Here is a 72,089-nt window from a genome sequence, read left to right as displayed (position 1 = left end):
CCGGTCGCGCCCCTCGGTTTTGGGGCGTGACAATAATAGCACTTTTCTGGAAAAACTTTGATTCTTGATTTTTAAATGCTTAGATCAGTACAACCGCGAAGAATTTTACACATTCCTAACACATATTCGTAACTTGGCACTACGAGCTTCTAAGTTTTGAGTACAAGTTTTCACGGGGCCTTACATCCTCCCCCACTTAAAATCATTCATCCTCGAATGAGGATCAAGGGTCACTTATTAGGAGTTCTTTATGCAATCTTCTGCCTTTTACAACCTAAAACCTATTAATAGTCTCCAAATTTGGCTAACTCCCTAAATTTCCAAAAATTTCGCCAGAGTTTTCTTTGTATCTAGGCCTATCCACCTGTCAGAGAGCCCAAAATCACATCCTAACAGCATATACGTGTTTCTTAACATAACATGACTTGTACTGTACGACACCAACCATGGCCACATAGGCAACATATATAACCAAAATGGGACAGTTTTTAATTGATTAAATCACAAGATAAGAGTTTGTAGGAATCAAATGCATAAAAAGCTAATACATGACTATTCAAACAAATGCAATTTCCTTATTTCGCAACTTCCGAACTTGCCTATCAAGAATGGCAACTGGAACTTCTTCATACGACAGTTCTTCATTGACTTCAATAGTCTCAACTGGCACAATAATGGACGGGTCTCCCACTACCTTCCTCAACATAGACACATGAAAGGCCGGGTGTACCAATGTCATTTCGGGTGGCAGATTGAGCTTGTATGCCACCTGACCAATCCTCTTAATAATTATGCATGGTCTGACGTACCTCAGACTCAACTTTCCCTTTTTCCCACACCGCATGATACCTTTCATAGGGGAAGCCTTCAAAAATACCCAATCATCTTCCTTGAACTCCAAATCTCTGCGACGAAAATCTGAGTAAGACTTTTGGCGACTTTGAGCAGTTTTCAAGCTTTCCTTAATAATCATGACTTTTTCTATGGCCTGATGCACGAGGTCCAGCCCTATCAATTCCACTTCTCTAACCTCGAACCACCCAATGGGAGACCTGCATGTCCTACCATACAATGTCTCAAATGGTGCCATATGGATGCTAGCATGGAAGTTGTTGTTGTAGGCAAATTCTATCAGCGACAAATGGTCATCCCAGCTACCTTTGAAATCAAGAGTACAAGCACGCAACATATCCTCAAGCGTCTGAATAGTCCGCTCTGCTTGCCCATCAGTTTGAGGGTGAAAAGCTGTGCTATGATTTACCTGCGTACCCAAACCTTGCTGAAACTTCTTCCAAAAGTTGGCTGTGAAATGAGCCCCTCGATCTGATATGATTGAGACTGGTGTGCCATGTAACCTGACTATTTCCTTGATATACAACTGAGCATACTGTTCTGCTGTGTCGGTAGCTTTAATTGGCAAGAAGTGCGCTAATTTCGTGAGTCGATCCACGATTACTCAAATTGAGGCAAACTTGCACGGAGTGCGCGGCAAGCCCACCACAAAGTCCATGTTAATCATTTTCCATTTCCACATCGGAATTTCTATGCTCTGAGCCAATCCACCGGGCCTTTGATGTTCGACCTTCACTTGCTGACTATTCGGACATTTTGCCACAAAGTCCTCCACATCCCTCTTCATGTTGTTCCACCAATAAATCTCTTTGAGAAAATGATACATTTTCGTAGAACCCGGGTGCACAGAATACCTGGATTTGTGAGCTTCTGGCATGATCCTTTCCCGAAGATCGTCGATATCTGGAAAACATAGGTGGTCTTGGTACCGTAGGGCACCATCATTCAAGCCTAAGGAAAAAGCTGTGGTCTTGTGACTATGAATCCCTTCCCTCAGTTGTGCTAGCAATGGATCACTGAATTGCTTTTCTTTCACCTCCGACACGAGCGACGATGCGGCTCTATTTTGCACAATTACCCCTCCTTCAATAGAACCCGCCAAGCGAACTCCCAAATTAGCTAGCTGATGAACCTCCTCGCCAACAGCCTCTGGTTTGCCTCCATATGAGCTAAGCTCCCCATAGATTTCTGACTAAGAGCATCTGCTACAACATTAGCCTTTCCCGGGTGATAGAGAATGTCGATGCCGTAGTCCTTAAGTAACTCTAACCGTCTTCTAAGTCTCAGATTCAACTCCTTCTGCTTGAAAATATATTGAAGGCTCTGGTGGTCCGTGAATACATCCACATGGACCCCGTATAGATAATGTCGCCAAATTTTTAGCGCAAACACCACTGCCGCCAATTCTATGTCATGAGTTGGGTAATTCTTTAATGATTTTTGAGCTGCCTGGAAGCGTAATCTATAACCTTGCCATGTTGCATTAACACACACCCAAGCCCGATCCTTGAAGCATCGCAATACACCACAAACCCCTCTGTACCCTCTGGCAGGGTTAATACCGGTGCTGTTGTCAACCTTGATTTCGATTCCTGGAAACTCTTTTCACAAGCATCAGACCATTGGAATTTAACTGCTTTCTGCGTCAATTTAGTCAATGGAGAGGCAAGAGTAGAAAATCCCTCCACAAATCTCCTGTAGTACCCAACAAAACCCAAGAAACTACGAATCTCCGTTGGAGTGGTAGGTCTAGGCAAATTCTTCACCGCTGCTATCTTTTGAGGATCAACCATAATTCCTTCCCGGGAAACGACATGACCCAAGAATGCGACAGATTCTAGCCAAAATTCAAATTTTGAAAAATTTGCATACAATTGATGTTGCTGAAGAGTCTGCAAAACTGCCCTGAGATGGTCAACGTGGTCCTCCCGACATCGAGAATATACCAGAATCTCGTCAATGAACACGATCACAAAGGAGTCTAGAAAGGGCTTGAAGACTCGATTCATAAGATCCACGAAAGCTGCCGGGGCATTTGTTAACCCAAAAGACATCACCATAAATTCAAAGTGCCCATACCGAGTTTTGAAGGCTGTTTTTGGAATATCCCGCTCCCTTATTTTCAATTGATGATACCCGGACTACAAATCAACCTTTAAGAAACACGTAGCACCTTGCAATAGATCAAACAAGTCATTTATTCTTGGCAGAGGATATTTGTTTTTGATTGTGACTTTGTTGAGTTACCGGTAGTCAATGCACATCCGCAACGATCCATCTTTCTTTCTTACAAACAAGACCGGTGCACCCCATGGCGACACACTCGGCCGGATGAAACCTTTCTCTAACAAATCCTTCAATTGCTCCTTTAGCTCTTTCAATTCTGCCGGTGCCATTTTGTATGGTGGAATTGATATAGGCTGCATGCCTGGTATCACATCAATCCCAAAATCAATCTCCCTGTCTGGTGGAATCCCAGGGAGCTCATCTGGAAAGACATTCGGGAATTCATTCATAACTGGTATAGATTCAAGGCTAAGTGCCTCGGCATTGGTGTCTGCAACCCAAACTAGATGATAGATACACCCATTCTTGATCATCTTTGCGGCCTTAAGGTAGGAAATAAACCGACCTCTAGGCACTAAATTATCTCCCTTCCATTCAATAACGGGCTCATCAGAGAATTCAAGCCTAATAGGTTTAGTCCGACAATCAAGTTTGGCAAAGCATGAATAAAGACAATCCATCCCCATTATTATATCAAAGTCGACCATTCCTAACTCAACAAGATCAGTCGTGGTATCCCTACCCCGCACCGTGACAATACACCCTCTATAGACTTGAGCAGCCATAATTGACTCACCCACCGGGGTAGATACTGAGAATGGTTCATGAAGCTGTTCTGGTTTTATCCCGAATTACATAGCAACAAAAGGGGTAACGTAGGACAGGGTGGAACCGGGATCAATAAGTTCATATACATCATGAGATTGGACAGTAAGAATACCTGTAACAACATCTGGAGAAGCCTCTGCAGTCTGGCGACCACTCATAGCATAGAACCGGCTGGGTCCTCCTGAACTCTGCGCACCACCCCTAGCTACACCACGCTCTGCGGGTGCAGGGGAACCTCGAGCTGGAGAGGGGGCTGAAGATGTAGTAGCTGCTGGACTAGATGGCTAAGCTGTGCCCCTGCCCGCTCCCTGGTGGGATACACGACAATGTCTCTAGATATGACCCCTCATCCCACATCCATAGCATATAGGTAACTCCATATAGTAAAAACCCCGAGTGCATCTTCCCACACCTAGGGCACGGGGACCTCTACTGCTGCTAGGACCTCTCTCCTGATCGACCCCGCTGATGGGATCCCCTGTTGCCCTGACCGGGCCTGAAACGGCTCCACTGCTGCTGACTGGGCCCTGATGGCGGTGCACTGGCTGAAGACTGGGCAATAGACTGAGAAGGCCCTGATGATCCTCCCCTGAAAGCTGATCTTCCCCCACCTTGTGACTCTCCCATGTTGCCCGTAGACCGGGCCTTGTTGTTACCCTCTCTCTCCATTCTGTTCTTCAATTTACGGCTCTCTGTGGCCTAAGCTAATGCGACCATCTTCCCGTAGTTCATATCAGAATTCAATGCAGCCGTAGAAGCCTCATTAATGGTCAAAGAATTAAGGCCCTAAACAAATTGGCACACTCTGGCCTCCATTGTGGGCAACATATGAATGGCATACTTGGACAAGCGTGCGAACTCTATGTGGTACTCCCACACACTCTTGTTACCTTGCTTCAAATTTACAAACTCTGTTGCACGGGCTGCCCTTGTCTTAGCTGGCAGGAAGTGATCTATGAAGGCATCTGCAAATTCACTCCACCAGGCCGGAGGGCCCCCTCCTCACGGGAATCCTCCCAAAACTCAAACCACGCATAGGCCACCCCTTTCAGACGGTAGGCAGCCAACTCTACTCCCTCTGTCTTAGTCGCATGCATAACCCTGAGAGTCTTGTGCATCTCATCAATAAAATCCTGAGGGTCCTCTTCCGGATTGGCACCCGAGAATACTGGAGGGTCTAACTGAAGAAATCTGTTCACCCTGGAACTGGTGGAATCCCCTTACTGGCTAGATGATGAACTGGGTGCAATACCTGACCTCTGGGCCTGAGAGGCCACTAGCTGGGGGAACATCTGAATAGCTCCCCTAAGATCCCCATCAGAAATACCAGAACCGGAAGCTGGGGCTGGAGGCGGGACAAGAGTATCAACGGGAGGGATAGTGGTACCCTCTACAGGTTTAGGAAATGGGGTAGTCTGCTCTAGAATGGAAGAATCAGGCAGAGTAATAGTAGGGCGACTACCCTCGCCCGCAGCATCAAGAAGTGAATCATCAGCCACTCCAGAGGTGGCGTTGGCTGCATGGGCAATTCTCGCTTTCTTCTTAGGTGCCATTTACTGAAAGATAGAACAACACACTGATTAGGGAGGGAACAGTTTCACCGCACGATCCAGAATGTCAAAGAATGGTGTTATTCCTAAATGCCCAAATAGCCTCCAACTTATAGATGTGGTCGACTACACACCGATAAGAAGAACTCTACTAGACACGGCTCCGAGACATCCTAGGACACTTTAAAACCTTAGGATCTGATACCAAGTTTGTCACGCCCCAACCTCGGGAGGCGCGACCGGCGCTCGATCGAGTGAACCCAACCGAGCAAGCCTTATCACACACTTCCTACCCCACTCTTTATGAATAAGATAACCATGTTTCCTTTTTGTTCAAGCAGGGAAAAGGTGGTGCATTCAACCATGTGAGTTCATTTTATAATACATGCTTAAACCATAGTTAAAGTTAATATCCGAGATTCCCATAAAGTTACAATTTATAGACAGCAGGAGTTTATAATAACAACATAGTTCACGAACCCCACAACAACCATACATGACCCACACATATGTCTACGGAGCCTCTAAGGATACAAAGGATGCGTATGACAATGCCGGCAACAAGGCCCCGGCTATACCTCAAAAATCGAAGTCCACAACAACAAAAGATATACAATGCAACCCCTTGAAGGAGGAAGGGGCTCACCATATCTTGGAGAAGAAGGTAACCTGCTACGCGCGATCGGCACTATCCGCAATGGAGCCACCTACATTCATTTAAAAATATAACGCCCCCGGCAAAAGGGACGTTAGTGCCATGGAATAGTACTAGTATGTATAACTAAGCACCATTTTACTAGAAAGAACTATCAATAAGGAACAAGAAAATCACAAGAGTAATTCAGAAGTTTTAACCGGACACCACATCATCACATATATAAACCATATAATCTTGCATAAAATTTCCATAATTCAATTTGGGGCGTTTCTTTCATATACTCATCACTATTCTCAACACCACCGTTATCTTGAGCGGAGTCAGATCACGACCCGATCGGCTAGGTTGCCTCTTTTGAGACATCTACCCCAGTCATCATTTCATTTCCCTTTTCCCGAAATTCAATATTTTGCACATCACCACCATGTGTGCGGCATGATGTCCGATCACGGCCCGATCGGCTAGGCCGCCTTCCTAGATGTTGTTCCTTTCTCATTATTCATCTCATTTGAATCTTTATGTCACATAGATCACATCAATTCATTGGCGCTTAGGGCCACAGTTATCACATCATTCCCCTTTAAATGTTCATCTCGCAATTTTATGGCCATAGGCACATACAGAAGCAATTCAAGTTGCAAACATAAGTAGGTTTTCACATAGTTAGCACAACAATCTCAGTTTTTAATCTTGGCTTATAGCCCAGGCATGTGAACACATGATTTGTATTCTTCACACATCTTTAAATATCAAGGATAGTTTGTTACACACGTTGACGCACATTCTTCATGTTGATAAACATATAATTGAAAACCAATTCATGTGAAATAACAATCGGTACATCAACAAATTCTAGTCTTACCACATTTGCGTAAACGCCAACGGGGCTCAATTTCTAACAAAAGGGGGTTTTAGCCATACATACCTCAATATAGCTTTCCTTAATCCTTACGAAATTCCGGAACTCTTAGCACTTCGATCTATTGTGTAAGAATTACAAATTGAACCGAGAATTAGAGACGAGATTGAAATTCTAGCTTGTTTCGAGCATATCATCAAACACTAAAGGTGCATTGTGATCTTAGGCCCTTTTTGTGAGGAAATTCTATCATTTTATACCCCTAATTGCCTTCGTTTTTAGTTTTCTACCTTCTAATATCCTATGGTGTGATATGCACGCAAGAATTTCATTCTTATACTCATAAATTACTTCACTGCTGACCCCTTATAGCTAAGTATAGAAATAAGAGCTGAGGTGATGAATCATACCTCTTGGGAATGAAAATTTAGGTGTCTTCACTTGATTTTCTTCAATGTCTTAGCAAGGTTCAAGGAGTAATTTGTTGGGAGACACCTTCCCTCTCTAAGACCCTCTCTCTCTCAAAGTCCTAGAAGATATGCTTAAAATGAGCTATAATACTGAATATATCGATAGGGGGTCGGGTTTAAAAATTAGAAAATTGGAGCCCCGACTCAGGTTTGCGATCACATTTGCGATCGCAAAGTGGAAATGCGGCCCGCAGAATGGACCGCAAAAGTGCTCCCAAAATTTGGTCATTCTTTCTGGGTTCGCGGCAGAAATGCGGTCTGCATACCCGTTCTGCGGTCGCATAATGCACCGCAGAACTGCCCTTTACAAAATTCCAAGATAATTATGCGACGACTATGCGGTCCGCATATCAGTTATGCGATCGCATAATGGACCGCACTTTTGACCTCAAATTTGGCTAACACACTGACTCACTTTGCGATTGAAATGCGGTTCGCATACTTGATTTGCGACCGCATTCTAGACCGCATAATAGCACTTTTCTGGAAAAACATTGATTCGTGATTTTAAATGCTTAGATCAGTATAAGATTTGAGTACAAGTTTTCACGGGGCTTTACATCCTCCCCCACTTAAAATCATTCGTCCTCGAATGAGGATCAAGGGTCACTTATTAGGAGTTCTTTATGCAATCTTCTGCCTTTTACAACCTAAAACCTGTTAATAGTCTCCAAATTTGTCTACCTCCCTAAATTTTCAAAAATTTCGCCAGAGTTTTCTTTGTATCTAGGTCTATCCACCTATCAGGGAGCCCCAAAATCACATCCTAACAGCATATACATGTTTCTTAACATAACATGACTTGTACTGTACGACAAAATGGGATAGTTTTTCATTGATTAAATCACAAGATAAGAGTTTGTAGGAATAAAATGCATAAAAAGCTATTACATGACTATTCAAACAAATGCGGGTAATTCTTTTTCATTTCATCCTCGGCTTCCCAAGTGGCTTCCTCAACTTGCTAATTCCGCCATAACACTTTCACGGATGCAATTTGCTTATTTCGCAACTTCCGAACTTGCCTATCAAGAATGGCAACTGGAAGTTCTTCATACGACAATTCTTCGTTGACTTCAATAGTCTCAACTGGCACAATAGTGGACGGGTCTCCCACTACCTTCCTCAACATAGACACATGAAAGACCGGGTGTACCAATGACATTTCGGGTGGCAGATCGAGCTTGTATGCCACCTGTCCAATCCTCTGAATAATTCTGTATGGTCTGACATATCTCGGACTCAACTTTCCCTTTTTCCCAAACCGCATGATACCCTTCATAGGGGAAACCTTCCAAAATACCCAATCAGCTTCCTTGAACTCCAAATCTCTGCAACGAACATCCGAGTAAGACTTTTGGCGACTTTGAGCAGCTTTCAACCTTTCCTTAATAATCTTGACTTTTTCCATGGCCTGATGCACGAGGTCCGGCCCTATCAATTCCGCTTCTCGAACCTCGAACCACCCAATGGGAGACCTGCATCTCCTACCATATAATGCCTCAAATCATGCCATCTGGATGCTAGCATGGAAGCTGTTGTTGTAGGCAAATTCTATGAGCGGCAAATGGTCATCCCAGCTACCTTTGAAATCAAGAGTACAAGCACGCAACATATCCTCAAGCGTCTGAATAGTCCGCTCTGCTTGACCATCAGTTTGAGGGTGAAAATTTGTGCTAAGATTTACCTGCGTACCCAAACCTTGCTGAAACTTCTTCCAAAAGTTGGCTGTGAACTGAGCCACTCGATCTGATATGATTGAGACTTGTGTGCCATGTAACCTGACTATTTCCTTGATATATAATTGAGCGTACTGTTCAGCTATGTTGGTAGCTTTAACTGGCAAGAAGTGCGCTGATTTCGTGAGTCGATCCACGATTACCCAAATTGAGTCAAACTTGCGCGTAGTGCGCGGCATCCCCACCACAAAGACCATGTTAATCATTTCCCATTTCCACATCGGAATTTCTATGCTTTTGAGCCAATCCACCGGGCCTTTGAGTACAAGTTTTCACGGGGCAAAGAATTTTACACATTCCTAACACATATTCGTAACTTGGCACTACGAGCTTCTATGTTTTGAGTACAAGTTTTCACGGGGCCTTACATCCTCCCCCACTTAAAATCATTCATCCTCGAAAATTCTCTTTGAGACCTAACTCAAACCCTAATTGCCGTCACCGGCGTGAACCCCTCCTACGATGTTTCTACGTCTTCTCTGACCGGGCCTGGTCTTCCACACGCCATGGCTCTTCGATTTCTTGGATCCTTGAGATCTTCTCAAGGGAACCCCAACTGGTTCCGGTTTGGAACTTTGTTTATCAGCCTGTCTCATGCCATTTTCCATTTGTGAGTAAGAACTTCTTCTTGTTTTATTACGGATCTATGGGTTCTTGACCAATTCTATCATCTCTACTACTTTTCTGGAAAACCCTAGCTTTAAATCCTCCGATCTTTTTAGATCTGTGATGGATCTATGTGTCTTTAAAGGTTCTCACCTATTTTCCTCAAAAGATTTCTCTGATTTCAAACGATTTCCTCATTTTCCAGACTAGGGTTTCAAAACCTTTTAGACAAAAAAAACTAAATGGATTCCTTTCTGATTTTTAGCAATTACTTTGTGATTTTTAACATGTTTAAACATCACTTGAGTCTTTCCTTTTGCTCGATTCATTATCGTTAAGAAACCCTAATACTTCTGGATTCGATTTGAAGTTTGGGTCTGTTTGTGATGTGTTTGCATGTCTCTCATGAACATTCTAGGTTTCATGTATGTTCTATATGCTCTAGCGCTTCCTACTCTAGTCCGTTCTTAGGCTTTCTCTGATTTTGTTCAAACATGTTATTTATTGTTTAATAGGTCCGACTATTTGTTTTATTGATTGTTCACATGATAATTTATATTGATTTTTTTGTAATCTCCTTGGACCTACGATATTCCCCTGAATCTGTGATTTTGTGTATTTTCCTTGTAATTTTGTATTCATTTTTCGAATTACTTCCTTACTGTTGTGATGCTTTCATTAGTTAGTGCTGATTCCCTGTGATTTTCAATCTCATTCATGATTCTTTGAACTAACTTTCAGAATTAAAATTGTACTCTACCTTATTTATGTGCACAAATATGCTGTTAGTTATTTAACGTGTACTTTCCTTACTTGAAAATATTCTGTACTTAGTCCTTATTACATGCCACATGCTTTCACTACTCAGTGGTAAAATCAGTCTTGTAAGTAATTCTTTTCCCTATTTGATACAACTTATACCCGTTTGAACTATGACTCCCTAATTGAAGGAAGTCTGGGTCCTTAATTGATTCTGATTTGTATTATTTCTATAATTGTGCTAAGTCAGTACCTATTACCTTATTTTCCTTCCTATTCTAAAACTATAAATACTTTACCCTCTCTTTAGCATAGGGAACGAACAATTACACTGTTCTGAACTCTCTCTTACACACATACATACTCTTTTACTTGATACTCAGTTGGCTGCAAGCCAAAACTGAGTTGTTACATTGCTCTACTGCTCTATTGTTCCACTACTCTACTGCTCTACACCCTATTGCTCTACTTCCCTTCATTGTACCGTTCTTCACTCCTCAGTCTGCACCTATTCTCTCATTTTTACTGGTATATTTTTAGTTTAATTTACAACCTCCAAAACAATATGTCTCTATTTGTATTGCACTTTCTTTTGTTTCTCTTATGCTTCTACTTGTGGTTCTGCTGTCTCCCTTGCAATTAGCATGCCTATTTTGCCATGTGATTACCCTGTAATTCAGCATGTCTACTTCTTTCTTACATTTTCTACTACTATTCTGCCCTACCCCCTAACCCCCAATACATTATAAGCATGACACCTAGTTACTATGTGATCCTGAACCCTTTCCCCTAAACCTAATGTGTAACTCTGTTTAGCACCCCTTAAATTTGATGCTATTAAGTTCATGGCATGAACACTTTATGATAGACTATCGCTGTGACTATTTAAGTTATGTAGTACTTCTCTACTGTTAACCTGTGTGCAAATATGCTTTTGCATATGAACTACATGTCCCCAATTCCTCCTTTCCCTGTTTGTGTTTGAACTATGTATGTTGATTTGGTCTTGAGTTGCTGATTGTCCTGTTTCTTTTCTTCTTCAAGTTGGTTTTCACTAAGGCAAAATCTTCTATTGCCTTCCAAATCTTATTTCAAACTAATCTTGTCAAAATTGTTTCCATCTCAACTATTTTAAATCTATGTCAAGCACTCTCACATATACTCTTAGACCACTTGGTTCTGCCCCTTTTGTGTGAGCCTTGCCTTGGGACCCTTGAGTTCCCTCTGAACTTGGACACGTAGAAGCTGGCCTTTCCATATTGCACTTACTCTGTCTTGGTAATGCAATCTGGGTGTGAGCACTACCCGGGACCCCTTGAGGTCGTTAGGGAACTCTGACACACCCAGATATGGGAAATGCTGTGGAACAATCTTGGCACTCGAGGTGGTTTATTACATAACTCAAGGAGGAAGTCCTAATCAGGTGCTGAAAGTCTGGGCCTGTTTCAGGCTCTCTATAGTGTAATTTTTACTTTTCTTATGTAATTCATTCACATGGTCTAGAATAATTTGTAAACGAATATTGGGGTAACTAGTGAAAAGGGCGGGTATTTACATGTTTGTAGGGGTAAGGTGGGTAGAAACCATGCCTATAGGACTTTAAATTCACTATGTTTGGCATTACCATGTTAGAAACCATGCCTATAGGGTTTTACTACACTTGCCTTGCCATGTTAGAAATCATGTTTAGTAGGATTTCACTATACTTGCCTTACCATGTTAGAAATCATGTTTAATAGGTCTCAAAATCAGTTTCACAAATAGATGCTATACCTATATGATACAATTTAATCCAGCTTCTGTTATAACAAGTGTTACATGTTTTCTTTCATTGGTCATCATGCCTGCACAACTTCTGAAATCAGTGTTAAACAATTAGATGTCATGCCTATAGGGAATAACTCTGGAAGTTCTGCCAATAGATCTTAACTAGTTTAGTTAAATAAATCAACCCACTCCACATTTTAGTTCGTTTGAAAACTGGTTTAATTAATGGTTTATTTTCTCTAAAACAAGTTCTTTCAAAAACTGCCTTGATTTGTCATTAGATATCATGCCTATAAGGATTCAAGAGTCCGCTTTAAAAAAAATCCTGCCTTGTTTCACTATATAAAATACAGTCATCTGTATTCCGCGCCTAGGCAAGCCTTAGGCAATCAACTTTATATAAAACCAGAACCGTCTTTGTGGTTAGTGTTTAACTGTCAACGTGTTAAAATCAGTAGGCAAGCCCGATTCGGACTTCTTTTCTGAGTCATGTAATAAATCTAATCCCATTAATATCACTTAAATACCTTGTTAGGATCTGAATTTAGACCTTAATTGCGTATGAGTCGTGCTGCCTATGTGCATTACTTGTGGAGCTATATCTGAGCCTTCTATCTGATTTCTTTGTTTTACCCCCTAAATGCAGTCCTACGTATTTTTATTTGTCGCCTAGTATTTTGCCCTTTAAACCTGAGGGTCTGCCTAGAACCCCTCCCCCTTTATAGGATAGGAAACCTAAATTCCTCCGGGACTGATAGGAATGGACGGGTAACATCATGCAGTAGGGGTCGAGACCAACCCTAGCTTTAATTGCCTTAACGTGCTGGGAAAGGGTAGATATGGATATGATGACCGGTGCGCTAATGCCATGCGTATCCCTTTTTTAAGGAGTGATTACCGGGCATTGTACTGATGTGATCCTATAGGCTAACCAACCTAGGACACTCCTTTACATTCACAAATACGCTTAGATTGTACTTCTTTTCATTAACTAATATTTTTTTTCAAGCATTTGTGCATTTAAAATTAAATGCCCTACTATTTGAGCCATACTTGTTTATTTTCTAATTGTACAAATTCACACAAAACTGTTTGGCAGGGAACCACACAAGTGGATCCTGAAGGGTGCCTAACACCTTCCCCTTAGGATAATTTCAAGCCCTTACCCTGTCTCTGGTTATCAAATGTAGTTATAAATGAACCCTATAGGTGCCCTAACGCACCTTAAATTGTTAGGTGGCGGCTCTTCAAAAATGCAAACCCCTTTCCCAAAAGGTACGAGTTGTCTCAACCAAAATGTCATAAACCCGATTTCGCGAGAAAAAGGGGGCGCGACATTGTACACATTGGCCCATGTGACGACAGGGTATTTGATCAAATTCTGCTTCAACTGCTGCGAAGCCTCTGAACTTTGAACGTTGAGACCTTGATTGAAAGCTTGAACAGCCCAATCGTCAGTGACCGGTGGCAAGTCCATCCGTACCATTTGGAATCGAGACACAAATTCTCTAAGCATCTCGTTGTCCTTCAACCTTACCTTGAAAAGATCCGACTTCCTTGTTTCGACCTAATGATCCCGGCATGTGCCTTTACGAAAGAATCTGCAAGCATAGCAAACGAGGCAATACAATTAGGCGGTAAATTATGATACCATATCATAGAACCCTTCAATAGAGTCTCCTCGAATTTCTTCAACAAGACGGATTCGATCTCATCACCTTCCAAGACATTTCCTTTAATAGCACACGTGTTGGAGGTGACGTGTTCGTTTGGATCAGTCGTCCCATAATACATAGGAATCTCGGGCATGCAGAGCTTCTTGGGAATTGGCTTCGGAGCCGTACTCAGGGGGGGCAAGGTTTTTGTACGAACTTTTGGAATCCAGTCCTTTCGATATTGGTGGTGCCCCCGGGATTTGTTCGACCCTGGAGTTGTAGGTTTCCACCTTCTTGTCGTTTTCCTCGATCTTCTTTTCCCTATCTCGATATGCTTTGCCAGTTGTTCGAGCATCTTTACGATAGCAGGATTGGTCTCCGATTCCTATTCGTTCAATTTCCTCAAAATCGATTTGACCCTGTGTACGATTTCCTGGGATGGCTCGAGTTCGACCCTGCTTGACGTGTGATTCTGGTTTTGGAGCTGGGCTATTGGAGCCTGTTGAGCTTGCAACATTTCAAAGATTACCTGCAGGCTGATCCCGCCATCTTCACCGTTATGTGCGCTTTGAGTAGCTGATCGGGCATCCCTGCAGACGCTGCTTTCATGATCGATGGCCAAATTTTCGTTGATGGCTACATGTGAATTGACATCGATTGGATCTACCGCCGGAATTCTATCGAGGCTAACATAGGGTGCCTCATTTCCTGGCGTAATGTTCTCATTTTTTAATCCTCTAATCAAAGATACTTCAAAGAAAAAGTGTTAGTGTGTGTTACGAAAGTTTGTACCAAATAATCACTATTATCCTTAGCCACACGGGGGGCGTCAAACTGTTTACTCTACAATTTGATAAGAATTGAATTTATACGCGGTTTTATGGACACGTGATATAACATGGTACAAATGAATAAGAATAAAATAGTATTGATATAACGATGATAGAAATAATGGAAACCACATGAATTGAACGGCCTTTTTCCTCGAGTTCAGTCACCCTTGAACCAAATATGACTCAACTTGCTTATGAACAGAATAACAAGATAATGAAAGCTAGAAATTGACAGTATATTGCTTTGTATTGCGTGAATATGATGTCTTTACAGATGATCAGACTCCCCTTTATATAGTAGGGGAGTCCTACTCTAGGTACAATTCTATATGAGGTAAGAAATCCCATGATTGGCTAATTAATCGGCCTCTTCTTGGTACGTATCGGGATACACGCTATGATTCCCATCCGATTGTGGATATTTCGATTTTCCGTTATTCTGCTCGGTAAGCTTCCCTTTATCTATTTCTTGTTCGGTCTCGATCTTAGTCGATCTCGATCTTGATCGGTCTCTGGGCCACGAGCTTGGCAATCTAATTTTGCACCATGGTTCGATATGAAACGAGGCTGAACCTTGGCTTATCGCATTCCAATCTCAATCAGTCATATAAAACGGGTAAGTCCGATTTTGACCGTATACGCAAATGAGTCAATATTTCATTATCTTATGATTATACCTCAAAAATATCTGTTTTAAAATTGCATGAAGTAGGGATAAGTCAGATTGAGATTCTTTTCCCCCTTGGAAATTCGATTGACATTGAATAGGAATTGATTTTTGCTTAATAAAAATCAGTCTATACAATTAAATTTGTATCTTGGAATGCTTTAAAGCTACGGTACTCAAACGGTCCAACCATATCTACATCATTCTTTCGTTTGGGTCATCCTCTATGAGACAAACAAGAAAAAAGTCTGCTTCTGCGTAATAAAGACTATCCAAAACGAAATGATGTTTTGTATTATCGGAAATAATCGATCTTTTTATTTCATATTCCATGTGCCATATACGATTAATTTTTTACAGTTAAGTGGTAGATTGAGGTTACAATGTTGAACATTTTACTAAATATGTCTGAGTAATTTCCGTCGTCCTCTTCCCTTGCAAATATAAATACGTCTCCTACTCTATAAAACCTTGTCCAAAAAATATGATTACCTTTATGAAGTAGACATCCCACCCAATGAACAGAAAGTAACCTCCACTAAACTATCCCTCATAACCCCTACACAGCTTTTGCCAAAAAATCAATTGCACCACGGACCCAAATTCGTTCCTTAGTCTAACACAGACCAAAAGGAGTCAAAGAATATGTTGCTGCCTCAAAAATTGACCAGCATCCTATTCTTGCCGCTCAAGAAGAACAATTTATCACCCTTCAAATATGGAGAAATCATGATTTTACCCTTATCCATTTTGGTGCTATCCGAATCCCTTGAACATATAAGGGAAGAAAAGGTCAACCTGTTGTTGCTCGACTTTCTCTTCTAGATACAAGATACTATGAGTACCAACATGCAAATTCGCGTACTGCAGAAGTAACCTTGAATGTTGGCACTGTCTTCAAAACTGTCTTTCAAAATTTCAACATGTCCCTTTATGACCGATACATAACCGAAGCAATAAAAATCCAGGTCCAAATCCAGGGAGCCCCACAAACCAAAGATGCTATCCAAGCCACTCTTCATCACGAAATGGCGTGACGGTTCGAAGATTGTACCGTGGATCCCTGCCTTCCCGGAGGAGAAAATGATTTACGCTTGAATATTGATTGTACCAAAGGAAACCCCATGTGTACCCAAATACCAAGACAAATTCCCATAGATGAGCTCGTCAAAATTCTTCTTGATTCCTAGATCGCAAATTATGAAATGGTAAGGGAAACAGAGGAATCTCTGCAATCTGGTGAACCAACTTTTATCAAAAGAGATGACAAAACCGTTTCCATAAGCTTTGATCATTGCCATATCAAAAAATGCAATAAAATCATCTTTTCTTGCTAAATGATCCAACCCAAAGATGCAGACCCAGACTCTGACCGTGAAAGCGAACCCAACAGGAATATACAAACTATCATGGAAGAACAAGACTGGCGTCAACATTTTGACAAAGAGGGTAGAAGAGTTTGGTGGTACAAATGGCCCTTCACGGGACACTGTCCATGGGATCTTGGTTGCGACTACCAAGATTGTTTGGAAGACAAAATTGTAGAATATGATAAACACCACCTGCATCATTGGGAAAGATTTGGCCTCAACGAGACCAAATCAATAACCAGAAAAAAGGAAAAACCACTAAGAAGCAATTTCAAGCGAAATATGAAAATAAAGATCCTTCAATTTGCTCATTAAGTCGTCCAGGTAAATATGCATTTTTTGTCAGTTACAAATCCCACTAAAGGCAAAAATTACCTGAAAAATTCACTCCAAGCTGGGAAGATAAAGAAACAACACCCAAACTCAAACCACCACCAACTCATAACCTAGAATCCAAAAAGCCACCTGAATCTAAAACTTCACCAACTCAAAAAACCCTAAAGCCCACACAACCACAGATATTCATGCTAAGCGCTTCAAGCTCCAGTCATACCTATGATTTTTCTTCACTTCAACTTTTTGAAAAAGAGGGTATAAGCGATGCTCCAAAAATTCCCAAGAAAAACATAGTGCTACCTATTGGAGAAACCCCCTAACGAGTGATATCGAGGCAACAATGAACTGGGAATCAGAAAATTCCATCTGCCAATATAAAGTGCTGAACAACATTGCCAACACTATAATAAACGTGGCCCATACACAAAACAAAATGATGAGAAAAAAGGAACAATTGCGTAAAAGGTGGAGCAGACATCGCCTCACCATGCAGGACTAATCAAAGCCCTGGAAGCAAATTTACAATATAATATTTGTCCGTAGGAACATCACTTTTCTAATTTTTCCAACAATAACAAAAGGAGACGATTTCCATCAGATAACAAATTCAACTTATGAGAAATGACTACTTTGAGTCACAAAAAATCCCAGTTTTCCCTTCAAAACCTACCTTCTTCCCTATGTCGCCACAAGCATATTCCCCACCTAAATTGGACAACACCTTTTCTACTTTTCCTACTACCTCACTAATTCATATTTTTGTCACCTAACCCTTAAAAGAAGAATATGATTTTGAAATTGAAAAAATAGTTTGGGAAAGGAAAGATACTCTTGCGGCCCAAAACCAAACCATAAAAAGGCGAGATCATGGAGAATGTTCAAAAGGGTCCAACCCCGAAAAACTGATGATTTCTGATCAAAAGGCTCTGTCGCGCCCCCATTTTTCCATCATTGCAGCGGAAAGTCAGGGTTTCAACATTCATTTGGGACAACTCGTTTCCTTTTGGGAAAGGGGTACAGAAGTTGAAGAGTCGTAACCTAACGGATTTAAGTTGCTTTAGGCACCTATTGCAAGTAACTCATAAAACCGGTTTTGTGCTACTAGAGATTGGGTAAGGGCTTGAAATTACCTTGAAGGGAAGGTGTTAGGAACCCCTCGAGGTCCACAACAGTGGGTCCCGACCAAACTCATTTTGTTAATTAGTCATTTAACAGATAGGCAGTAAGCACACATATAAGATAAATGAAATTTAACAGATAAGCAGTCTAAGCACACATATAAGATATAGGAAATTTAACAAATAAGTAGTCTAAGCACATATATGTAAATATGATGAGGGAAGTCCTAGGTTTGTTAGCCTATAGGATCACGTCTGTACAATACCCGATAATCCTTCCTCAACTATAGGGGCTACACGTGGTATTAGCGCACATGTCATCATATCCTTTTACTACCCAATTAACCCCCCCCCCCTTAGCGGTTATATAAGCAGTTTTAATTAGATGAACTCTATGCGTGCATTACCCGTACCTTCCTCGTGCATTACCCGTACCTTCTTTGTGGTCTCGTGGATCTGTAATACCCTATAAACATGTTGTCTAAATGCAATAATAACTCCGGGAATCAGTTCAAAACAGTTTGAATTTATTAAGTCCTATAGGCATGCTGGTCTAGGTGCTGAATATTACATTACAGAACTAGTTTGTGCACACTTATCTCTATGACATCTAAGTGTTGGGATTGTTTTTAAACATTTTATAGACAAGATAGTTATTGATTTAGGCGATGTAGACATGGTTTAAAGCGAATACAAATACAGTCCTAAGGCAGGATCTCTAACGCACAGAAAGAATGGACGTTTTTTATTAGGCGGAATTATAGCAGTAACCTAATAACAAGATTCGGGATGATCATGATTATGCAGAAACAGAATTTTGTAACAAATGAGGTAGTGTGCTTATAACATGTTGTCCAGTATGCGAAGTTATCCTAAAAGCATGGTTTCTAATGCAGGTAAACATAGCATAAACCTAATACATGATTTCTAATGCAAGTAAACATAATATAGACCTAAAGGCATGATTTCTACCCGGTTCCCCACAAAAATCATATAAGAATCCCTCAGTTTTACTAATTTTTCCAATATCTGTTTACAAAGATTATCATTACAGACCATAAATAAATAAATTACATAATAAATATAAGCTATGCTATAGGGAGCCTGAAATAGGCCCAAAGGGAACCTGGAAGTACCAGGCCTTCAAAATAGTCCAAGATGCCATAGTCCATAGTATCCAATGAGGTATCCTGGTGCGCCAAAGTTCCTAAGGGCCTCAAGGACCCCCGGGCAATGCTCACATAAAGATCCTTATAAATAGAGACGTAGTTACGTGCAGTGTGGAAGGGCCAGCCCAGTGTGCCAGAGTTTGGAGGGGCAGAACTTAAATAATCTAAGAGTAGAAGTGAGAGTGCTTGACATAGTTGGAAGAACTTAGTAAAAATAGTATAGAGGTAAAATTATTAGGAGTGAAAAGTTATTTCAGGAATGAAAACAGTTTTAACAACATGTTAAGAGTGAAAACAGTTTTGGAAGCAATTCTGAGAAGAACAAAGATTCAACGAACAACCATACAATCACAAAACTTAGAGTGCCCGGATTCAAAGCCATTTATTACTTGATTCGAAGTGAAGATAAACAAGTTCACAAACAGGGATCAGGGGGGTTGGGAACATAGGGAGCTTAAATCAGAAACACATGAACATGGATAAGAGGGGAAGCATATTGATCAACAAGTACACAGAACAAACAGGGATTGGTTGACAACCAGTGACCAAATTCATAGCATTAGAATACAAACTACTGATTCAGAGATTAACAAGGAAATTATACTCAAAGCAAAAGTGATAATAGACATTAGAACATAGAGACAGAATGCAGGAATATCCATATTGAGGACAAGGGTCTACCACACAGAATTAGTCATATCAATTGTGGTTAATCAGATAAATTAGGATCCTGATTTACTTAAAATGAGTATGCTAGTTGAAGGAAACAGACAAGAGATCAAGTAAACATGCTGGCTAAAATAGCAAACAAGAAGATTAAAACCTAAACATGCTGATTAAAACACTGAACAAGAGGGGAGTAAAACTTAAGCATACTGATCAAAGCAGTAAAAAGGAAGAACAACTAAGTACATACTCAGTTAAATTAGTGCGAAAATAGGCATGGATTAACAACAATGGAGCACATAGACTTGGATTTTAGAATGATATTGAAATAAGAACATACCAGTTAAGGAAGCAAAGTGCAGAAAGTAAAGCATGTAGAGTTCCACAGTCTAGCCTTGGCGTTCAACCGGCTAGACGAGCAATGAGCACAAGTAGCAGAAAGAGAGATGAGAGAAAGTTTGTGTGTGTGTAGATTTTTGAACTACTGTCCGTGTTCTTGAGAGGTAGAACAAGAGTGTATATATAGAACATAGGGAGTATAGCAAATAAGGTAAAGATAATCATAAGCCAGTCAATTAGGGGGCAATCAAATAATCACAAAATCAATTCATGTAAGGGAGTCCGGAATAGACCCCTTAATTAGAGGTAATCACTTAACGGTCATAGCAAAAGGGAGTTAATTAGGGTAAGGAGTCCAAATCATACCAAATAGGGAATCAGTAAGAATACCAAAACCACACGGATAACTTATTAAGGCAAGTGTGATCAATTAAAGTCACAAATAAGGGAACAAATAAGATTCGTGCACAGAGATTTTAACAGGGCAAAATAATAGAAAATAATCAGTAAAACCTTCAAAAGAATACTGATTTTTGGGAAAGAATTACTTAGATTCCATAAATAGAAATTAAATAAGTAAAGCTTCACAGAAATACATAATTCAGCAAGAAAAACAGGTTCAAACCATAAATAGAGATTAATTACGGCAAAATCCCTAAGAAATTCTGGATTTTATCAAGGAAACCATTTAAGCCCAAAAATGGAGTAAACTAATACGACTGGTATCACAGAAATAACAAAGTATCGAAACAAAATCGAAGAAACCAGTATATTACACAGAATCAACTAGGGTTTGAACATTCATGCGAAAATCAGTTAACATGATGATGAAACAATTATCTAATCACCGAGAACTTAGAAAAATCGTTGAATAAAAGTTTGAGATGAACCCTAGTTTAGAAAGAGTGATTAAAAATCAAAATAATCAATTAAAACAAGAGTTTTTTTTTAAGGAAAACACTTAATAACATTCGAATCACCTCAGATCAATAATGATCTGAGGAGAATCGACAGTATCGAACTAAGGTTTTCAGAAAAATAGCAGAGGTGAAGAGAATAGATCAAGAACCCATAGATTCGTAATAAAATAAGGAGAGATCCTTACTTAAGAACGAAAAATGGCCTGAGACAGGCCGGTAAACAAAATTTCAATCCAGAACCAGTTGGAGTTCCTTGAGATCTTCTCAAGGACTCATGAAGTCGAAGAGACATGGAGTGTAAGAGGCCAGGGGTGGTCGGAGAAGACATAAAAGCACCATAGGAGGGAGGTTTACGGCGGTGATGGAGACTAGGGCTAGGGTTAGGTTGTGGGAGAGTTGAGAGATGAGGGGAGACGATGATGGCAGGTTTTGAGAGAATGAAAAGGGTTTGGGGTAGGTTAGGGGTTAATTAAGGTAAGGGTGAACGTGGACCGTTGATCTAAAAGATCAACGGCCACGATCGAAGAGGGGTTATTTGGTCGGGTAGGCAGATTGGGCGTAAGGGGTTTGGGCTGGCTTTTGGGTTAATATTAAATGGGGTTTTGGGCTGGTACAAATGGTTAGGTCTGAAATAAAAAGGGTTATTTGTTAAAAACCCAAATAATTGATAAAATATATTTTATAAAATAATTAGCTGATTATAAAAAATATTTTTCATGCATGAAAATGCTTTAAAATAATTACTCAATATTTTAAAAATACACTAACCTATTTTATGGTAAAATAATGCAATAATGCATGTATGGGCTATAATTGCAAAGTTATTGCAATTGTAATCCAAAAATGTGGATGTGGCTATTTGCAAAATAATTTGACCTCAATATGAATATAAATCACAAAATTAAACCATGAAATTGTTATTATGTCCTTTGTGATGCAATTTATAATTATTTATATAAATAAAATACTGGGGTAAATTAATTTAAAAATGTAGAAATTATGGAAAAATATCAATTGATGCTAATGCGTAGTTTTGAAGGTATACATGCATTTGAAAAATATTATAGGGAACAATTGTGTATCAACAGCTGCCCCTCTTTACTCGGGAAGGATGAAAAAGTTGTCGGGTAAAGATATGATGGCCAATTTTCACCGAGCGAGATGGTTTGAGATATTTTGGCTGCACCCTGGTTCTTGAGCTGCCTACACATCCCCGGTTTTACAGGAATCAGGTTGTGTGTACTTCTGGATTTATTGACAGAATATACCAATGAAGTCATCACAAGAACGGACACGAGACTTCGGAATGGGTGAAAAGATGCTTATGGTGAGCGGTCAGATTTGAGATAGTTTGAAATAACTGGAGCGGGATTGCTCCTGTTGGGGTAGCGGTTGCTTATCGGGTCACCTGCAAGTAAAGAGATACTACAAGTATATATTTGTGCAGAAATTTAAACATGATGCAGATTCCCTTCAGACCATGAGAATTGTCTTTGGAGGGTTGAGGATGACGTCCTTAGACCATGATGTCCTGGGCCATGAATTGTTCTGTGGGGGATTTGCAGGCTATGAAATGATGTTCTCGAGCAATGAAAATGGTGCCTCCGAACCATGACGCCTTTGAATAATGATATGCAAATTTGAGAGATCCTCAGGCCATGGCATGGTGTCTTCCCGCTATACGGATGATGCCTTTAGAAAGTGACGCCTTTAGACAAGTTGGCGATATTTCAACCCATGAGATGCAATAATATGATGCTAAAATCAACAAGACAAGGCTTAGTCTTGTGAGGTTGATGGTAGAGCATAGCCCGAATGAGGAGCAAATAGATAGTGCCGGAGAGACAACGCTTAGTCTCGGCAAATAAAGGCGATGATTGGACTTATGCAAATAGGAGGCAGAGCATAGCCTCATGCAAGACTCGGAAAAGGCTTAGTCCCATGCAGGTGGAAGGCAGAGCTTAGCCTTACGCAGATATGGAGGCAGGGTTTAGCCTCATGCAGGATTTGGGACAGGGCTTAGTCCCATACAAATGGAAGGCAGAGCGTAGCCTTATGCAGATATGGAGGTAGGGCTTAGCCTCATTCATATATGGAGACAAGGCTTATCCTGATGCAGATAGAGACAGAGCTTATTCTCATGCAAGATTCCGGACAGGGCTTAGTCCCATGCAAATGGAAGGCAATGCTTAGACTTATGCAAATGGAGGCAGGGCTTAGCCACATGCAGATTGAAACAGAGCTTAGTCTCATGCAAGATTCGGGACAAGGCTTAGTCCCATACAAATAGAAGATAGTGCTTAGCCTTATGTAAAATGGAGGGAGGGCTTAGCCTCATGCTGATGGAGACAGAGCTTAGTCTCATGCAAGATTCGGGACAGGGCTTAGTCCCATGCAAATGGAAGGCAGTGCTTAGCCTTATGAAAATGGAGGCAGGGTATAGCCTCATGCAGATGGAGACAAAGCTTAGTCTCATGCAAGATTCGGGACATGGCTTAGTCCTATGCAAATGGAAGGCAGAGCTTAGCCTTATGAAAATGGAGGCAGGGCTTAGCCTTATGCAGATGGAGACAGAGCTTAGTCTCATGCAAGATTCGGGACAGGGCTTAGTCCCATGCAGATGGAAGGCAGTGCTTAGCCTTATGCAGATATAGAGGCAGGGCTTAGCCTCATGCAGGGTTTGGGACAAGGCTTAGTCCCATGCAAATTTTGAATAAATAGCAGGTGATAGCAGAGTTTTCGTAGCTGGTAATGGATTTCAGTATCACGGCTGTTATGAAGATTGTGATTTGGAGGCATGTATATTCTTCGCTCCTGCATCCAAAGAAAAATCGTGAGTTCTGTAAAATGGGAGGTCGATTCGTGCCTCCGTCGACTTTCTTGGCTTGCTTTGCTTGGTTCGAAGATCGTGTTCAAATCACTGGGGGTAGCGTTGGCTAAACAGAGTCATTTTACATGCAAGCATGCATAGTTTTTAAAGACGTAAAAAAATATATTATTTTAGAAATTGGTTAGATGAACTAGTGACTGTGACACGACTGAGACATTGTAACCTCTCCTACTATTGAATTTTGAGGGTCCTCCTCAAAATTCTACCCAGTTAGATGGACACGTCTGACTGCTGCACATGCTGTGATCGAGTGAAATTGCTTCAGAATTTTAAGGGTCCGCATCAAAATTCTGCCCCAGTTTCTGATTGTGGGGAAAAATAGGATTTTTACTGAATTGTGATCGGGCTGCCTACATATCCCCTCTTAAATGGGAATCAGGTCGAGCGTAGTTCAATTTATATCATTTTGTGAAAACATAAAATAGTTAAACATAGTATCGTTTGACTGCATCTGAGTTGATCGGTTTTGGCCAGACTTCTCTATCCACTTCTGCATGTATGAGGGCTCCTCCTGTCAATACTCTGTGAACCATGTAAGGGCCTTGCCAGTTGGGAGAAAATTTCCCTTTGGCTTCATCCTGATGCGGGAAGATCTTCTTCAATACCAGCTGCCCCGATGTGAACTGTTTCTGCTTGACTCTTTTGTTGAAGGCTCTAGACATTCTATTCTGATAGAGTTGCCCATGACACACTGCATTGATCCTTTTTCCGTCTATGAGGGCTAGCTACTCATAACGACTCCTTATCCATTCTGCGTCGCTGAGCTCAACTTCTTGTATGATTCTCAAAGAAGGAATCTCCACTTCAGCAGGAATAACAACTTCAGTAACATAAACCAATAAGTAGGGAGTTGCCCCGATTGATGTGCGGACTATAGTATGGTATCCCAATAAAAAGAATGGAAGCTTCTCGTACCATTGTTTGTGATTTTCTACCTTCTTTCTCAGTATCTTCTTGATATTCTTGTTAGCGGCTTCTACAGCTCCGTTCATCTAAGGTCTATAGGCTGTGGAATTCTTGTGCTTGATTTTGAAAGTCTCACACATGGTATTCATCAGATCACTGTTGAGATTGGAGGCATTGTCAGTGACGATTGATACTAGAACTCCGAACCGGCAAACGATCCGGTAGCGGAAAAAATCTGCTATGACCTTCTTAGTTACTGCCTTGTAAGATGCTGCTTCGACCCATTTGGTGAAGTAATCATGTCACGACCCAAACGAAGGGCCGCGACGGGCACCCGGTGCCTTACTCAACCGAGTACCAAAGTAACATATCTTTCTTATCATACTATCATGAGTAAATGAGCCAGGAAACCCGTCATGAGATAACAAGAATAAACATCTGGGATTACTCAACATATGATGACCCAACATGATATACAAACTTATACATATGACATACGGGCCTATAAGGCCGACATGACCATTTGTAAACTCAAAGCATAGGCCGACACGACCATACAAGTATCCATACACCTGACATCTGTCTACAAGCCTCTAAGAGTACATAAAATCATAAAGGTCGGGACAGGGCCCCGCCATACCAATCAATACATATCCAAAGTATACTGACCAAATAGGCAACTCCGGAGCAAGTGGAGTGCACCAACACCTTCTGCTAAGCTGATACCCTACTAGGAGAACTCTCGACCTATCTATCAGGACTTGCGGGCATGAAAGGTAGCGTCCCCAGGAAAAAGGGACGTCAGTACGAATAATGTACTGAGTATGTATGGCAGGAAAACATAAACAAGAATAGTAATGTAAAGAGAGATAGGGGAGATATAACCTGTAACATCTGGGTGCCTCTGGGGCTACTGACATGAAATGCATAATACATATATATACATAAACTATTAAGAACATATGCCTCCCTGGGCATCATCATCATCATATCATAACCAGCCATCATATGTCTCGGTAGAATCGTACCCGGCCACGTGGAGCTCGGTAAAACCCAACTGATCAGTGGTTGCACAATAGGTGTCGTACCCGGCCGACTATAGCGCGGCTCGGTAGAGTAAAATAGATACTTATATATAATGCATGTAGGACTCATTGGAATCATATTCTGAACCTTTCGGAGTGACGTAAGGTCGATACTCTCTGTACACGTTATTAGGAATAACTCTTCTTCAAGAATCTTATAAGAATCAGGAAGTACCAACAACCCCGATAACATAAGAATAAGAGAAGCAACCTCAACATCCATTGTGCCATAAGAAGGGAAACAATGTAAGTACCGCTAGCTTCTAAGAGTAGAGTACCTTTGGAAGCTCGTTCATTGCATTATGTATAATTGAGGTCATGCAATAGAAGGAAAAGGATAGCCTCACATACCTTGTATATGCTGCCAATCCTCAAGCAATGCAAATGCCATGACTCCTTAGTCTACAATAGGAGAAATGACACTATCGTTAATGTTTAAGCGTCGTAACTATTATGTACCGACCACAACCTATTTTACGATGAAACGGACAGAACCTCCCCTATATATATGACTTCATACAAGTCAAAACAATCAGCAAACAACCCAACATACCCCTATCACTTTATACACAAAACGACAACCATAATAGTGTCAAACAATCCGAAAATGTTACGACGAACGACCAACAAACCACCTGCCATTATGTGGTGCTTCTCCACACCCTTTCTCTTCTCAACTCCATAAAAACAGTAGCAAAAGAGACAACTCAAAAGCAACACGAAACAACCCACAAAACAGTCCCACAAGTTCAGCAACTCAAAATTCATTTTTCAGTTTATTTAAACATGTTTCGACTTATCTTTTCTTTCAAATTGAGCGCCACAACAAATAGTTAGGACTCTTATCCAGTAAACCAGCCAAGAATTCAACTTAAAAGTAGGTTTACAACCAGCCAACAGTGATGCAACAACAAACAACATACTACTCTTTCGAAACTCGCTAGGTCTAGTCTTTATGGTCGAGTTACAACTCGTATAAGCATAGATAATGGAAGAAAAGCATAAAATTACCTTGGACTGAGTAGAAACACGAAACATAGTCCTCCTACATCAAAAATCAGTCCCCCAATGCAGCTACATGAAGGAGAAAGAGAAACTAGCAAGCTGTCCGGGCTTTTCGGCGCTAGAATCGCATCGTAACATCCTAGGGTTTATGTGAAATTTTTTGTGGGGAGGAGTATCAGGGGTTAAATCTGATTCTCATGGTTTCAAAGATGAGTGGATTAAGTGAGTTTATAAGCCCTTAAATGTCCCCTCTTTGCCGACTTTGGGGCTTTTAATTTTGTCCACTCCTTTTGGCAAGTAGGTGATGCACCTACTTGTCACCTACCAATCTGCGCAGGCTCGCGAAAATGTAAATATCTCTCTAGTCCGATACCGTATTGATGAACGGGTAAATGCGTTGGCAACTAGACTCATAGATATTTAATTTGGTATGTAGATCATCCCTTGATTCCAAGTATATTGGGAGAAAAGTGCAGCTACATTTGACCTAAATTTCAGCACATTATGAATGCAACTTGTGATGACCTTTACCAACTTTTTGTTCCACAACTCGCTTGACTTAAAAACATAACACATGAATATCATACGACTAAAATAACTCATAGCTTAACCTCCACATCATTTTAATCACCCTAGTCTCACCCCAAAAGTATATGTTATAACATTCCAAACTTGTCGATTTTCGACGAAACTTATTTTCTTCAGTTCGTTTAAGGTCTAAGCTTTCCAACCCTTTTGGTACTTGTTATTCATGATCTTAAAGATTTTTAACCTCCAAGATAAAATGATGAACTTACGTTATGTACTTTAAAAAACGATCTCATTTCCGAGCTTACATCAATTGGCTTACGAAATATTCTCACGTACGGAAACATGGGATGTAACATCATTCCTCCCTTTGGAACATTCGTCCTCGAATGTTGACTGATGTATTTATCAGCCTCATAACTTATAGCTCTTTCGAATACTTTAATATTGTCCTTGAAACCTAGGAAACTATTCTGTAAATAAATCCAAGGGCCAGGGGGTTCACCCCTTTAGGCCTCTTTCTCATACCACGACCTATGGTCGGAATTCTTCCAATCTCGTAACTGTTGTTACCTTTTGTCATGCATCATGTACAACTGTGTACTTGTATGTGTGACTATGCGACTCTTCTCTCCTTTTCCCTCCAGTTTTTTTATCCAATCTCTAGGCCTCACTATGTGAGCATATACAGAACTATGACAAGATGTCCCTCTAGGCATCTATAGGTGTGCCAAAGTTTTTCGCTTGGTACTTTGTCGAACTTACAACTATTGCTATACCTTACTTCATAGCCTCGGTTATCTATGCTTATGGTTTTACTACATCTAGGTAGTTCATACTATATCCTAACTCTTACTTTAGTTTATTATTACCGAGGTCTGCCACCCAGCTCCGGGTTACTCTTTCGCTGCTTGTCCTATATATTTAAATCTATGTCCTTTAATGCTTCCTCATTATTGTTCATCGTAATAATGACGGTCTAATCTCATCTCATACTTTGCAACTTTTATCCATCCATTGGTGATTCACCTTAATGTTCATCCATAATCTACCACTGATAACTTGAAACCTCTTATGTAATACATTGTCACTAGGGCTCACATCTCATCAAGGAGTATTTGAAATGATTTGTCCGATCCACCTAGAGACGATACTATACTTCCATAATCGTATTTCATAGCATCCTATCATGATTCATCTTATGGGGGTATTCCAATCTCGTGCAATTCATAAAATCCCTTTTCATTAAATTATTCCTCAATCAAAGGCCTAAATGTCATCCTCTTATCTATCACAATTACACCCTTATTTTACTACAGGGGTAGCATTTCATCTCTTCTAATTGCTCCTAGTCTTAGACTCCTTTGTGTTCATTCAGGCTGTACCGAGATTTTTATAACATATGGAAATCACCAGCTCCCTTATTTTGATGGGTTTAATCCCGAGGACTTACATATTCTCATCACCTTCTCACTCACCTTTTCATATCCTTACTTCTATCTACCTAAAACCTTGTTGCACTACGATACTCTACCTTTCGACCTACACCTATCTATTTATAATACTCGCAACCTTCATGTTACACCCCGTGTTTTCGTATATAAGAGTACGTCATAAGTCAATTAATGTAAGCTCAGAAAGGGAATCATCTATTAAAAGTTTACAAAGTTAGTTCATCATGTTAATGTGGAGGTTACAAATATTTAAGATCATGAATAACAAGTACCAAAAGGGTTGGAAAGCTTAGTCGCTAAACGAATTGAAGAAAATAAGTTTCGTCAAAAATCGACAAGTTTGGAATGTTATAACATATTCTTTTGGGGTGAGACTAGGGTGATTAACATGATGAGGAGGTTAATTTATGAGTTATTGTAGTCGTATGATAGTCGTGTGTTATGTTTTTAAGTCAAACGAGTTATGGAACAAAAGTTAGCAAAGATCATCACAAGTTGCATTTATAATGTGCTGAAATTTAGGTCAAATGTAGATGCACTTTTCTCCCAATATGCTTGGCATAAATGGATGATCTACATATCAAATTGAAGATCTACGAGTCTAGTTTCCAACGCATTAAACCATTCGTCAATACGACATCGGAGTAGAGAGATATTCGTATTTTCGCGAGACCGCGCAAGCAGCTCCCAATGGGACCCACTTAGGCGGTGGTCGACCTACTTCACTTTATAAACGATTTGGACGCCTATTTTTCACTTATTTTCAACTCAACTTCGTCTCCAAACTTCTCCTAACCCTTCTAAACAGATTCCACAAGTGTTTGAAGTGATTCCAAAGTGATTACACCATATCTCAACATCAAAACTTAGCTCTAGTGAAGAACAACACCTCTTTGAGGTTGTGTTGTCATTGAGGATTGTTGTGGGCTGTATTTGGATGAAATTCCAAGTTGTTGCTGCTGTCTAAGGTGAGTATAACAGCCTACTAATTGTGATTAAGCTTGCTTGTATGTTGGTTAAGTTGTTAGGATGATAAACTACAAGATAGTACTTGGATTAGCTTAAGTCACTTCTATGGTGTTGTATTGCTATTGAGGGTTGTTGTGAGCTGAATATAACTTGGATTTCGACTTGAAGTTACTATAGGAGTTGTGTGTATTGTCTTCTTGCATGTGCTTAAGGTTATCTTGATGTTGATTAAGTTAAATGGATGGAGTAGACATCAACTAGTGAATAAAGCTACTAATTGAAGATAGTTGGAGTTGAGGATTGTTTCCTTTGTTATAAATATATGGTATAAGGATGGAATCATTGATGAATGACTTCATTATCATGTTAATGATACTGTTAAATTAATGTAAGAAGTCTATAAGGGGTGATATGGGTTATACGGATTCCAATCGGAGCTTGCCGCTCGTCGTGAAGTAGTTGTGACTTGTTGTTGTTATATGGTGTCTTGTTATTGATATTTATAGGTTGCTGGACTTCCCTGGCTGTTGTTGTTGGTATATGGTATTGGAGGAGGCCCTTGTTACAAGGGAGATGCTGCCCGAATTTACGTAGACGAGCTACTAGCTTAAGTTACAGACTTAGCCTTTGCTCAACACTGATTTTGAATCTCCTTATGCTATGATAGATCGAGTTGACTTGTTTGAAGAGTTGCTTAGAAGGTATTAAGGACTCAACATGTTTAAGGTATGTTAAGGCTCTTCCTTCATTCTTTTGGCATGATCTAAAGTGAAACGAACATAAACGATACGCTATTTCATAATGAATCTACTCCTAGCAACTAAGGTTGTCCATGTTATTCTTTCCTTACAAAGTTATTCCAAGAAAGTATATATGATCCTTGAGTCCTAGTGAAGTTCATATTGATGGTATGATGTCCATAATGTTAATCGATGGTGCAATGACCTTATGTCACTCCAAAAGGTTTAGAACGTGACTCCATGAGTCCAGCATGCATTATATATGTATCTACTTTACTCTACCGAGCCGCGCTATAGTCGGCCGGGTATGGCACCTATTGTGCAACCACTGATCAGTTGGGTTTACCGAGCTCCACGTGGCCGGGTACGATTCTACCGAGCCTTATGATGGCCGGGTACGTTTTTACCGAGTCCTCTTTGAGGCCGGGTATGATATGATGATGATGATGCCCACAGAGGCGTATGTTTTTAAAAGCTTATGTATATATATGTATTATGCATTTCATGTCAGTAGCCCCCAGAGGCACTCAGATGTTACAGGTTGTATCTCCTCTATCTCTCTTTACGTTACTGATCTTGTTTATGCTTTCCTGCCTTACATACTCGGTACTTTATTCGTACTGACGTCCCTTTTGCCTGGGGACGCTGCGTTTCATGCCCGCAGGTCCCGATAGACAGGTTGACATTCCTCCTAGTAGGCTATCAGCTCAGCGAAGGTGTTGGTGTACTCCACTTGCTCCGGAGTTGCCTATTTGGTCAGTATGCTTTGGATATGTATTGATTGGTATGGCGGGGCCCTGTCCCGACCTTTATGATTTTATGTACTCTTAGAGGCTTGTAGACAGATGTCAGGTGTATGGATACTTGTATGGCCTTGTCGGCCTATGTTTTGAGTTTACAAATGGTCATGTCGGCCTTATAGGCCCGTATGTCACATGTATAAGTTTGTATATCATGTTGGGTCATCATATGTTGAGTATTCCCTTATGTTTTATTCTTGTTATCTCATGACATGTTTTCTATCTCATTTACCCTTGATAGTATGATAAGAAAGATATGTTACGTTGGTACTCGGTTGAGTAAGGCACCGGGTGCCCGTCGCGGCCCTTCGGTTTGGGTCGTGACAAAAGTGGTATCAGAGCAGTTCTGTCCTAGGGAGTCTACAAGCCGTGTCTAGTAGAGTCTTGTTTATGGGTGTGTCGTGCACCACACTTATAAGCAGGAGGCTACAGGGCATTTAGGACTGTCACTCTTTCTTCTTATTCTAGATCGTGTGGTAGAGCTCAGTTGTAAGAATTCAAACTCCTAAATTCGACTTTAGTCGTAATACAACGATACCTACATCCACAAAGACAGTTGGTAAGAGATTGAATGTGGCTCTGGAAGAGCTGAGTTAGAGGAACTCGATTTTGCATCATGCTTATGATGAGTAAATGTAAGTTCTTCAGCAGATTATGTGTGTACTAAGTTGTGTGAGCTTCTTGATAAGGAGCCCCAAGGCATGAATATCTATCCACCCATATGGTAAAAAGTAATAAGAGAATCAGAAGGTAGATACAAGTTTCAACAAGCAAAAGAAGCAAGGTGAAGAAGGGTACGAGGTATCCAGTTAGTGAAGATTATCAGTTTTTACAATTCAGGCAGAGAAACATAAGTATTATGAGTTACTTTCAACAATTACAGAGATATATACAATTGGCCCCACCCATCTCAGTTATGCCCTATGGGAGTTGGCAAATATAGTTTAAGAGAAGAAGGGGATAGTAAGATCCAATTGGGGTTAGAGTAACCCAAGATGGTAGATGGATTATTATCATTAGCTAACATTTCCGAGGGTTATTGCAAATGTTGTAATAGTTCTCCTTGTGAGACACCCCGATGGTGCAATCTAGAATAGTACACTTAGATATGAATACTAGAATGTCTGTAAAAAAAAAATTTTAGAAGGTTGGCACTGGAATCCTAGAAGGGATAAATATTTACCTTTGTATGGCTCCCGTTCCTAGTAAAGAGAGAATGCTAGGTGACCTGAAGAGCCATTGAGATGAAGCAAGGGGAGCTAAAAGCGAAAGAATGTTTTGTTGAAGTTTTCATAATAAGGTGATAAACAGAAATATTCGCCAGAGAATAAGAAGAGAGTAATTGAAGTATTATGAGTAAGATGTGATAAATGATGATAACGGTAAATCAAAATATGACACGATGATAGAGTCTACAGTCAAGTGAAGGAATAGACAAGAGGTGACAGGCCTTGAGACAATAAAAGAGTATAGGCAAAAGGCTATATCCTCATACGAGAATTGAGTTGGTGACTCGAACATGATTACCAGAAGGAAAAAAAAATAAAACCCCCGTAGTAATAGAAATTAGTATGGTCTAGTAAACAAGATAGAACCGAACATGAATTAGGGACCGGAGGATTTGATAATAGTCGACATCGTGAGAATTTCAGAGATCGTGTTCCAACAGTAATAGAATAGACAACATACGAATAACCTTTGAAGGTCATTTAGGAAGACGCTTTCCTAAAGCAAGCACTCTGAACAGAGTTAATATTAAGGGACTAACTGTGCCAGTTACACTAGGTGTCACCTTAGTGCGTAAGAAATTAAGTTATCCCTTGTACAGAAGGTTACCATAAGACTATTAAGGTTCATTGATGATGTGAAAAGATGCCAACGATGAAGAGGTGAAACATCTATAGGTAGATCGTCGTAGTACTAAATCTTAGTACTCCCCTAAAGGGGGGAATATGGTGTGATATGGTATTAAGTCGGAATTAAGCGGTTCAGGTAACTATGGAATGGTAAAGGAAGAATGTGGTAAAAAGGAGAAAGGGATGATGTTGCATTTGTTCAGTTCCTACAGATATGTTGCGACTCCAGAACATTACACAAGCACGCCGTCGGAGAGAGGCAGTATGGGTTCCCACACCAGACGTTATTGATAAATAAGTGTGAATGAACACTTGATACATAAGGAGCCAGTACGAGTGGTAAGTTAAGATAAAGAAAATAACCCAAGAGAGATTATGCAGAATATATGTATATATGAGAATGGACCAACGAGTAATTAGTAGTTGATTCAGGAAGAGCCCGGTTATGGCTAGACAAGAAGTCACAGATAAATGAATAGATCATGCAAGATAAATGTAGTGAACCGCAGCATAGGGAATTCAGTCTCGTAGATACGAGATTGCAATCATCTGAAAATTTTCAGATAGGAGTTGAGACCGTTAAAGGTACCATTTAAGTTTTATGAAAATAAGAGAGAGTGCCAATAAGGAGACAATTAAAATTTGAGATTAAAAGTAACCCTACGAGCACAAGGGCATGAAGTTATGTAACTAAGGATTATTATAGGCAAGTAAGAACAACGAAAATTTCCTTCAGGTGTACGATATAACAAGCTCGCAACTTTACAAGAGCCAGAAGGTCTCTCTAAGTACTACAACGAAAGATTAGTTGAGGAAATAAGGAAGAAGGTTTCCACCTAAGCATAGTGAGCTAAAGAGTAAATGATCTTATAACAACAGCCTTGCTACAATATTGTATACACTCCATAAGAAAGTGGCACCTATCGTGGCTAATGAATGGAAAAAAAAAATAAAAGGAGATGTTTGAGATCATATGAGGTACAGGAAATTACAGTATTCGTGGGCAATAAGACAAGCCAATTATTCATGCAACAAGTGATAGAACGACCACGAAAAGTAATTGCTTACATTTAAGGACAACTGAGAAGGCACAAAAGGAAATTTACGGTTCTAGCAAGTTAAAGGAAGGTTGCGAGTAGTATAAATAGATCGGTGTAGGTCCTAAGGTGAAGCATTGTAGAGCAACAAGGTTTTAGGTAGATAGGAGTAAGGATATGAAAAGGTGAGTGAGAAGGTGACGAGAATATGTATGTCCTCGGGATTAAATCCATCAAAACAAGGGAGCTGATGATTTCCATATGTAATAAAAAGCTCGGTACAGCCTGAATGAACACAGAGGAGTCTAAGACTAGGAGCAATTAGAAGAGACGAAATGCTGCCCCGTTAGTAGAATAAGGGTGTAATTGTGATAGATAAAAGGATGACATTTAGGCCTTTGATTGAGGAATAATTTAAAGAAAAGGGATTTTATGAATTGCACGGGATTGGAATACCCCCATAAGATGAATCATGTTAGGATGCTATGAAATACGGTTATTGAGGTATAGTATCGTCCCATGGTGGATCGGGCAAATCACTTCAGATGTTCCCCGATAAGATGTGAGCCCTAGTGACAGTGTATTACGTAAGAGGTTGCAAGTTATCAGTGATAGATTATAGATCAACATTAAGGTGAATAAACAATAGATGGGTACAAGTTCCAAAGTACGAGATGAGATTTATTTGTTATTCTTAAGATGAATAATAATGAGGAAGCACTAAAGGACTTAGATTTATACACATAGGATAAGCAGCGAGAGAGTAACCTGGAGTTGGGTAGCAAACCTCGGTAATAATAAACCGAAGTAAGTTTTATGGTATAGTATAACCTACCTAGATGTAGTAAATCCATAAGGATAGATATACAAGGCTATGAAACAAGAGATAACAATAGTCTTAAGTTCGATAAAGTACCAAGCGAAAGATATCAGTACACCTATAGAAGCCTAGAGGGACAGCTTGTCATAATTCTGTATATGTTCATAAAGTGAGGCTTAGAGATTGGCTAAAAGATGGAGGAAAAAGGGAAGAAGAGTCGCTAGGCGCTCATACAAGAACACAGTCGTACATACTGCATGACATAAGGTAGCAAATGTTACGATGTTGGAAGAATTCCGACCACATGTCATGGCGTGACAAAGAGGCCTAAAAGGGGGGAATGCCCAAGCGTTTAGATTTATTCACAAAACAGTTGCTTAGATGGCAAGATGAGCATTAAAGTATTCGTAAGAGCCATAGTTTATGAAACTGATAAGCGTATCAGTCAACATTCGAGGACGAATGTTCCAAAGGGGGGAATGATGTTACACCCCAAGTTTTCATACGTGAGAGTACGTCGTAAGTCATTGATGTAAGCTCGAAAATGAGATTATATTTGGAAGCAAATAAAGTAAGTTAATCATGTTACCTTGGAGGTTACAAATATTTAAGATCATGAATAACAAGTACCAAAAGGGTTGGAAAGCTTAGTCGCTAAACGAATTGAAGAAAATAAGTTTCGTCAAAAATCGACAAGTTTGGAATGTTATAACATATTCTTTTGGGGTGAGACTAGGGTGATTAACATGATGAGGAGGTTAATTTATGAGTTATTGTAGTCGTATGATAGTCGTGTGTTATGTTTTTAAGTCAAACGAGTTATGGAACAAAAGTTAGCAAAGATCATCACAAGTTGCATTTATAATGTGCTGAAATTTAGGTCAAATGTAGATGCACTTTTCTCCCAATATACTTGGCATAAATGGATGATCTACATATCAAATTGAAGATCTACGAGTCTAGTTTCCAACGCATTAAACCATTCGTCAATACGACATCGGAGTAGAGAGATATTCGCATTTTCGCGAGACCGCGCAAGCAGCTCCCAATGGGACCCACTTAGGCGGTGGTCGACCTACTTCACTTTATAAACGATTTGGACGCCTATTTTTCACTTATTTTCAACTCAACTTCGTCTCCAAACTTCTCCTAACCCTTCTAAACAGATTCCACAAGTGTTTGAAGTGATTCCAAAGTGATTACACCATATCTCAACATCAAAACTTAGCTCTAGTGAAGAACAACACCTCTTTGAGGTTGTGTTGTCATTGAGGATTGTTGTGGGCTGTATTTGGATGAAATTCCAAGTTGTTGCTGCTGTCTAAGGTGAGTATAACAGCCTACTAATTGTGATTAAGCTTGCTTGTATGTTGGTTAAGTTGTTAGGATGATAAACTACAAGATAGTACTTGGATTAGCTTAAGTCACTTCTATGGTGTTGTATTGCTATTGAGGGTTGTTGTGAGCTGAATATAACTTGGATTTCGACTTGAAGTTACTATAGGAGTTGTGTGTATTGTCTTCTTGCATGTGCTTAAGGTTATCTTGATGTTGATTAAGTTAAATGGATGGAGTAGACATCAACTAGTGAATAAAGCTACTAATTGAAGATAGTTGGAGTTGAGGATTGTTTCCTTTGTTATAAATATATGGTATAAGGATGGAATCATTGATGAATGACTTCATTATCATGTTAATGATACTGTTAAATTAATGTAAGAAGTCTATAAGGGGTGATATGGGTTATACGGATTCCAATCGGAGCTTGCCGCTCGTCGTGAAGTAGTTGTGACTTGTTGTTGTTATATGGTGTCTTGTTATTGATATTTATAGGTTGCTGGACTTCCCTGGCTGTTGTTGTTGGTATATGGTATTGGAGGAGGCCCTTGTTACAAGGGAGATGCTGCCCGAATTTACGTAGACGAGCTACTAGCTTAAGTTACAGACTTAGCCTTTGCTCAACACTGATTTTGAATCTCCTTATGCTATGATAGATCGAGTTGACTTGTTTGAAGAGTTGCTTAGAAGGTATTAAGGACTCAACATGTTTAAGGTATGTTAAGGCTCTTCCTTCATTCTTTTGGCATGATCTAAAGTGAAACGAACATAAACGATACGCTATTTCATAATGAATCTACTCCTAGCAACTAAGGTTGTCCATGTTATTCTTTCCTTACAAAGTTATTCCAAGAAAGTATATATGATCCTTGAGTCCTAGTGAAGTTCATATTGATGGTATGATGTCCATAATGTTAATCGATGGTGCAATGACCTTATGTCACTCCAAAAGGTTTAGAACGTGACTCCATGAGTCCAGCATGCATTATATATGTATCTACTTTACTCTACCGAGCCGCGCTATAGTCGGCCGGGTATGGCACCTATTGTGCAACCACTGATCAGTTGGGTTTACCGAGCTCCACGTGGCCGGGTACGATTCTACCGAGCCTTATGATGGCCGGGTACGTTTTTACCGAGTCCTCTTTGAGGCCGGGTATGATATGATGATGATGATGCCCACAGAGGCGTATGTTTTTAAAAGTTTATGTATATATATGTATTATGCATTTCATGTCAGTAGCCCCCAGAGGCACTCAGATGTTACAGGTTGTATCTCCTCTATCTCTCTTTACGTTACTGATCTTGTTTATGCTTTCCTGCCTTACATACTCGGTACTTTATTCGTACTGACGTCCCTTTTGCCTGGGGACGCTGCGTTTCATGCCCGCAGGTCCCGATAGACAGGTTGACATTCCTCCTAGTAGGCTATCAGCTCAGCGAAGGTGTTGGTGTACTCCACTTGCTCCGGAGTTGCCTATTTGGTCAGTATGCTTTGGATATGTATTGATTGGTATGGCGGGGCCCTGTCCCGACCTTTATGATTTTATGTACTCTTAGAGGCTTGTAGACAGATGTCAGGTGTATGGATACTTGTATGGCCTTGTCGGCCTATGTTTTGAGTTTACAAATGGTCATGTCGGCCTTATAGGCCCGTATGTCACATGTATAAGTTTGTATATCATGTTGGGTCATCATATGTTGAGTATTCCCTTATGTTTTATTGTTGTTATCTCATGACATGTTTTCTATCTCATTTACCCATGATAGTATGATAAGAAAGATATGTTACGTTGGTACTCGGTTGAGTAAGGCACCGGGTGCCCGTCGCGGCCCTTCGGTTTGGGTCGTGACACTTCATTTAACTTGCTAGCACCATAAATTTCCTTTCTTGCCTTCTCAGTTGTCCTTAAATGTAACCAATTACTTTTCCTGGTCGTTCTATCACTTATTGCATGAATACTTGGCTTGTCTTATTGCCCACGAATACTGTAATTTCCTATACCTCGTATGATCTCAAACATCACCTTTGATGACTTGTTTTGTCCATTCATTAGCCATGATAGCTTCCACTTTCTTATGGAGTGGATACAATATTGTAGTGAGATTGTTGGTACAAGAACATTTACTCATTAGCTCACTATGCTTAGGTGGAAACCTTCTTCCTTATTTCCTCGGCCAGTCTTTCGTTGTAGTACTTAGGGAGACCTTCTGGCTCTTCTAAAGTTGCGAGCTTGTTATATCGTACACCCGCAGGAAATTTTCGTTGTTCTTACTTGCCTATAATAATCCTTAGTTATATAACTTTGTGCCCTTGTGCTCGTAGGGTTACTTCTAAGCTCAAATTTTGATTGTCTCCTTAGTGGCACTCTCTCTTGTTTTCATAAAACATAAACGGTACCATTAACCATATCAACTCCTATCTAAATTTTTTTTTAGATGATTGCGATCTCGTATATGTGAGACTGAATTCCTTATGCTGCGGTTCATTACATTTATCTTGCATTATCTATTGATTTATCTGTGACCTCTTGTCTAGCCATAACCGGGCTCTTTCTGAATCAACTACTAATTACTCGTTGGTCCATTCTCATATATATATATATATATATATATATATATTCTGCATAATCTCTCTTGGGATATATCCTTTGTCTTAACTTACCTCTCGCCACTAGCTCCTGATGTATGAAGTGTCCATTCACACTTATTTATCAATAACATCCTGGTCAAGCCTCTCCCGGGTGTCGTGCTTGCATAATGTTCTGGAGTCGCAATATATCTGTAGGAACTGAATAAATGCAACATCAGTCCTTTATCCTTTTCACCACATTCTTCCTTTACCATTCCATAGTTACCTGAATCGCTTAACTCCGACCTAATACCATATCACACCATATTCCCCCCTTTAGGGGAGTACTAAGATTTAGTACTACGACGATCTACCTATAGATATTTTACCTCTTCATCTTTGGCGCCTTTTCACATTATCAATGAACCTTAATCGCCTTATGGTAACCTGCTATACCAGGGATAACTAAATTTCTTACGCACGAAGGTGAGACCTAGTGTAGCTGGCACACTTAGTCCCTTAAGATTAACTCTGCGCAGAGTGATTGCTTTAGGTAAGCGACTTCCTAAATGACCTTTAAAGGTTATTCGTCTGTTGTCTATTATATAATTGTTGGAGCACAATCTCTGAAATTCTCACGATGACGACCATTATCAAATCGTCTGGTCCCTAATTCATGTTCAGTTTTATCTTGTTTATTAGACCATACTAATTTATGTTACTATAGGGGTCTAACTTAGCCTTCTGGTAATCGCATTGGACTCATCAACTCCTTTCTCGAAATGAGGATATGACCTTTGGCCTATACTCTATTATTGTCTCAAGGCCTGTCACCTCTTGTCTTTTCCTTCACTTGACAATAGACTCTGTCATTCTGTCATATTTTGATTTATCGTTATCATCCATTTATCACATCTTACTCATAATGCTTCATTTACTCTCTTCTTATTCTCCGGCTAGTTTTTCTGTCTATCACTTTATTATGATAACTTCAACAAAACATTCTTTCACTTTTAGCTCCCATGCTTCATCTCATTGGCTCTTCAGGTCACCTAGCATTCTCTCTTTACTAGGAACGGGAGCCATACAAAGGCAAATATTTATCCCTTCCAGGATTCCAGTGCCAATCTTCTAAATTTTTACAGACATTCTAGTATTCATATCTAAATGTACTATTCTAGATTGCACCATCGGGGTGTGTCACAAGGAGAACTATTACCACACTTGCAATAACCTTCGGAAATGTTAGCTAATGATAATAATCCATCTACCATTTTGGGTTACTCTAACCCCAATTGGATCTTGCTATCCCCTTCTTCTCTTAAACTATATTTGTCAACTCCCATAGGGCATAACTGAGATGGGTGGGGCCAATTGTATATATCTCTGTAATTGTTGAAAGTAACTCATAAAACTTATGTTTCTCTGCCTGAATTGTAAAAACTGATAATCTTCACTAACTGGATACCTCGTACCCTTCTTCACCTTGCTTCTTTTGCTTGTTGAAACTTGTATTTACCTTCTGATTCTCTTATTGCTTTTTACCATATGGGTGGATAGATATTCATGCCTTGGGGCTCCTTATCAAGAAGCTCACACCACTTAGTACACACATGATTTGCTGAAGAACTTACATTTACTCATCACAATGTGATGTAAAATCGAGTTCCTCTAACTCAGCTCTTCCAGAGCCACATTCAATCTCTTACCAACTATCTTTGGGGAAGTAGGTATCCTTGTACTATGAATAAAATAGAAATTAGGAGTTTGAATCCTTACAACTAAGCTCTACCACACGATCTAGAGTAAGAAGAAACAGTGACAGTCCTAAATGCCCTGCAGCCTCCTGCTTATAAGTGTGGTGCACTACACACCTATAAACAAGACTCTACTAGGCACGGCTTGTAGACAACCTAGGACAGAGCTGCTCTGATACCACTTTTATCACGACACAAACCGAATGGCTGCGACGGGCACCCGGTGCCTTACTCAACCGAGTACCAATGTAACATATCTTTCTTATCATACTATCATGAGTAAATGAGCCAGGAACCCGCCATGAGATAACAAGAATAAACATAAGGGAATACTCAACATATGATGACCCAACACGATATACAAACTTATACATATGACATACGGGCCTATAAGGCCGACATGACCAGTTGTAAACTCAAAGCATAGGCCGACTAGGCCATACAAGTATCCATACACCTGACATCTGTCTACAAGCCTCTAAGAGTACATAAAATCATAAAGGTCAGGACAGGGCCCCGCCATACCAATCAATACATATCCAAAGCATACACCAAATAGGCAACTCCGGAGCAAGTGGAGTGCACTAACACCTTTCGCTGAGCTGATAGCCTACTAGGAGAACTCTCGACCTGTCTATCAGGACCTGCGGGCATGAAACGCATCATCCCCAGGCAAAAGGGACGTCAGTACGAATAATGTACTGAGTATGTAAGGCAGGAAAACATAAACAACAATATTAATATAAAGAGAGATAGAGGAGATACAACCTGTAACATCTGGGTGCCTCTGGGGCTACTGACATGAAATGCATAATACATATATATACATACACTTTTAAAAACATACACCTCCGTGGGCATCATCATCATCATATCGTACCCGGCCTCAAAGAGGACTCAGTAAAAACATACCCGGCCATCATAAGGCTCGGTAGAATCATACCCGGCCACGTGGAGCTCGGTAAAACCCAACTGATCAGTGGTTGCACAATAGGTGCCGTACCCGGCCGACTATAGCGCGGCTCGGTAGAGTAAAATAGATACATATATATAATGCATGTAGGACTCAATGGAATCATATTCTGAACCTTTCGGAGTGACATAAGGTCGATACTCTTCGTTCACGTTATTAGGAATAACTCTTCATCAAGAATATTATAAGAATCATGAAGTACCAACAACACCGATAACATAAAAATAAGAGAAGCAACCTCAACATCCATTGTGCCATAAGAAGGGAAACAATGTAAGTACCACTAGCTTCTAAGAGTAGAGTACCTTTGGAAGCTCGTTCATTGCATTATGTACAATTGAGGTCATGCAAAAGAAGGAAAAGGATAGCCTCACATACCTTGTATATACTGCTAATCCTCAAGCTATGCAAATGCCACGACTCCTTAGTCTACAATAGGAGAAATGACACTATCGTTAATGTTTAAGCGTCGTAACTATTATGTACCGACCACAACCTATTTTACGATGAAACAGACAGAACCTCCCCTACATATATGACTTCACACAAGTAAAAACAATCTCCAAACAGCCCAACATACACCTATCACTTTATACACAAACCAACAACCATAATAGTGTCAAACAATCCGAAGATGTTACGACGAACGACCAACAAACCACCCTGCCATTATGTGGTGTTTCTCCACACCCTTTCTCTTCTCAACTCCATAAAAACAGTAGGAAAAGAGACAAATCAAAAGAAACACGAAACAACCCACAAAACAGCCCCATAAGTTAAGCAACCCAAAATTCATTTTTCAGTTTATTTAAACATGTTTCGACTTGTCTTTTCTTTCAAATTGAGCGCCACAAAAAATAGTTAGGAATCTTATCCAGTAAACCAGCCAAGAATTCAACTTAAAAGTAGGTTTACAACCAGCCAATAGTGATGCAACAACAAACAACATACTACTCTTTCGAAACTCGCTAGGTCTAGTCTTTACGGTCGAGTTACAACGCGTACAAGCATAGATAATGGAAGGAGAAGCATAAACTTACCTTGGACTGAGTAGAACCACGAAACCTAGTCCTCCTCCATCAAAAATCAGTCCCCCAACGCAGGTACATGAAGGAGAAAGAGAAACTAGCAAGCTGTCCGGGCTTTTCGGCGCTAGAATCGCATCGTAACATCCTAGGGTTTATGTGAAATCTTTTTGTGGGGAGGAGTTGCAGGGGTTAAATCTGATTCTCATTGTTTCAAAGATGATTGAATTAAGTGAGTTTATAAGCCCTTAAATGTCCCCTCTTTGCCGACTTTGGGGCTTTTAATTTTTTCCACTCCTTTTGGCAAGTAGGTGATGCACCTACTTGTCACCTACCAATCTGCACAGGCTCACAAAAATGTAAATATCTCTCTACTCCGATACTGTATCGATTAACGGTTAAATGTGTTGGCAAATAGACTCATAGATCTTTAATTTGGTATGTAGACCATCCCTTGATTCCAAGTATATTGGGTGAAAAGTGCAGCTACATTTGATCTAAATTTCAGCACATTATGAATGCAACTTGTGATGACCTTTGCCAACTTTTTGTTCCACAACTCGCTTGACTTAAAAACATAACACATGAATATCATACGACTAAAATTGCTCATAACTTAACCTCCTCATCATGTTAATCACCCTAGTATCACCCCAAAAGTATATGTTATAACATTCCAAACTTGTCGACTTTCGACGAAACTTATTTTCTTTAGTTCGTTTAGCGTCTAAGCTTTCCAACCCTTTTGGTACTTGTTATTCATGATCATAAAGATTTGTAACCTCCAAGATAAAATGATGAACTTACGTTATGTACTTTGAAAAACGATCTCATTTTCGAGCTTACATCAATTGGCTTACGACATATTCTCACGTACGAAAACATGGGGTGTAACAAATCAACAGCTACCAAGATGAACCAATGCCCATTTGAGACGGTGGGCTCGATTGGACCAATGACATCCATTCCCTAGGCGGTGAATGGCCAAGGTGAGCTTGTTGCATTGGGCTCATTTGGCAGAACTTTTATCATATCGGCATGTACTTGACATTGGTAGCATTTTCGGACATACTGGACGCAAACTGTCTCCATGGTCATCCAGATATAACCGGCCCTAAGTATCTTTTTGGCTAAGACGAATCCATTCATATGTCTGCCGCAGGTCCCAGCATGTATCTCCTCAAGTAGCTTAGAAGCTTCTTTTGCGTCGACACACCTTAGCAATCCCAAATGTCTGAGTATGATTTGCGTACTCCACATATTCTCCTTTTGCCAAATATTCTTTGATATCGTGAAACCAAGTCTTCCTGTCTATTTCTTCTTCAACATGGGCACAATATGCCGGCTGGATATGGATCCTTACTGGGATAGGATCGATGAAGTTCTTGTCGGGATGTTGTATCATGGATGACAAAGTGGCCAATGCATCGGTAAACTCGTTCTGAATCCTGGGAACATGTCGAAACTGTATCTTCGTGAACCTCTTTCTCAATTCCTGCACATGGTGCAGATATGGCAATATCTTGGAATTCTTGGTGGCCCATTCTCCTTGTACCTGGTGCACGAGCAAATCTGAATTACCGATTACCAGCAGCTCTTGAATATTCATGTCGATAGCCATGTTGAGCCCTAGCATGCAGGCTTCATACTCTGCCATGTTGAGCCCTAGTATGCAGGCTTCATACTCTGCCATGTTGTTGGTGCAGGGAAATCTGAGTTTAGTAGATACCGGATAATATTGGCTAGTTTCCGATACCAAGACGGTTCCAATGCCGACTCCCTTGAAATTTACCGCTCCGTCAAAGAACATTCTCCAACCGTCGTAGGACTCAGCAATATCTTCTCTTATGAATAGCACCTCTTCATCAGGAAAATACATTTTCAGGAGTACGTATTCTCCTTCCACAGGGTTGCCAGCAAGATGATCTGCCAGTGCCTGTCCCTTGACTAGTTTTTGAGCCACATAAACAATGTCGAACTCGCTCAACAGGATTTACCACTTAGCCATCTTGCCAGTGGGCATGGGTTTCTGAAAGATATGTTTCAAGGGATACATCCTTGATATGAGGTATGTTGTGTAGGCACAGAAGTAATGCCTCAACTTTTGAGCTATCCAAGTCAGAGCACAGCAGGTACGTTCCATTAGAGAGTGTCGCACTTCATATGGAGTGAACTTCTTACTCAGGTAATAGGTAGCTTGTTCCTTTCTCCTTGTCTCATTGTGCTGCTCGAGAACGCAGTCGAAGGCTCCATCTAGCACTGCAAGGTGGAGTAGCAAGGGTCTACCTGGCTCTGGCGGGACCAAGAATGGTGGTGTTGATAGGTACTCATTGATCTTTTCGAAAGCCTTTTGACAATCGTTGGTCCAACTAGTTGCAGCATCATTCTTCAACATCTTGAAAACTTGCTCACATATAACTGTGGACTGGGCTATGAACCGGCTGATGTAGTTTAGCTGTCCTAGAAAACTCATTACATCTTTCTTACTCATCGGCGGTGGTAGCTTCAGATGGCTTTGACTTTTGACGGATCCAATTCCTTCCCTCTGGGGCTGACATTGAACCCAAGTAACTTTCCGGCAGGAACCCCGAATGCACATTTTGCGGGGTTTAGTTTCAGGTTGTATTTCGTAGTCTGTCGAAAAAGCTTCCTCAAATCGGCTATATGATCTGTGGCTTTCTTGGATTTGATGATGCCGTCATCCACATATACCTCGATCTCCTTATGTATTCATGTCATGAAAAATAATAGTCATAGCCCTCATGTAGGTGGCCCCAGCATTCCTTAGACCAAATGGCATCATCTTATAACAGTATACCCATGGTGTAATGAAAGCCGTTTTCTCAGCTTCCTCTTTGTCCATCTAGATCTAATGGTAATCGGCAGAACAATCCACAAACGACTGGAGTTCATGCTTGGCACAATTATCAATTAGGATGTGTATGTTTGGAAGTAGGAAATTGTAAGGCCCCGTAAAATCCCTACTCGAAAACCCGGATCCCTTCGTGCCAAGTTAGGAATAAGTTTCCAGAAAAATGCAAGAAATGCGGTCCAGAATGCGGCCGCATAATCAAAATACGGACCGCATATCTGTCGCAGAGTGAGGCAGAATGTTGGTTAAAATTGAAGTCAGTTATGCGGTCGAAATGCGGCCGCATAATCGAAATGCGGATTGCATAGTCGTGGCATATTTTCTTTTGAATTTTGCGAGGGTCAGTTTTGCGGTGCACTTTGCGACCGCAGAACATGAATGCGGACCGCATTCTTACCGCAGACTGAGTCAGAATGTTTAGTTTTTGGGAAGCATTTTTGCGGTTCATTATGCGGACCGCATGTTTACTCTGCGGTTGCATTTGCGACCACATATTTGACTCGGGGCTCAAATTTTTCTAATTTTTAACCCGACTTCCATATCGATATATCCGGTGTTATAGCTCATTTTAAGCATTCTTCTGAGCATTCTAGAGAGAGAGAGAGAGGTTCTAGAGAGGAAGTCCTCCCATACAATTTCTCCATAAGATACGACTAACTCCTTAAAGAAATCAAGTGAAGACCCCTAGACCTTCATCTCAAGAGATAATACTTCATCACCCCCAACTCTTGTTTGTTTTATTCTCAGATATAAGGGGTTACTAGCGAGGTTATTCAAGGGTATAAATGGATTCCTTGCATGCATGTTAAACCTTAGAGTAGTGGGAGGTGGTGAATTAAAGAGGGGTACAAAGTGATATAAATTGCTCTCAACAAGGGGGCCTAAGATCATATTGCACCTCTAGGGTTTGTCAATATGCTTGAACCAAGCTAGAGTCTCAATCTCCTCTCTAATTCTCGATTTCATTTGTAATTCTTACTCAATAGATCGAAGTGCTAAGAGTCCGAAAATTTGTAAAAGAGTAAGGAAAGCTTTATTGAGGTATGTATGGCTAACTTTGAACTTGTAAAATCGCCTTGTTGGTGTTTTGAGTGCTTGGTATGTGGTCTCTACGTGAATTGTTTGTGAAATTTCTGTGATTTGTTTAGTTGAGAATTATTGTTGTTATTTCTTGAGAATCGTACTTGTTGTTCTTTGTGAATTGTTGTTGCTGTTGTTTGTGAATTGTGATTGCTCGGTGGGATCGGGTGCGCGCCACAAAACAAAATAAATAAGGTGTGGGTTTGGTGATAAGGGTGGCCGAGGTAATAAGGTTGGAAAGCGATCGAAATCGCTATTGAAATGAGATTATGAACCAATTGTGAAACTATTGATGTGGAAATGTGGAGGGAAACAGGAGAGTTTGTAAACTTGTTTGGGTTGATTGTTCTTCCTTTGTGAATTTGATTGTTATGTCTATTTCAATTTCATACTTGTTTATGGAGGAGAGTTGTGTACCTGTTTGGCTTAATTTTTTCCCTCCTTGTGAATTTGGTTGTCGTTCTGTCACTGCTACTTACTTGTTATGGTTTGAGTTTTACTTGGAGCAAAGTTTGTTCACACATACCAGTACAATTCAAATGTACTGACGTCCCTTTCGCCGGGGACGCTACATTCGTGTTATGATTGTAGGTGGATCCATAGCAGGTACTCCGGTCCACCGACAGTAGCTCCTCATCACTTCCATCCGCTGAATTGTGAGCCCCTTTCCTTTCGGGCCTACGTGGCTCATGCCACTCGCATTTTGGGATCTTGCTTTTGATATTTTGTATAAGGTATAGCCGGAGCCTTGTTACCGGCAAGTATGTGTACCATCCTGTTGTACTAATTAGACGCTTCGTAGACAGTAGATGTGGGTTAGAACTTATGTAAATATGTTTGTTTTGTAAATTAAAAATGTGTTCCTAATTAACTATTTGGCAAACTCTTGGAATATTTGAGTAATTGAAAAACATGGTAATACGCGAGTTAAGAAAAGGCACCCAGGTCTGCTCAACTGGGCTACCTGGTCGGCGCCGGTCATGTCCCTGAATTTGGGGCATGACAGAAATCATCCTTTGGACTGGCCCTTGTTGAGATCCCGATAATCAACACAGACCCTAATCTTCCCATCCTTCTTTGGAACTGGCACGATGTTGGCTAGCCAAGTTGGATATTTAACCATACTGAGGACCTTGGCCTTGATTTGCTTAGTAACCTCCTCCTTGATTTTTAGACTCATGTCAGGCTTGAATTTCCTGAGTTTCTGCTTCACTGGTGGACATGTTGGTTTGTAGGCAACTTGTGAGCCACAATGGATACTTAACCTGGTCATATCATCATATTACCATGCAAATATGTCCTCAAACCCTTTCAAGAATTGTGTGTTACTCTTCTTTTTCTGATGGCGACAAGTGGATGCTGATGCGGGTTTCCTTGACTGTTTCAGAATCTCCCAGTTGATTATTTCTGTTTTGTCCAGATTGACTTAGGCTTGTTCTCAAAGTCTTCTACTTCTCTGACAATTTCCTCGGGTATGACATCTTCTTCTTCAGAATCACTATCCTTTTGTTGCGTCGTCTTATCACATGTCACATGTTGTTCATCGAGACAGGAAATTGTAATGCTGTATAGACAAAGATATGAGAAAAAATGGTAATAATAAATATTGTTTCATTGAAGCATAAGAGAAATTTTCAATAATTTAAACAAAGTTTTTCGGAACATTGGAAATATTATTTAAAACAAAATTCCAAAAAGGGAAATCATTTTTCTTAGAAAATAAACAAAACAATGTTGTTCAGCCTTGCTACCCCGGACTCGTCGGGCCCTGGGATGGTCTGACAGTCCAATTCTTAGAGAATGATCATTTCTCCACAGCCCGGATGTTAGGGCCTTCCTCCTCCTCCTCCTCACACAATTACACAACAGTCCATGTCCTCATCCTCCAAGAATAGGTCCTTAAGGCTGCTAGTGCTTCTTCCTCCTCCGATCCCCATATGATGTCTGCCTATTGGAAGGTCTAACTCAAGTGATGTATAGGCTGCTCCAATGGATAGTATGGATAACGCCATGGCGGTGACTAGTTTCTGTACTCTTGCCAAGTGTATCGGTATCCCAAGCCAAAAGTATTGCCATGACGCTTCGGCTGTATTGGCATGGAAATGCCCTGAAGATTTTTTTTTTTTGGCCCAAAGGGGACCCTTTTTTGGCCAAGGGCTCCATACCCTCTTCAGTTTTCATCAGCTTGCTATCCCACACTTATCTTGTCGATTGCATTCGATCCGTACTCGATATGATCGATAACGTTCTACCGCCTAGCTTTCTCCTATCTCGAACCACCGGATAGTCTGACGGTGTAAATACGGGGTTGATCCCATCTCCATGGATAATCACCTTCTGATGGTTCAACTCAAACTTCACAGCTTGATGCAAAGTTGATGCCACAGCCCCAGCGGCGTGTATCCATGGTCGTCCCAACAACAGATTGTAGGATGTAGATATGTCCAGCACCTGAAACTCGACATTAAACCACGTAGCCCCATCTGCAGACAGAGTTTAATTTCCCCGATGGTAGCTCTCTGAGACCCATCAAATTCCTTCAAATTCATGGTCCCTTCTTGTATCTCGTATAGGCCTTCGCCCAACCTCTTCAGTGTTGTCAATGGGCAAATATTGAGACTCGATCCTCCATCGATCAGGACTCTGGTAATGAAGTAGTCTTCGCATTGCATTGTGATATGATGTGCCTTATTGAGACTCAAACCCTCAGGTGGCAACTCATCCTCGTGGAAAGTGATTTTGTGACATTCCAGTACCTATCCCACCTTGTTAGCCATTTCTCCGCTTTTGATGTTATTGGGCACATATGCTTCATCCAATACTTTCATCAGAGCGTTCCTGTGTGTTTTTGAATTCTGCAGCAGCGACAAGATAGATATCTGAGGAGGAGTCTTGTTCAGATGATCGATGACTTAATACTCCCTTGCTTGTACTTTCCTCCAGAGGTCATCTGGACCTGTTTCAATAACGGGAGGTCTGTTAGAGGCCTGTTTGCTGGACACTCCCAAATGCTCGGGTGTATAGACCCTTCTAGTCCTAGTCATCCCTTGTGCAGCACCAGATTCTCCCATTTTTGTTTTCCCTTTCCTTCTATCTTCAGCAGCATAATCCCATGGTATATCCTTGGTGCTAAAAGGCAGTGTGGTTGATCCTGTCATAGTAAATGGTGTGGATACTTTCACCTCACATGGAATAGGTGCAACTGCAAGGGGTGCTACCTCAAATTCAAATGGGACTGATGTTGTTACCTCGACCTCTACTACCGGCTGTATATGCACTATAATGGGATTGAGTGTGACTGCGGGTTTCTTGGGGTCGTCACCCTCTTTGATATGTCCGATTGATCCCTCCGGATCCCATTCTTCATCCATCTCTATCACATTGACACCTTCACTCTTGTGAACTGGGAGGGGGTTATAGCGGACATTGGGTGTAGCCTCCTTTGCTGGATTACCATGTTGTCAATCAAAGCCTGGATTTTTTCCTTCAATGTGCGGCACTCATCGATAGTGTTCCCTTTCATGCCCAAATGGTATGCACAAGTCGTATTTGTGTTAACCTATTGGGATGAGTTATCCGTGTCCACAACAGGGATGGGAGTGACGTAACCAGCATCCTTCAACCTTTCATATAGCTGGTCGATGGGTTCATTAATGGCAGTGTATTGTTTGGGTGGTCTGCGGCTAAAATTAGGTGGCGGTCTTGGGTAGTTTTGACGACTTAGAGGTGACTAAACTTGAGATTGTTGGGAATTATAGGTGTGATAGGCTGTGGCTGGTTGGGAATATCTGGGGGATGAGGGTTGATACGTAGGTGGAGGTCACGGTTGATATGTGGGTGGAGGTGCTTGATATGCAAGTGGGGAGGTTCGGTATACGAATGGAGTTTTAGGTCCTTGGGCGACCATTACTGCTCCCACATCCATCTTCTTAGATATACCCCCTGACTGCAATGCTTTATTAGTGGCCTGCAATGCCACAAAGTTTGTTACCATCCCGCTCTTGATGCCTTCTTCGATCCTTTCACCAAGTTTGATGATATCAGAGAACTTATGGTTTTCAATAACCATCAACCTTTCATAGTATTGTGGATCCTGTGCTCTGACGAAGAACTTGCTCATCTGTTCCTCCTCCAATGCAGGCCTGACTTTGGCCGCTTCTGACCTCCAACGAGTAGCATACTCGCGGAATGTCTTGGTGGGCTTCTTCTTGTGGTTCTGAATGTAGAAGACATCTGGTGCATTCTCTGTGTTGAACCTGAATCGGTCCATTAAATCAGACGCCATACTTACCCAGTTGGACCATTTCTTAGGATCCTGGCTGATGTACCAAGACAAGGCATCTCTCGTAAGACTCCTCATAAAAAGCTTCACCCGGATCTTTTCATCCTTTCCAACCCCGACATACTTGTCACAATAGGTCCTTAGATGAACCCTAGGATCACCTGTACCGTCAAACATCTCGAAATTGGGAGGTTTGTAACCCTCTGGCAGTTCTACATCCGGATGTATTCATAGGTCTTCATAGTTCAGACCTTCTGTCCCCTTGCCTCCTTCTACGCCTTGAAATCGGCTGGTCAACTTCTTGAGCTCCTTAGCTAAGTTCTTAATGAGCATGTCCTTCTCAACAGATTTCGGTGCATAAGAGATGGGTTGAGTGGAGTGAGCTAGGATCTCCACATATATAAGGTTGTTTTGGTGACCTGGAGTTTGAGTATAGTGGTGATCATTGGTGGAATTTTGGGGTTCAGGAATGACTGGTGGAGTGTGGTAGGTGTTTGGCTGGTACTGCTGTAGGATAGTTTGATTTTGTGGTGGAGTGGTATAATGGTGAGGTTCGGGAGGATTTTGTGGGCGCTTGTTGGCTGTGTTTTGAGGTGGTGCGAGATTCTGAGTGTTTAGATGACTGATGTCTGGGACGCTGAGTGAGAATGATAGGTTTGCCACATTCCAAACATGCTCAAGCTCACCCTGGAGTTCAAGTATTTTCTGTTCGAGCCGTGAAATTGCATCATTTGGGACTGAATACCCCGACCATCAGAAGTTTCTGCATGTTCAACCTGTGTGTTCTTTTCCTTTCTAGTGCCGTTCAAATCTTCCATTTTTGCTTTTCCCTTGCCTTTTGGTGGACTAGGAGGAAGAGAAGGTGAAGGGCCCCTGGATCTTGTGTGATAAGTTGATGATGCCAGTATGCACGAACCAACCTTTGGGGAATGGGAATAATCAAAAGAAAGAAAGAAAAACAAAAGGTAGCCAAGTCAGTAATAATTCTGAAAATAGTACTTGCAGTATTTAAACATATATTGCGGAAAGATGAAATTCACGTCTGAATTTGGGAGCCTTGTTGTGCCCGAGGAAGGCCTAGAGACAAGTTGATTTGCAGAACTTAGATGCCAATAAATGCGTCATTTCATTAATATAAAAATAGATGAATCCCGAAATGACACTAAGATAATAAAGGTAAGTCATTACTGGAACTTGGCCTTATTACATTTAGGAAAGCAAATAAATCTAGCCTAGTTAGTCCCAGAAGGACCTTCGCCAGACTCGATCTTTCTAACTCCATCAACCAGGTTCCCCAGCTCTCGCAGACCTAGCAGTAGATAGGCTCTAGCCAGATGTCCTCCCTCTCTTCCTTTAGTATTCTGGCAATCGTCGATCCTCTATATTATTTTACCTTCTAGCTCCACCAAGTTCTCGCTCCAGATATTCCAACCTTCTATTTGAGGTGATAGCCATTTACTTCCATTTTTTGATCAGCCTCATATTTGTCTCATGTATTTCCTGATGCTCATTCTCGGAGTCATGAACCCTCTTGCGTAGTCTGTTGTATTTGACTTGGGCCTCGACATCTTTGTATGTGATCCTGCTTCCCCGACCGGTTCCTGGCTTCACTATCCCATCTAGGTTGTCTTTTAACCATGTCGGGTAGAAAGGTGCACACCCAGCGCGATACCTGTCTGGATCAATGGTGTTTTTCTCCACAATGATCTTGCAGTGCCACATATGCTGAGCTTGGCACCTGTAAGGGATGTCGTCGTCTTGAAAGTAGCTCTGAAGCGGCTTATCTTTGCAACCCTTCGTACGACCTGCTTCCTGCCTGCTTGCCTCATAACCCGGATGGGAACATAAGGGTGTATCCCTCTCAACCAAATCAACACTAAGTGAGTAGAGTCTCTGGACCTAATGATGAACTCGTCAGTTGGGAACCATTCAAACATCCATTGTACTTGCTCCTCGGTTATATCATCGAAGAACTCTAACCACTCTTTGGCACTTTCTTGTTGAGCAAACGTGTCCGGAATGTAAGTCATCCACTTAGGGTGGTTGAAGGCAATATGATCTTTCGAAGCCTTTCGCGGAAATTCTTGACGGTACCGACCCTTTTGAAGATGCTCCAATAACCACAGTTGTAGTAGTAAATTGCAACCCTCGAAGTGCTTGAACCCTTTCTGACAGTAGTACAGAGCCCCGTAGATGTCGGCTATGATCATAGGGGCTATTGTGTATGTCTGTCCCTCAATTCCTTCCATTAAACTCTTGTCGACCATGGCCACTCTAGTGTGGATTCTTTCCCTTTTCATTGGGAACAGTATAAGACCCAAGAAATATACAATGAATACTAACACTCGGCAGTGGATGTGACCCAGAGAAGTGGTAGAAAACTCGTTATGGAATGTATCGTAAGACTTGCTATAACCGTATCTTTCATACAGGTATTCGAATGGTATGTAAGACTTCTTCAAGCACTCCAAGTCAGTATTTTTCTTTAAACCCATCATATTTTGGAACACTTTACCAGTGCGATTCTCCGGTACCAATAGCGCAGGGCTGTCCCAAGGTAGTCCAGCAAATCCCCCAATTTCCTCCAGCAGTGGTGTCATTTCTATATCCCCCAAACGGAACACGACTCTTTCATTGTCCCAGAACAGAGTCACAGCTTTGATCAACATGTTGTTTTGCTTAATGTCTAGCAGGGAAGGTAAATTGCCCAAGTATTTTCTCACGTGTTTCCTGTCACTTGAGGAAAGATCCTCCCACCAGTCTAGTAGCAATGGGGGTATGTTGCTGACCATGCCGAATCTGGGGACCTTGTGCCTCATTTTCTTCAAAACAAAAAGGTTAGGCCCTTTTCCCCCACCTGATTCGACTATTTGTACATTATGATTAGCATATTGGCATTTAGTTCCCCAAATTAATGCACAAAACGTTGTTGCGTCCGTTGGGATTATGGAAACTCCGGTGGACTTTGGATAAGGCTTGTCTTAAAGTGTTATTATGTGGACAACATATTAACCCGGCTAGGTTTGACCATGATGCATGCACAATTATAGTAAGAGTAAGGTTACTATGGGGGCCTAGACTGGTACCCTCAAGCCGACAACTTGAGGGGGAATGGCACGGAACCATCGATTACACCGCTGATCGACTAGTTTTACCGCAAATAAGCCTTTCCAAATTTAAGGATGATATATTAAAAGAGCGCAACCACTCATCAAGTGTTGCAATAGGATTGATTACGCACGAGTGGAGTATGATGTCGAGCATGATTTATGCAGCAATAAATAACATGTTGTCACCTATTTGCACGTTAGAAAAGCGATAAATACAATATTTATAATTGAAAGACGTTTAAGAAAGAAAACAAAGAAACAAGTCAGTTTCGTATGAGGAAATAAATACTTGAAAATAAAAAGTTAAATTAACATAAAGGGAGAGGGAAAGGGTGCAAGTATTAACAAAGGAAATCAACATTTGGACTAATTCACAAAGCAAATTTGTTATGGTAAAAGCCTAAAAATCCCCAGCGGAGTCGCCATGCTGTCGCGCCTCCTTTTTTCCATCTTTGCAGCGGAATTCAGGGTTTCGACATTCATTTGGTACAACTCGTTTCCTTTTGGAAAAGGGGTACAGATGTTGAAGAGTCGCCACCTAACGGATTTAAGGTGTGTTAGGGCACCTATTGCAAGTAACTCATAAAACTGGTTTGTGTTACCAGAGATAGGGTAAGGGCTTGAAATTACCTTGAGGGGAAGGTGTTAGGCATCTCTCGAGGTCCACAATGGTGGCTCCCGGCCAAACTCTTTTTGTGAATTAGTCATTTAACAGATAAGCAGTCTAAACACACATATAAGATAATGGAAATTTAACAGATAAGCAGTCTAAGCACATATATGTAAATAAGATGAGGGAACTCCTAGACTTGTTAGCCTATAGGATCACATCTGTACAATACCCGGTAATCCTTCCTCAACTAGAGGGGCTACACGTGGTGTTAGCGCACAGGTCATCATATACTTTTACTACCCAATTACCCTCCCCTTAGCGGTTATATAAGCGGTTTTAATTAGATGAACTCTATGCGTGCATTACCTGTCCCTTCCTTGTGGTCCCGGAGGTGTTTAGGATCTCTAATTTGGGCAGTTCTAGACTCTTCTAAGGTGTTTAAAAGGGAAAATCTAAGCGACAACAAAGAACAAACAGGACTGTCAAGTAAGAAACAATTAAGGGGACTCATGTTTACCTCCACAAATAAACAGACAATTAGCACGTCTCAAACAACATATTTCAGATATTTCATATAGGTCCTAGAACAGGATATCTGGGTGAGCATGACAAGCAGAGAATATGCAGCATTGTGTTAAGGTGAAGCGATAGAGACCTAATCAGTTTGCCTACCGATTTTAGAACCTGTTGAATCTAGGCAGTCACAAATAATGATTACCTATAGGCTCGCCTAGACGTGGATTTGTAATGCCCTATAAACATGTTGTCTAAATGCAATCAGAATTCTGGGAATCAGTTCAAAACAGTTTGAATTTATTAAGTCCTATAGGCATGCTGGTCTAGGTGCTGAATATTACACTACCGAACTGGCTTATACACACTTATCTCTATAACATCTAAGTGTTGGGATTGTTTTTAAACATTTTATAGACAAGATAGTTATTGATTTAGGCGATGTAGACATGGTTTAAAGCGAATACAAATACACTCCTAAGGCAGGATCTCTAATGCACAGAAAGAATGGACGTTTTTTATTAGGCGGAATTATAGCAGTAACTTAATAATAGGATTTATAGATGATTATGATTATGCAGAAACATAATTTCGTAACAAATGAGGTAGTGTGCTTATAACATTTTGTCCAGTATGCCAATTGATCCTAAAAGCATGGTTTCTAATGCATGTAAACATAGCATAAACCTAAAGCATGATTTCTAATGCAAGTAAACATAATATAGACCTAAAGGCATGATTTCTACCCGGTTCCCCACAAAAATCATATAAGAATCCCTCCCTTTTACTAATTTTCCCAATATCTGTTTACAATGATTATCATAACAGGCCATAAATAAATAAATTACATAATAAATTTAAGCTATGCTATAGGGAACCTAAAATAGGCCCAAAGGGAACCTGGAAGTACCAGGCCTTCAAAACAGTCCAAGATGCCATAGTCCATAGTATTCAATGAGGTATCCTGGTGCGTCAAAATTCCCAAGGGCCTCAAGGAACCCTGGGCAATGCTCACACCAAGATCCTTATAAATAGAGAAGTAGTTATGTGCAGTGTGGAAGGGCCAGCCCCAGTGTGCTAGAGTTCGGAGGAATCTCATGGATTCCTAGGCAGTACACACTGGAGGGGCAGACTCAAATAATCTAAGAGTGGAAGTGAGAGTGCTTTACATAGTTGGAAGAACTTAGTAAAACCTGTACAGAGGTGAAACTTTTAGGAGTGAAAAGGTATTTCAGGAATGGAAACAGTTTTAAGAAAACGTTAAGAGTGAAAACAGTTTTGGAAGCAATTTTGAGAAGAACAATGATTCAACAAGCAACCACACAATCACAAAACTTAGAGTGCCCAGATTCAAAGCCATTTATTACTTAATACTAAGTGAAGATAAACAAGTTTACAAACAAGGATCAGGGGGTTTGGGAACATAGGGAGCTTAAATCAGAAACACATAAACATAGATAAGAGGGGAAGCATATTGATCAACAAGTACACAAAACAAACAGGGATTGGTTGACAACCAGTGAAAAAATTCATAACATTAGAATACAAACTATTGATTCAGAGTATTAACAAGGAAATTATACATAAAGCTAAAGCGATAATAGACATTAGAACATAGAGACAGAATGAAGGAATATCCATATGGAGGACAAGGGTCTACCACACAGAATTAGTCATACCAATTGTGGTTAGTCAGATAAATTAGGAGCCTGATCTACTTAAAATGAGCATGCTAGTTGAACGAAACAGACAAGAGCTCAAGTAAACATGATGGCTAAAATAGCAAAATAGAAGATTGAAACCTAGACATGCTGATTAAAACACTGAACAAGAGGGGGGTAAAACTTAAGCATACTGATCAAAGCACTAATGTAAGGCCCCGTGAAAATTTTTGCTCAAAACCCGAGATCTCGTAGTGCCAAGTTAGGAATATGTGTTAGAAAATTTTTGCTCAAAACCCGAGAATAGTGTTGAGGCTATTGCAAGGATTGTAGTACTGGTACACCAACTGAGCTGGTGGTAACGTGATATAAATCTGGTGTTGAAGATAAAGAGGACGTAAATGTATTAGAAGGTACTCCGCTACACGCGATCAACACTATCTGCAATGGAGCCACCTACATTCATTTAAACAAATGTAGCGCCCCCGGCAAAAGGGACGCTAGTACCATGGAATAGTACTAGTATGTATAACTAAATTCCATCTAGTTAGAAATAACTTCCATACAAGAATAAAGCAATCATAAGTACAACTCAAGGGGGGGACTTTAAATGGCCACACATTTACAAATAAAGGAAGCATAAAAATTTTACATTGTGTTTCCATAGCTTTCATCTTTTTGGGCATCTCATATTGTTCATCATTGTTCACATTACCACCGCTAACTTGAGCGGAGTCCGATCTCGACCCGATCGGCTAGTTCGCCTCATTTGATACGTTCACTTCAATCACAAATTCATTACCACCATGTGCGTAGCATGGCGTCCGATCTCGGCCCGATCGGCTAGGCCGCCCTACCAAGGCGTTTCCCTTTCCCATGAATCATCTCACTTCGATCTTTGTTTCCCATAACTCATTTCATAGGCACTTTGGGCCACAACTGTCACACCATACATTCGGCACTAGGCCACATCTCACATCATCCCCAATTTCAATGCTAGGTTTGTAGTTTAGGAAAATAGGTGTACACGAGAGTAGTTTAAATTGCAAGCATGGATACAATTTCACATAAATGGCACAACATATGCACTTTCGATTTCAATTTAAGGTCTAGAATTTCGATTCATTATCCATAGTCCTTGCACCTTTCTTTAAGTCATCAAGAATAGCATGTTAATCATATTGAGATGTACTTTCCACACGTATGAGATTGCATCACCAACAAAAGTGAAATAAACAATCAGTACAACAATTCGATTTTGATCTTACCGTATTCACACAGCTACCAATATAGCTCAATTTCTAAAAGACGGAGTTTTATCCGTACATACCTCAACCGAGCTTTCGTTAATCCTGTATTGTTCCGGGGTGTTCGCACTTCAATCTCTTGGGATGAAGTTTTAGGTCCCTCACTTGATTATCTTCAATGATCTAACAAGGTTTCGTGGAGTAATTTGATGGGAAGTACCTTCCCTCTCTTAGACCCCTCTCTCTCACTCTAGATATGTTAAGAAATATGCTCAAAATGAGCAATTACGCCGGATATAACGACAGGGGGGTCGGGTTTAAAACTTAGAAAATTGGAGCCCCGAGTCAGTTTGCGATCGCATTTGCGATCGCAAAGTGCGGCCCGCAGAATGGACCGCAAAAGTGCTCCCAAAATCTAATCATTCTGTCTGGGTTTGCGGCAGAAATGCGGTCCGCATACCTGTTCTGCGGTCACATAATGCACCGCAGAACTGCCCTTTACAAAATTCTAAGATAATTATGCGACGACTATGCGGTCCACATATCAGTTATGCGATCGCATAATGGACCGCATTTTTGACCTCAAATTTGGCTAACACACTGACTCACTTTGCGATAGAAATGCGGTCCGCATACTTGATTTGCGACCGCATTCTAGACCGCATAATAGCACTTTTCTGGAAACCTGTGATTCTTGATTCTTTTAAATGCTTAGCTCAGTACAAAGGGTAACTTGTCACTACGAGGTTTTAAGTTTTGAGTACAAGTTTTCACGGAGCCTTACATCCTACCCCACTTAAAATCATTCGTCCTCGAATGAGGACCAAGGGTCACTTATTAGGAGTTCTTTATGCAATCTTCTGCCTTTTACAACCTAAAACGTGTTAATAGTTTCAAAATTTGGCTAACTCCCTAAATTTTCAAAAATTTCGCCAGAGTTTCCTTTGTATCTAGGCCTATCCACCTGTCAGAGAGCCTCAGAATCATAACCTAATGGCATATACGTGTTTCTTAACATAACATGACTTGTACTGTACAAAACCAACCATGGCCACATAGGCAAAATATATAACCAAAATGGGACAGTTTTTCATTGATTAAATCACAAGATAAGAGTTCGTAGGAATCAAATGCATAAAAAGCTATTACATGACTAATCAAACAAACGCGAGTACTTCTTTTTCATTTCATCCTGAGCTTCCCAAGTGGCTTCCTCAACTTGCTGGTTCCGCCATAATACTTTCACAGATGAAATTACCTTATTTCTCAATTTCCGAACTTGCCTATCAAGAACGGCAACTGGAACTTCTTCATACGACAGTTCTTCATTGACTTCAATAGTCTCAACTGGCACAATAGTGGACGAGTCTCCCACTACCTTCCTTAACATAGACACATGAAAGACCGGGTGTACCAATGACATTTCGGGTGGCAGATCGAGGTTGTATGCAACCTGACCAATCCTCTGAATAATTTTGTATGGTCCGACATACCTCGGACTCAACTTTCCCTTTTTCCCAAACCGCATGATACCCTTCATAGGGAAACCTTCAAAAATACCCAATAATCTTCCTTGAACTCCAAATCTCTGCGACGAACATCCGAGTAAGAGTTTTGGCGACTTTTAGTAGTTTTCAACCTTTCCTTAATAATCTTGACCTTTTCCATGGCCTGATGCACGAGGTCCGGCCCTATCAATTCCGCTTCTCCAACCTCGAACCACCCAATGGGAGACCTGCATCTCCTACCATACAATGCCTTAAATGGTGCCATCTGGATGCTAGCATGGAAGCTGTTGTTGTAGGCAAATTCTATGAGCGGCAAATGGTCATCCCAGCTACCTTTGAAATCAAGAGTACAATCACGCAACATATCCTCAAGCGTCTGAATAGTCCGCTCTGCTTGCCCATCAGTTTGAGGGTGAAAAGCTATGCTAAGATTTACCTGCGTACCCAAACCTTGCTGAAACTTCTTCCAAAAGTTGGCTGTGAACTGAGCCCCTCGATCTGATATGATTGAGACTGGTGTGCCATGTAACCTGACTATTTTCTCGATATAAAACTTAGCATACTGTTTCGCTGTGTCGGTAGCTTTAACTGGAAAGAAGTGCGCTGATTTCGTGAATCGATCCACGATTACCCAAATTGAGTCAAACTTGCGCAGAGTGCGCGGCAACCCCACCACAAAGTCCATGTTAATCATTTCCCATTTCCACATCGGAATTTCTATGCTTTGTGCCAATCCACCGGGCCTTTGATGTTCGGCCTTTACTTCTTGACAATTCGGACATTTTGCCACAAAGTCCGCCACATCCCTCTTCATGTTGTTCCACCAATAAATCTCCTTGAGATCATGATACATTTTCGTAGAACCTGGGTGGACGGAATATCTGGAAAGTGTGAGCCTCTGCCATGATCCTTTCTCGAAGGTCGTCAATATTAGGAACACATAGGCGATCTTGGTACCGTAGGGTACCATCATTCATGCCTGAGGACAAAGCTGTGGTCTTGTGACTATGAATCCCTTCTTTCAGTTGTGCTAACAATTGATCACTGAATTGTTTTTCTTTCACCTCCACCACGAGCGATGATTCGGCTCTATTTAGCACAATTGCCCTCCTTCACTAGAACCCGCCAAGCGAACTCCCAAATTAGCCAGCTGATGAACCTCCCTCGCCAACGGCCTCAGGTTTGCCTCCATATGAGCTAAGCTCTCCATAGATTTCCGACTAAGAGCATCTGCTACAACATTAGCCTTTCCCGGGTGATAGAGAATGTCGATGTCGTAGTCCTTGAGTAACTCTAACCATCTTCTCTGTCTCAGATTCAACTCCTTCTGCTTGAAAATATATTGAAGGCTCTTGTGGTCCGTGAATACATCCACATGGACCCCATATAGATAATGTCGCCAAATTTTTAGCGCAAACACCACTGCCGCCAATTCTAAGTCATGAGTTTGATAATTCTTTTCATGATTCTTGAGCTCCCTGGAAGCGTAAGCTATAACCTTGCCATGTTGCATTAACACACACCAAAGCCCGATCATTGAAGCATCGCAATACACCACAAACCTCTCTGTACCCTCTGGCGGGGTTAATACCGGTGATGTCGTCAACCTTGATTTCAATTTTTGGAAACTCTTTTCACAAGCATCGGACCATTGAAATTTAACTGCTTTCTGCGTCAATTTAGTCAATGGCGAGGCAAGAGTAGAAAACCCCTCCACAAATCTTCTGTAGTACCCAGCCAAACCCAAGAAACTACGAATCTCCGTTGGAGTGGTAGGTCTAGGCCAATTCTTCACTGCTGCTATCTTTTGAGGATCAACCATAATTCCTTCCCTGGAAACGACATGACCCAAGAATGCGTCAGACTCTAGCCAAAATTCACATTTTGAAAATTTTGCATACAATTGATGTTACTGAAGAGTCTGCAAAACTACCCTAAGATGGTTAGCGTGGTCCTCCCGACTTCGGGAATATACCAGAATGTCGTCAATGAACACTATTAAAAAGGAGTCTAGAAAAGGTTTGAAGACTCAATTCAAAAGATCCATAAAGGCTGCCGGGGCATTTGTTAGCCCAAATGACATCACCATAAATTCAAAGTGCCCATACCGAGACCTGAAGGCTATTTTTGGAATATCCTGCTCCCTTATCTTCAATTGATGATACCCGGACCGCAAGTCAATCTTTGAGAAACACGTAGCATCTTGCAATTGGTAAACAATTCATCAATTCTTGGCAGAGGGTATTTGTTTTTGATTGTGACCCTGTTGAATTGCCGGTAGTCAATGCACATCCGCAAGGTCCCATCTTTCTTCCTTACAAACAGGACCGGTGCGCCCCACGGTAACACACTCGACCGGATGAACCCCTTTTCTAGCAAATCCTTCAATTGTTCCTTTAACTCTTTCAGTTCTGCCGGCGCCATTCTATAAGGTGGAATTGATATAGGCTGCGTGCCTGGCATCACATCGATCCAAAAATCAATCTCCCCGTCTGGTGGAATCCCAGGGAGCTCATCTGGAATGACATCCGAAAATTCATTCACAACTGGTACAGATTTAAGGCTAAGTGCCTCGGCATTGGTGTCTGCAACCCGAACTAGATGATAGATATACCCCTTCTTGATCATCTTTGCGGCCTTAAGGTAGGAAATAAACCGACCTCTCGGCACTACATTATCTCCCTTCCATTCAATAACGGGCTTATCAGGGAATTCAAGCCTAATAGTTCTAGTCCGACAATCAAGTTTGGCAAAGCATGAATAAAGTCAATCCATCCCCATTATTACATCAAAGTCGACCATTCCTAACTCAATAAGATCGGCCGTGGTATCCCTACCCCGTACAGTAACAACACAACCTTTATAGACTCGAGCAGCCATGATAGACTCACCAACCGGAGTAGACACCAAAAACGGCTCATGAAGCTGATCCGGTTCTATCCCAAATTCCATGGCAACAAAAGGGGTAACATAGGACAAGGTGGAACAGGGGTAAATAAGTGCATATGCATCATGAGATTGAACAGTCAGAATACCTGTAACAACATCTGGAGAAGCCTCTGCAGTCTGGCGACAACTCATAGCATAGAATCGGCTGGGTCCTCCTGAACTCTGCGCACTACCCCTAGCTGCACCACGCCCTGCGGTTGCTGGGGTACCTCGAGCTGGAGAAGGGGATGAAGATGTGGCAGCTGCTGGACTGGATGGCTGAGCTGCGCCCCTACCCGCTCCCTGGCGGGATACACGACAATGTCTCTGAATATGACCCCTCATTCCACATCCATAACATACAGGTAACTCCAAATAGCAAGTCCCTGAGTGCATCTTCCCGCACCTGGGGCACGAGGTCCTCTGCTGCTGCTGGGACCTCTCTCCTAACCGACCCTGCTGATAGGATCCCCGGATGCCCTGACCGGGCCTGAAACAACTCCACTGCTGCGGCTGGTTGGGCCCTGCTGGCGATGCACTGGCTGAAGACTGTGCAACAGACTGGGATGGCCTTGATGACCCTCCCGGGAAAGCTGATCTTCCCTCGCTTAGAGACTCACCCATATTGCCCGCAGATCGGATCTTTCTGCTACCCTCTCTCTCCATTCTGTTCCTCAGTTTGCGGCTCTCTGTGGCCTGAGCAAATGCTACCATCTTCCCATAATTCATGTCCGCATTCAACGCTGCCGTAGAAGCCTCATTAATGGTCAAAGAATTAAGTCCCCGAACAAACCAGTGCACTCTGGCCTCCATTGTGGGCAACATATGAATGGCATACTTGGACAAGCGAGCAAACTCCATGTGGTACTCCCACACACTATTGTTACCTTGCTTCAAATTTTCAAACTCTGCTGCACGGGATGCCCTTGTCTCAGCAGGCAGAATGTGATCTATGAATGCATCGGCGAACTCACTCCACTTTGCCGGAGGGCTCCCCTCCTTGTTGGAATCCTCCCATAACTCAAACCACGCATAGGCCACCCCTTTCAGGTGGTAGGCAGCCAACTCTACTCCCTCTGTCTCAGTCGCACGCATAACCCTGAGAGTCTTGTGCATCTCATCAATAAAATCCTGAGGGTACTCTTACGGATTGGCACCCGAGAATACTGGAGGGTCTAACTGAAGAAATTTGTTCACCCTGGAACTGGTGGAATCCCCTTGATGGCTAGATGATGAACTGAGTGCAATACCTGACCTCTAGGCCCGAGAGGCCACTCACTGGGCCAACATCTAAATAGCTCTCCTAAGATCCTCATCAGAAATACTAGAACCGGATGCTGGGGATGGAGGCGGGAAAGGAGTATCAACGGGAGGGATAGTGGTACCCTCCACAGGTGTAGGAACTGGGGTTGTCTGCTCTGGAATAGAAGGATCAGGCAGAGTAATAGTAGGGCGACTACCCTCACCCGCAACATCAAGCAGTGAATCATCAGCCACTCCTGAGGTAACATTGGCTACTTGGCCAATTCTCGCTTTCTTCTTAGGTGTCATTTACTGAAAGATAGAACAATGCACTGATTAAGGAGGGAGCAATTTCACCGCACGATCCAGAATATTAAAGAAGGGTGTTATTCCTAAATGCCCAAGTAGCCTCCAGCTTATCGATGTGGTCGACTTCACACCGATAAGAAAGACTCTACTAGACACGGCTCCGAGACATGCTAGGACACTTTAAAACCTTAGGCTCTGATACCAAGTTTGTCACGCCCCAACCTCGGGAGGCGCGACCAGCGCTCGATCGAGTGAACCCAACCGAGAAAGCCTCATCACACACTTCCTACCCAACTCATCATGAACAAGGTAACCATGATTCCTTCTTATTTAGGAAAGGAAAGGTAGTACATTCAACACTGATAATTCATTCTATAATACAAACATAAACCGTAGTTAAAGTTGGATTCTGAAATTCCCATAAAGTTACAATTTATAGATAGCATGAGTTTAGAATTACAACATGGTTCATGGACCCCTCAAACACACTACACAATCCACACATATGTCTACGGAGCCTCTAAGGATGTAAGAAAAGACAAGCATGACAGTGCCGGCAACAACGCATCGGCTATACCTCAAAGGTAGGAGTCTATAACAAAAGATGCGTAATCTAACCCCTTGAAGGATAAAGGGGCTCACCAAGACTTCGGAAGAAGGTACTCCGCTACACGCGATCAACACTATCTGCAATGGAGCCACCTACATTCATTTAAACAAATGTAGCGCCCCCGGCAAAAGGGACGTTAGTACCACGGAATAGTACTAGTATGTATAACTAAATTCCATCTAGTTATAAAGAACTTCCATACAAGAATAAAGCAATCATAAGTACAACTCAAGGGGGGGACTTTAAATGGCCACACATTTACAAATAAAGGAAACATAAAATTTTCACATTGTGTTTCCATAGCTTTCATCTTTTTGGGCATCTCATATTGTTCATCATTGTTCACATTACCATCGCTAACTTGAGCGGAGTCCGATCTCGACCCGATCGGCTAGGTCGCCTCATTTGAGACGTTCACTTCAATCACAAATTCATTACCACCATGTGCGTAGCATGGCATCCGATCTTGGCCCGATCGGCTAGGCCGCCCTACCAAGGCGTTTCCCTTTCCCATCAATCATCTCATTTCGATCTTTGTTTCTCATAACTCATTTCATACGCACTTTGGGCCACAACTGTCACACCATACATTCGGCACTAGGCCACATCTCACATCATCCCCAATTTCAATGCTAGGTTTGTAGTTTAGGAAAATTGGTGTACACAAGAGTAGTTTAAATTGAAAGCATGGATATAATTTCACATAAATGGCACAACATATGCACTTTTGATTTCAATTAAGTTCTAGACATTTCGATTCATTATCCATAGTCCTTGCACCTTTCTATAAGTCATCAAGAATAGCATGTTAATCATATTGAGATATACTTTCCACGCGTATGAGATTGCAGCACCAACAAAAGTGAAATAAACAATCAGTACAACAATTCGATTTTGATCTTACCGTATTCACACAGCTACCAATACAGCTCAATTTCTAAAAGAAGGAGTTTTAGCCATACATTCCTCAACCGAGCTTTCCTTAATCCTATATTGTTCCGGAGTGTTCGCACTTCAATCTCTTGGGATGAAATTTTAGGTCCCTCACTTGATTTTCTTCAATGATAAAACAAGGTTTCTTGGAGTAATTTGATGGGAAGTACCTTCCCTCTCATAGAACCCTCTCTCTCACTCTAGATATGTCAAGAAATATGCTCAAAATGAGCTATTACACTAGATATAATGACAGGGGGGTCGGGTTTAAAACTTAGAAAATTAGAGCCCCGAGTTAGGTTTGCGATCGCATTTTCGATCGCAAAGTGGAAATGCGGCCCGCAGAATGGACCGCAAAAGTGCTCCCAAAATCTGATCATTCTGTCTGGGTTTGCGGCAGAAATGCGGTCCGCATACCCATTCTGCGGTCGCGTAATGCACCGCAGAACTGCCCTTTACAAAATTTTGAGATAATTATGCGACGACTATGCGGTCCGCATATCAGTTATGCAAACGCATAATGGACCGCATTTTTGACCTCAAATTTGGCTAACACACTGACTCACTTTGCGATAGAAATGCGGTACGCATACTTGATTTGCGACCGCATTGTAGACTGCATAATAGCACTTTTCTGGAAAACTTTGATTCTTGATTTGTTTAAACGCTTAGCTCAATACAAAGGGTCCAAACCGCGGCGAGCTTGCTCCAATTTGTAACTTGGCACTACGAGCTTCTATGTTTTGAGTACAAGTTTTCACGGGGCCTTACAATTTGCGGTCAATAATGCGGTCGCATATCAAGTATGCAGACCGCATTTCTGCCGCAAACCCACTCAGTGTGTTGGCCAAATTTGAAGTCAACTATGGGGTCCATTATGCGATCGCACAACCAAATTGCGGACCGCATAGTCGTCGCATAATTTCCTTGGGATTTTGTGAAGGGCAGTTCTGCGGTGCATTATGCGACCACAGAACGTGAATGCAGACCGCATTTCTGCCGCAAACCCAGTCAGTGTGTTCAGTTTTTGGGACCATTTTTGCGGTCCATTTTGAGGACCACATGTCCATTATGCGATCGCAAATGCGATCGTAGATCTGTTCCGGGGCTCCAAATTTCTGAATTTCTTACCCGACCCCATGTCGATATATTATATGCTACCCTTCGTTTTAGGCCTATTTTCTGATGCATTTAGAGAGAGAGAGAGGGTCCTAGAGGGAGAAGGGGTTCTTCATCAACATTTCTCCTAAGTTATTGCTTAAGCCTTGAAGATTTGTCAAGAAAGGCACCTAGGTTTTCTTCCTAAAAGGTAACGTTCTATAACCCAAGCTCTTAATTACTAGATATAACTAGGGTAGACCATTAGAAGGGTAATTGATAAGGATGGAAGTGGATATCTTGCATGCATGAGTTCTTAAAAGTATTCGGTTAGGTCTTGAGCTAATGATGGGATAAGGGATGGTAAGATCTTTCACAAAATGGTTTTAAAGGCATAACGCATACTTAGTGTTCGAGATTATGCTCAAACGAGCTAGAACTATGATCACCTCTCTAATTTGTGGTTTGATTTGTCATGTTCCCGAAAGATTGACGTTGCTAAGAGTCTCAGAGTATAGTAGGACTTAAGGAAAGCTCAATCGAGGTATGTAGGCTAAACTTTCTCTCTCGGAAGTGAATTCCATATTGTTTTGTGAGTTTAAGTGTGGTTTGTCTACCAGAATGGTATAGCCTTGAGTCACACTTTAAATGAAGGTTAGTATCTTAATTGCGTGAGAAGAATTCAATTTGTTTAATGCCCCTAGTTGCTCTTATGTGTACTAAATGCCTTGATTGAATGTGTCTATTTGCTGATAAACTGTAAAGATGTTTGGAAATGAATCGAATAGGAAAATGTGAAACAAATTATGAAATAAGCCTCGACCCAACTGTTATGAACTAGCTTCAAAAATAGAATGACCAAAAGGTCTTGTACCCGAACTAAGCCCATAAGTGGTTGTTCAAGATATTACCTTGCCTTGTTAAATACATACATTACAACGCGAGTCCTGATACATTCCGATGTTGAAATTGTACAATTGTTAAAATGGGAAAGGAATAATTTAAGGATAATTGAGGTGATTGCTTGCTTATAATTCCAATGTGTATTTCAATTGTTGGTTGACATGTCCCTCCTTGGGAAGAATCCTTTGTGTTTGATGATTCTATTACTATTGAACTCGAATATATATATAATTTCCGGAATATTTGTTACATTGATATTGGGTGGCGACCCTTGGAAATAAAGGAGATGAAAATGTGGAAAACCATATGCGGCCTTCGTGCCATGAGAAAGTTGAACCTTGTGAAAGGCCCCAAAGGGCCAAAGAGATACTGTTATCGAGAGAGGATGAGAACATTAATAAAAGCTATATAATATGAAAGGTATTGAAGTAAGCATGGTTGCATATATGCTATATTTGTATACTTGTATTTATACTACAATTGTGTGTGATATTAAATCAAATCAAAAATGTTTTGGGAGTATCATTAGCAATACCGTGGAAGGGTGGGTCATAAGGCCCACACCTGAAACTACACGTGCCGGTGTAGGAGTGGAGAGTGACTTGGGATGAAATTGAAATATTGGTGAAATTGTGACTATTTTCCCCAAAGTGGGATAAACTAATACCTGTGAATTGGAAAAGAAAAATCCAACCCACACGGCATATGTGGGAAGGCGGCCTAGTTGATCGGGTGGAGATCAGACTCCATGTTGCGCACATGGTGGTACTCTTCTTGTGACTACTTTCTTTCGCATCATAATGTCAAACCACATTGTTCTGTGGGGAGATGGCCTAGCCGATCGGGCGTGATCGGACTCCGTGCTAACAAAGACGGTGGTAATATCGGTGCTAGTGATCTCCCAACCAAAAAAAAAAATATATATATATATATATATATATATATATATATATATATATACACACACACACACACACACACACACACTATTTTCTTACTTGAAAATCGTTATGTTTCAATTACTTATTTGGATATTGTGGATTGCGACTTGCTGCTTCTATGTGTTGTTTCTGCTTATATGGACATTCTATTTTGAAAGAGGATTTTTAGCCTTACATACTAGTGCTATTCGACGGCACTAACGTCCCTTTTGTCGGGGGCGCTGTATCGTTTTATGATACAGGTTGTTCCACAGCGAGCGGCATCGGCCAGTGATAGCAGTATTCTCTTCCCAGCAGACTTGGTGAGCCCCACTCTATCCCGGGGTCATGTCATGTATCTTTTGTTTATTTTCTCATCATGTTTTGAGGTATACCCGGAGCCTTGTTGCCGGTATTTCCCTATTTCTCTTCTATTGTACTTAGAGGCTCCGTAGACTGTTTGTGGGTGGTGGTTGATGTTGGGAGTCCGGACTAGAAAAGTTTGTACTTGATAAACATGTCTTTCATTAAGCTTGTAAACTTGTAATATTTTGTAAACTATGAATGAAGTCATTAATGGAAATGAAATGAAAGTCGCTAAGGGAATATTTCCTAGTGTTTTGATAAGATAGGATAATATTCCCTCTTTGTTCATGACTAGCTTGGGTAGAATGGAAACTAACAGGCTTGCTCAGTCGGGTTTACTCGGTTGAGTGCCGGTCGCGTTCCACGATTTTGGGGCATGACAAGTAAATAGGAGGAACAACTAAGTACATAATCAGTTAAACTAGTGCGGAAATAGGCATGTATTTAACAACTATGGAGCACATAGACTTGTATTTCAGAATGATATTGAAATAAGAACATACCAGTTAAGGAAGCAAAGTGTAGAAAGTAAAGCATGTAGATTTCCACAGTCTAGCCTTGGCTTTCAGCCGGCTAGACGAGCAATGAGCACAAGTAGTAGAAAGAGAGATGAGAGAATGTTTGAGTGTGTGTGTGGATTTTTGAACTACTGTCCATGTTCTTGAGAGGTAGAACAAGAGTGTATATATAACACTTAGGGAGTAGAGCAAATAAGGTAAAGAGAATCAGAAGTCACTCAATTAGGGGGTAATCAAATAATCACAGAATCAATTCATGTAAGGCAGTCCGGAATAGACCCCTTAATTAGGGGTAATCACTTAACGGTCACAGCAAAAGGGAGTTAATTAGAGTAAGGAGTCCAAATCATACCAAATAGGGAATCGGTAAGAATCCCAAAACCACACGGATAACTTATTAAGGCAAGTGTGATCAATTAAAGTCACAAATAAGGGCACAAATAAGATCTGTGCACAAAGATTTTAACATGCCAAAATAATAGGAAATAGTCAGTAAAACCTTCAAAAGAATACTGATTTTTGGGAAAGAATTACTCAGATTCCATAAAAAGAAATTAAATAAGTAAAGCTTCACAGAAATACAGAATTCAGCAAGAAAAACAGGTTCGAACCATAAATAGAGATTAATTAGGGCAAAATCCCAAAAAAATACTGGATTTTAACAAGGAAAATATTTAAGCCCAAAAATGGAGTAAACCAATATGACTGATATTACAGAAATAACAAAGTATCGGAACAAAATCGAAGAAACCAGTATATCGCACAGAATCAGCTAGGGTTTGATCATTCATGCGAATATCAGTTAAGATGATGAAGAAACAATTAACTAAACACTGAGAACTTAGAAAAATCGTTTAAGAAAAGTTTGAGATGAACCCTAGTTTAGAAAGAGTGATTAAAAATAGAAACAATCAATTAAAACAAGAGATATTTTGAAGGAAAACACTTAATAACATTCAAATCAGATCTGAGAAGAATCGACAGTATCGAACTAGGATTTTCAGAAAAATAGCAGAGGTGAAAAGAATAGGTCAAGAACCCGTAAATTCATAATAAAATAAGGAGAGATCCTTACTTATGAACGAAAAATGGCTTGAGACAGGCCGGTAAACAAAGTTTCAAACCAGAACCAGTTGGAGTTCCTTGAGATCTTCTCAATACTCATGAAGTCGAAGAGCCATGGAGTGTAGGAGGTCAGGGGTGGTCGGAGAAGACATAGAAGCACCATAGGAGCGAGGTTTACGCCGGTGACGGCGACTAGGGTTAAAGTTAGGTTGAGAGAGAGTTGAGAGATGAGGGGAGACGATGACGACGGGTTTTGAGAGAATGAAAAGGGTTTGGGGTAGGTTAGGGGTTAATAAAGGTAAGGGTGAACGTGGACCGTCGATCTAAAAGATCAACGGCCACGATTGAAGTGTGGTTATTGGGTCGGGTAAGCAGAATGGGCAAAGGGGTTTGGGCAGGCTTTTTGGGTTAATATTAAATGGGGTTTTGGGCTGGTAAAAATGGTTAGGTCTGAAATAAAAAGGGTTATTTGTTGAATACACAAATAATTGATAAAATATATTTTATAAAATAATTAACTGATTATAAAATATAATTTTCATCCGTGGAAATGCTTTTAAATAATTACTCAATATTTTAAGAATACAATGAGCTATTTTTTGGTAAAATAATGCAATAATGCATGCATGGGCTATAATTGCAAAGTTATTGCAATTGTAACCCAAAAATGTAGATGTGGCTATTTGCGAAATAATTTGAGCTCAATATGAATATAAATAGCAAAATTAAACCGTAAAATTGTTATATAGTCCTTTGTGATGCAACTTGTAATTATTTATATAAATAAAATACTGTTATAAATTAATTTAAAAATGTAAAAATTATGGAAAATGTCAATTGATGCTAATGCGTAGTTTTGAAGGTATAAATGCATTTGAAAAATATTATATGGAAAAATTGGGTATCAACAGGCTCCAGACCTCTATATCTCCCAACCAAGAAACAGGTTACAAGAAAATACCACATGGTCAGAATCTCTAGATTCATCAGACGATGATACAATGGAAGATAGCTCCCAATCAAGCAGTCAATCCACAACAAACTCTTCCGAAGACGATCCCCTAATATTTTTGAACCAGCAAAGAGACCCAAAAATACCTGAAGTGGATGAGGATCAAGAAGGCATGACAGATCATGAACCAATCCCAGCAAGAAGATGTCACCACCCAAACCGATGGGCCGCGATAAGCACCTGATGCCATACTCGGCCCGAGCGTACCACTCTGTAACTATGAACTCTGGAGGGGTAACCCTTAACTTACGCCGATGAGGCCATACTCTGAATTATCTTAAAATATCATCTCACTCATCTGAGGGGTAAACATACC

This window comes from Nicotiana attenuata, unplaced genomic scaffold (genome assembly GCF_001879085.1).
Source record: "Nicotiana attenuata strain UT unplaced genomic scaffold, NIATTr2, whole genome shotgun sequence".
Lineage (NCBI taxonomy): Eukaryota > Viridiplantae > Streptophyta > Magnoliopsida > Solanales > Solanaceae > Nicotiana > Nicotiana attenuata.
The sequence above is the reverse complement of the archived record's forward strand: the minus strand, read 5'-3'. Positions refer to the sequence as shown.